The sequence below is a fragment of the Phaseolus vulgaris genome, chromosome 5 (genome assembly GCF_051622355.1).
Source record: "Phaseolus vulgaris cultivar YP4 chromosome 5, ASM5162235v1, whole genome shotgun sequence".
Classification (NCBI taxonomy): Eukaryota; Viridiplantae; Streptophyta; class Magnoliopsida; order Fabales; family Fabaceae; genus Phaseolus; species Phaseolus vulgaris.
In genome coordinates, this window is record NC_143502.1 from 4231013 (window position 1) to 4302823 (window position 71811).

General features: G+C 33.6%; 7 protein-coding genes across 22 annotated transcripts in view; 2 read left to right on the forward strand and 5 right to left on the reverse strand.

The window, feature by feature from the left end:
- Positions 1-1519: 1519 nt before the first annotated feature.
- Positions 1520-8590, reverse strand: LOC137834908 (RNA polymerase II C-terminal domain phosphatase-like 4). 6 transcript variants are annotated; one of them, XM_068643140.1, is made up of 10 exons: positions 8376-8590; positions 7706-7886; positions 7285-7427; positions 5685-5761; positions 5040-5155; positions 4368-4548; positions 3087-3376; positions 2200-2385; positions 2072-2116; positions 1520-1979 (listed from the first exon to the last, which is right to left on the reverse strand). In XM_068643140.1, the coding sequence occupies exons 3-10, from the start codon at positions 7425-7427 to the stop codon at positions 1686-1688; spliced, it is 1332 nt and encodes a 443-aa protein (XP_068499241.1). In that variant the 5' UTR covers positions 7706-7886; positions 8376-8590; the 3' UTR covers positions 1520-1685. The 6 variants fall into 6 exon arrangements, with proteins under 6 accessions (XP_068499241.1, XP_090158425.1, XP_068499242.1 ...); XM_090302299.1 differs by having other exon boundaries at positions 1520-1966; positions 8376-8565; XM_068643141.2 differs by having other exon boundaries at positions 7809-7886; positions 8376-8554.
- Positions 8591-15034: 6444 nt separating this feature from the next.
- On the reverse strand, positions 15035-19372 carry LOC137834909 (Reticulon family protein). 3 transcript variants are annotated; one of them, XR_016521210.1, is made up of 9 exons: positions 18148-19353; positions 17995-18054; positions 17786-17888; positions 17610-17684; positions 17365-17509; positions 17196-17282; positions 16961-17026; positions 15780-15902; positions 15035-15394 (listed from the first exon to the last, which is right to left on the reverse strand). XR_016521210.1 is itself a non-coding variant. In XM_068643145.2 (9 exons), the coding sequence occupies exons 1-9, from the start codon at positions 19160-19162 to the stop codon at positions 15210-15212; spliced, it is 1842 nt and encodes a 613-aa protein (XP_068499246.1). In that variant the 5' UTR covers positions 19163-19372; the 3' UTR covers positions 15035-15209. The 3 variants fall into 3 exon arrangements, 2 of the variants coding, with proteins under 2 accessions (XP_068499246.1, XP_068499245.1); XM_068643145.2 differs by having other exon boundaries at positions 17196-17265; positions 18148-19372; XM_068643144.1 differs by having other exon boundaries at positions 15035-15369; positions 17196-17265.
- A 5692-nt stretch (positions 19373-25064) lies between these two features.
- LOC150027432 (uncharacterized) lies at positions 25065-27671 on the forward strand. The gene has a single exon (XM_090302344.1). It carries the CDS (start codon positions 25065-25067, stop codon positions 27669-27671), a length of 2607 nt encoding a protein of 868 aa, XP_090158470.1.
- An 11847-nt stretch (positions 27672-39518) lies between these two features.
- On the reverse strand, positions 39519-40133 carry LOC137836154 (uncharacterized). Its single transcript, XM_068645009.1, has one exon. It carries the CDS (start codon positions 40131-40133, stop codon positions 39519-39521), a length of 615 nt encoding a protein of 204 aa, XP_068501110.1.
- A 3358-nt stretch (positions 40134-43491) lies between these two features.
- LOC137834910 (BTB/POZ domain-containing protein At2g24240) lies at positions 43492-45654 on the reverse strand. The gene has a single exon (XM_068643146.2). It carries the CDS (start codon positions 45098-45100, stop codon positions 43766-43768), a length of 1335 nt encoding a protein of 444 aa, XP_068499247.1. The 5' UTR covers positions 45101-45654; the 3' UTR covers positions 43492-43765.
- Positions 45655-59886: 14232 nt separating this feature from the next.
- LOC137834911 (callose synthase 2) lies at positions 59887-63030 on the forward strand. Of its 4 annotated transcripts, XM_090302482.1 has the most exons (8): positions 59888-60120; positions 60213-60261; positions 60421-60472; positions 61017-61252; positions 61996-62096; positions 62333-62451; positions 62602-62695; positions 62816-63030. In XM_090302482.1, exons 4-8 carry the CDS (start codon positions 61066-61068, stop codon positions 62924-62926), a joined length of 612 nt encoding a protein of 203 aa, XP_090158608.1. In that variant the 5' UTR covers positions 59888-60120; positions 60213-60261; positions 60421-60472; positions 61017-61065; the 3' UTR covers positions 62927-63030. The 4 variants fall into 4 exon arrangements, with proteins under 4 accessions (XP_090158609.1, XP_090158608.1, XP_068499248.1 ...); XM_068643147.2 differs by lacking the exon at positions 60213-60261; XM_068643149.2 differs by lacking the exon at positions 60213-60261 and having other exon boundaries at positions 59908-59992.
- A 4399-nt stretch (positions 63031-67429) lies between these two features.
- Positions 67430-71811, reverse strand: part of LOC137834913 (callose synthase 2) — a 22779-nt gene continuing 18397 nt past the window's right edge. For all 6 annotated transcript variants that reach the window (XM_068643150.2, XM_068643153.2, XM_068643151.2 and 3 more), the window contains 6 exons: positions 71180-71292; positions 70853-71082; positions 69980-70777; positions 69815-69865; positions 68767-68952; positions 67430-68023 (listed from right to left, as the gene is read on the reverse strand). In XM_068643150.2, coding sequence (XP_068499251.2) covers positions 67775-68023; positions 68767-68952; positions 69815-69865; positions 69980-70777; positions 70853-71082; positions 71180-71292 — 1627 coding nt within the window. In that variant the 3' untranslated portion in view covers positions 67430-67774. The remainder of the gene's footprint in view (positions 68024-68766; positions 68953-69814; positions 69866-69979; positions 70778-70852; positions 71083-71179; positions 71293-71811) is intronic.

The following is a 71811-nucleotide window of genomic DNA, read 5'->3' on the forward strand; positions in this document are numbered from 1 at the left end:
ATTTAAGAAAAATTAAATACCTTTGCATGCACACCAATTAGGAGTGTAGCTTGAATCAATGATGCTCCTTGTGTTCAAAAATGGTGAAATATTTTTAGTTGTGTTGATTGCTTGTGCATATTGAAGTTTAGAGATGTTTGATGATGTTTGTTTTGTTTTGAAATAATTTGTTTTTCTTGTAAAGTTAGTGTTTCCTTAAACCTTTTTTTGGAACTGAAATGTTGAATGTTCTTTTTCAAACAAAAGTTATATGTTAAAGCATAGACGATTAGATAAGTTTTCACATTTTTATGATAAAACAATACCAAGTTTTGACACATCTCACTTGTTTTTAAAGTGTGAATCAATCTAAATTTGCTTATAGTATAAACAAACGGAACCTATCTTTCACTGAACATCTTATCAAAAATCAACAACAAAAAATGACAAACAAAAATAAACATAAATAGTCTCACTAGTCTCTGTCAAACATTCCAAGTTTAGATGGGAGGATTGAAGCGAGGAAGCTGACCATCCAACCATCTTTACTTAGCCAGAATATGGCTCTTAAATTATGCATACACACCTACAACACTTTATGAAGTGTCCAAATATAATAATTTTCTTAAAACTTAAATTATTATATAAAAATATTATATATATATATATATTATTTTTGAATATTTTTATTTAATCTCCTCTTATATATTTGTAAAAATGTGAAATTTGTTAAAGTTACTGATTTTTCTTTAAAAAAAATTTAACTATAGTGTCTTTTTTAATAATGAAGATGATAATTTCTTATCATATAATTCATAATATTGTAGTACATAAAATTGTATCCCTCTGTTTTATATTTTGAGTGTGTTCCTATATTTTGAAGATTACACATGTGGAAGTCTATTTCGTGTCCCGTGTCACTAACCGTACTACATAGCAAAATACTATTCGCGAAGTTTACAGGCAGAATCCGTCCTGCTAAACATTTTTTCTTCTTTTCGGTTTCATTTGGCAGAGATGTATAAGAAAAACGTGTGATAATAAAAGACAGAAAAACATGTGATAATAAAAGACAGTTATACAACAGTTGAAGTTGACAAAAAATATTGAAGAGATCAATGGCTTAAACCATGATAAGTTGCTACATACAAAAATGACGAACTGTGGTTTTCAAAATCTACATATTTTTCCTCCAATATAATCATCCAATCTCCAATTCTTATTGGAGAGGATGAAGGTAAAGTTAAATTCAATAAAGCAGTAACGAGGATTTTCATTCCAGGATTCAAGTAATTCCCTGAAACACCTGTAGTACACAACTCTTGAGCGAACCAGCAAAGCATTTTATCATAGGCATGCTTCAACAGTGAGCTTAAATGAAAAAGAATGCTCTTCACAGCACCTACTGTAAGTAACTACTTACTAATAAGCAGCAGCAGCAGATCTAAAGCTTGATTTTCGGAGACTCCACGTCAAAAACTTCATTGTATGCATGCATGAATACAACCATGACACGATAAATAGTCCAAAAGCAAACCAGTTAGAGATGAAAATGGTTGTTTTCTATTCAAAATGTAAGTCAATGGTTCATGTTTCCTAGTTAGAAGGCTGTTGGTTGGGTATTACATATACTTTCAAATACTTGGGTCACTACGGTAAGCAAACAATTATGAACAAAACTCTGTTTGATACTACAAGAAAAATGCCTACTGCTTTTTCTTGATGATGAAGTTCTCCTCAGGCTGCTTTTCCCAAAAATAATTTGCAGCCTCTATCCATCGGGGATGAACCAAAAACTTTTTTTCCTTCAGTGCCCACCGGGACTTTTCAGTTCCAGCATCAGTAGCAACTATGTGTGTCACAGAAGGGTCAACTTCTGCCAAACAAGTAGCTCCCATCTGCTCTGCCATCTTTTGTAGAGATGGCAATGCACCATGAAAAATACGGCTGAAAACAATCACACATCCGCTCAAGACTTCACTTCGAACTGATGACAGAACCTTGAAATCATGAATTGATGGTAAGGATTTGATAAAGGGAATCTCACATTTAAGATACTAAAACTAACTAAAAACATTATTAACATAACTACCTGCCTCACATCTCGGTTAACAAGATCATCATCTTCTTGATGTTTCTACAAAGGGTTCCAACCACACAATTTTAGTATTATATCAGAAATAACAAACATTTAATCAGGATGGCATATATGCAACATACATCAAAGAATGTGCAATGGACTTGCTTGAGCACTTTGAGGATTTTTGCAAGCGCTCCATCAGTTTCATCTTCATCATTCCTCAGTTCAGCAGGGGATTTGCAATTGAAACCAAACTGTCGACAACTCGAAGCAAAAAAATGGTATCTTTCCATCAGTATAAGATTATCTTTATGCTTCATCCATGCCTGCAAAATTTAGTAGCAACATTTTCATTCATCCCCATTAAAAGGAAACAATTTTAGTTCATAAATTCAAAATGACAAACGGGAAAAACATGGTACCCACTAAAGGTAGGTAAACAGTCAACTTCTTCACCAGAGATTAGTTATCTATAGCTGGTAGATACTTTGTACCAATGATACGGTATAAAAAAATGCACTCACTAGTCAACTATATAAAATGATTTCTGAAAGACCTTTGACACAGAGAAAGGCTATCTTGTTCTTTTTTATGACAAACTCAGACTAAGCCATTCTAGCACCACCAAATGCAAATGCCAGTAAAGCTAATTTCTTATGCTCCTATATATCAACCATGTACAGGGTATAAACTTTTCATTATCTTAGATCATTTATTTCATTCAAATTGAAACATTTTTATTCAGAAGTAGTCTGACCAAAGTTGAGTCCTAGAAGGCTACTTATAACGGATGAATGGAAGACATGCCTTGCAATGCTATTTAGCAATTGAAAGAAAAGATTTTCTTCCATTATGAATGAACTAATTATAAACAAAAAGAAATTGACCAGTATATGCAAATATGTTATTCATATAGACTAAAAGGAAAACATTCTAGGAATATCACCCACATAAAATAACTATTATCAAACAAACATTTCAATTAAGTAACTCAGCAGTACAAGTCAGAAACTAGCAATGCACTCACGTGTTCTGTATCATCAAGAATTAGGACTGCACTTTCTTGCCCTAACACAACATCAAGACCCTTCTGATGCTTCTGAGTCCCATCATCTCGAGAAATAACCCTAGCATTGAAGTACTCTCCTTGAGGATCAAGTAGCTTAGCCATCTCCAGTGCATATGGCCGATCACCCATGGTATATATGTACATCTCAAACATTTCAGTAGCTTCTTTCAGAAATGAGCGGACAAAGGGCCTTAACTTGGTCATCATATGCATGTGCTCCAATTTGAAGAGGCTACCTTTGGAGACATCTGATATTTCATTACATAAAAGTTAGTAAAGGCAACATCCATAATAAGCAATAAGAACCCAGAACATCAAAGGAACACAGTGCAAACATTTCAGTAACAGATTATGTAATCACAACCAAGGTTGTCAAACTCGCGAGTCTACGTAGACTCATGGGAGCTCCGTAAACTCGTAAGAGTCTACTTTCATATTAAAAAAAAAATTAATAGTTTCCTAGAGCATTTTTACTTCTATTAGAAGATGCAGTTCTATTAACCTCACTTGAATTTGATCCACTCCCTCCCACACATTCCTTAAAAAATATACTGCTCCTCCAAATTCAATTTCTGCCCAAAAAAACAAGTGTGCAGCAAGCCCAATTAAAAAAACAGACTTCATTCTGCAGCAGCCCAATAAAAAAAACAGAACCCTAATCCCTTCCCTACCCTAATTTCACACCACCCATCTCTAACCTTAAATGATAAGCAGCAACCTGCTACCACCGCGACGCCACCACCTGCAACCCGCGACCACCGCACGCTCCGCTCGATCTACCCCCGCACTCCACAGAAGAACACGAAGAAGCCACAGTCCATACGCAAACACAAACGACACCGTTTTGGGGTTTAAAAGAAACCCAGTTGGACTCGCCAACTCGGACCAGAGTCGCGAGTCCACTGCGATTTCACCGAGTCTGCGCCGAGTCCACCGAGTTTACCCAAAAAACGAGTTTACTACCGAGTTAACTCGGTAAGGCAAAGTGGGCACGTAAACTCGGACGAGTCAACAAGTTGACTCGCGAGTTTGATAACCATGATCACAACATAGTACAATTATAGCAGATATCAAGCATTGATGTGACAGTCAGTTATCTAATATGATAACATGGCAGCAGCAAAATAGATTAATTGATATCAATGATTTTATTAAAACAAAAAACACTGTTAAGCAAAACTGCTGATTTAGAATACTGATAACAATTACCAGAAGGGAAAACACCTTTGTTTACAATACCTTGTAGAGAATCTGTCTGATTAAGCAAATGTGACTCTTCTGAACTCAAATGAGCAAGGAGAGTGGAATTTAGCAGTGTATGATCTAGGTCAAGAACCAAGTAGAGCTTTTTACGACATAACAAACTCTTCATGTCTGTATTGCGCAATCTAGAAATTTCCTCATCATGAAGTCTCAGTCCCTGAAAATAGACATTTTCAATCATGTTTAATAAACTATTATTCAGCTAAATTAAGTAACTAGCTTGGTTACATCTATTATTTGGCTAGCCGACCATCATGCTAACCAAATCATGAAAAAGAAAATAGGATTTTTATGTTAAAGATTAGAGGATATTTGTAATGTTTATAGAACCAACACCATCAAATTCTGGTGGCACATAATTCTTACATTCAACCGTATACTTTTGGATGAATGCCCCAGGACAACATACTTATAGGAATTTTAATAATAAAATAATATACCATAAATGAGTGGTGCAACAGGTTCACCACTACACATTTTATTCAAAATAGATAACCATTAAACAAGGAAATCGCTATTTAACATTCTAGAACTTATTTCAGGTTAATCCAAATTACCAAAATTGCAAAAACTGTGCCATGATGCAGTAACCACTATCCAAAACTAAAATTTTAATTCCACTAGATAACAATCTGAAACAGTGGATACCTTATGTATATATCCAAACGTGACACCAGATTTCCCATCTAACTTTTGCCCACAACGTATACACATACTTCCAAATGAGCCAGGATGCGTACATACATCTACCTCGACCGATGTCTCTGCAACAACAAAAAAATTTATGTAACTTTCCAAAACAAAATGGTAGTTTTATAAGAACCATACTAATAGTATAGTTGCACAAACATGTGCAGAATTCCAGTCATTATTACAACTGAGTTAAAAATCTAGTTATTGTTATACATGGGCCAACAGAAAAGCTAGTGTGTGGACTGTACAAGGAACCTGTGAACTGTGTATCATTGCTCTAAAACATGACAAGGTCAGTAAAAAACAATTACTAATATTTCTTAGTGAAGAGGGTAAAAAATCATTTGAGTGAAGCAAGTTACAGATGGCAATGCTAGTTAGACAAGCTTAGGTTCAACCGGTGAACTAGTTTAAAAGATATTTATACATATAGATCAAACCGAGAAACATATTGAAACTTAATAAATTGATTTTTTTTGCTCTAAAAGGGCAACAGTGGATTAATAAAAAAATTAATCATGCTCAGCTTCACATGTGGTGGGAAGGATTCTGTTTCCCTTCAAAGATAACAAAAGAAATAACTAAAGCAATCAAAATTACCTAAATTCTGTTTGAGGATTCCTTCTGAAGTAGACCCCTCCGTTTCTTCAGTGCTTTCAATTTTACGTCTTTTAATTCTGTTTTAATTCATAAGTTAAAGTATAACTTAATGAAATTTAACCAAAAAATGAAGCAAAAAAATAAAATTGTAGCATCGTATTCTCAGAATGATATCTGCAACATAAATGCACCAAAAGCGAGAACTCTGAAATATCAGTCTCGCCCTCTTGGGTTAATGCAAATTGGTTCACATTCCACAGGCAACAAGTAAAAATAAGAGTTCATACAATGCAGAAGATATTCAAAGAAAAACTCAGATAAAGCACACTTACTGTCAGTTATTAAAAAGGCCTAACAAGTAGTGATATGTTTTTATTGTAGGAATTGAACATATTACAACAACTCACGCACCCAGCTCAATCAACTCAGCTACCCCCTTGACACGTAGTAATATAAATTCAATAACATAGTTGATGAGGAATGAGGAAAGAAGGATGCAGTAAAGATCCTAAACTCTTATTTCAATGGGACTCTAACTATTAAAACCATTCATTATGATCTTTTATCATTTTTCAGAAACAAACAATTAATGCTAGAAAGTCATGAAATAGTGAAAGACCTGTTAGAGAGAATGCTTACTGCAACAGAATGAAAAGGCATAATAATAATAATAATGTCTGAGAGGAAAAGGGATTAAGGAACTTTGAGGGAGAGGTGCGCTCACTTCCCCTTATTTCACCATTAGGCTGCTGGTGACTTATTGTATAAGACATTATATAAGTTCCTGTTTATTTATCCAAAAATAAGGGAAAGCCTCAGTAACTTTCCCTCCTCAATGTCACAGTTCTGGATCCATCTGAACAATAGCAGGGTACAGTGACACAGTGAACTGAACAGAAACGCTGAAACAACAGACCAGAACGTAGGAGATAGAAAGTGCCAGAGAACAGAGCAAAGCTAAAAACAACTTGAAGGTAATATTGCAGAAATGGACAGAGACGGCACAAGAAACATGAAACATGTTTCAGAGACACAAGGGCACACAATTGTTTCAAATAGGGTTGCAATTTGAACCCTGAACAAGGGAGTGAAATCACAAATTGTCCACTAAAATAAACCTAATAGAACACAGTACTGTGGGTTCTGCAAAAATTATATAATAACCACACCATGAAAATGACACACGATCTGTAAATGGGTAGCAAGCAGCCCACCACTGCAACACAATGTACAATTAACAACTATGACTAATAATTTGTTCGAACTCTGAAGTCTGAACCACCACATAGTACAGTTAAAAACAAAATGAACAAAGCCTTGTTCAACTAGACAAGGTCAGCATGGATCAACTGCATGCCATTTCACTCTATCAAAAACCTAATTTTCCTTAAAATTATATTTAGGCACCTCAGTAATCTATCTAAAGAATGTTCAGTCCTCTCTAACAGATCAGAACCTGATATACAAATATGTCACACTCGCATCTAATCTAACAAACTCTACATATTCGAAATTTGAGAAACCAAAGTTTGACGACAGTTGTTTAACTCATACCAGAGCAGATACAATAACATGAAAAAAAACAGGTTATGAAGAGCACCTGACACTCTCAAGCTCATCTTGGTTTTCAGCTTCTTTATCTGGCGATGATTCGGGTGAACTTGCACCAAGTTCAGCATCAAGAAATGCAATGAAGTCATCACTGTTGGACGAATGCACAGGAGAATCGGTAACAACACTCATCTGCGTTATACCCAGGCAACAAAACCAAGATCCAGAAACAAAGTGATCACAACTCAAACCACAACAAATTGGAAAATAAAACAATGGATATTCTATAGAAAGCCAAGCAAAAAACAATGTCGCGAACAAAAAGGAGTATTATATAGGAAACCAACCCACGTAGTTGGTCGCTATCTAGTGGAACTCTCGTTCACTCAAAAAATAGCATGAAGATACGTAATAACATAAAACAAAGAACATGAACGAATGAATCCCAAGGAATTGAAGTTTGAAAGTACCTGTGTGTGTCGATTGAAACGAAATGGATGAAGGGGGGGCTCAAACAAGTTGAAGTTCTAGGTTTAGTACGGAATTGCAAAACAAGTTGAAGACGATGCTAACCTGCACTGGTGTTAATGCAAGACTTGATGTCAAACCAGATGTAGCCTCACAGCTATACCATAACTCTTTTCCTTGAATCTAACAAATGAAAAGAAGTCTATCAGAATTGTCACTGTGATCAGTTACATAAATAAAATCCTAATTTCTAAAATAACAATTTCAATGACACTATTCACTAGCAGCTCATGAATCTTCTAAAGTATGGCACCTGGACCTACACTGAAAAGGTACATACCCTGATTTCCAATCATATTTTTTATTACCTTGCCTCAAAGAAACCTTTGAAACTGGTCAATAAAAGCTAACTAAGCATTGCAGCAGAGAAAAAGGATATCATGCGGAGTAATTGAAAATGATTTCAGAGTCTCTCAGACCCTGCCGCTTTGGGGTTTCACCAACGGTTGCCTAACGCTGAAACTCCTTTCTCAATATCAAATTTCAAATCTCAAAACTCAAAAATAATAGTCAAATCACAGTATGTGGAATCCGTTCAACCTATAACGCGTGGTAACGCACAAGGATATTGTCCAAAGAGAGCATTCAAATCATTCACCAACTTAAACTCACCAAATCCCCCGAACACGTCTTCGGCGGCAAGACGGTTAGTGGTTTCGAAGTGATGTTTGGTGGCGGAGGGGGCGGTGGCGGTGGCGGTTTCGAACCCTAGCTCAGAAGCGGACGAAGGGTGATGCAAAGGGGGTGGTTATCAGAAATCTATGTAAGAAAAAAGAAACTGTGAGGTAGTTTGATCTACGGTAACAAATACTATATTTCTAACTTTTGCTAAATAATTTTTTTAATTTTATTTTAATGAAACAAACCACATCATGTGACACTAGCGGGAAAAAAACGTTCATGCGAGTGTGTATGTGTATTTTTTTTATTTTATCATTAAAATTTCTAAAATCATAATATTACTATAATAATAAAAAGAAAAAAAATATTCAATATTTTATATTTATTAATAATTCTCAATTTAAATGAAATGAATAAATAAAAAGAAATGAAAGAATTATCAATTTGATAAAGAGGAATAAAAAGTAAACTTGTCTAAAAAAGAGTGTGAGCACTGCTTCCAAACTATGACTTTAAAGGTCTGGTTACGAAAGGTAAGAAAATAACTAGTTATCATTGCAAATTCAAGTTACGAAGGCCTAATCTTTTGTAATAGTCATTTTTCATAATGCAGTGAACCTCTTCCATGCCTCGTGCGAGAAAAATTGCGTCAGAAATCATAGACTTAAAGTTCTATTGGCGAATTTGGAGAAGCTTCGATGCCACATTTATGATGAGAAGAATAGGTGATCCGTGAAGAAGGATGTAATTGGAGTGAAGAATAATAAGTTGTTTTGCTCATCTGTGAAGAATAATAGGTAGTCATTTGATTAAATTGACTAAGTTTGTTGTGATAACTTTTTCTATTTGGATGATATGGCATATGAGGAATTATGCTTGTTTTAGGGATAAGATTGAGGTTTCTAGGGCTATTTCGATTATTAAAAATTTAACTCATCTAGTGGGTGATTTTTCTAAAGCTTCAATGAAGAATAATATGTTGGATTTCAATGTGATCAAGTTTTTTGGTATTAATACTCGTACTGGTAAAGTTCTTCGTCATCTTCCTGTTAGATGTCAGTTTCCTAAACCATGTTGGGTTAAAATTAAGACTGGTGGGGCTGTTAGGGGATATCTTAGTCTTGTTACTTGTGGAGGTGTTTTCCGTGGGAGCATGAGGGGATTTATTGAGCTTTCTCTGCGTTTCTTGAAGTTCAGACTTCTCTGATTGTTGAGTTTTATGGGGTTATACATGCTATGGAGGAAGCTCAAAAGATGGGGTTTACTAATGTTTGGCTGAAATGTGATTCTGCTTTGATTTGTGTTGTGTTTACTGCTAGGACCAATGTTCCTTGGATGTTTCATAATCAATGGAATACTTGTCTTAATTATTGTGGGAAAATCAGATTTAGGGTTACTCATATTTTTCGTGAAGAGAATATGTGTGCTGATAAGTTAGTTAATTTAGGATTTATTCATTGAGAATCTTTTCATTGGTATAATAGGCTACCATCTAGTCTGTTCTTAGAATTCTTTATGAATAAGTATAGTCTACATATGTATCGTTTTTGTTAACATATGGGTTTTGGTCTAGTCCCCCCATATTTTTGTATTTTCTTTCTTTTTTCTTTTTTAATAATACTTTTTTCATGTGATGGCAAATGATTATTGTTACTTGAGGTGTCAGCATAACTGAGATGTCAAGTTGCACAGTGATGCTTAACATGAAAGCTTTTATTTAAAAAAAATACATGAAGGAGAAGAGAGGATATACAAGATATTTTATATTGGTTCATCTGTCACAACATACTACGTTTAGTTCTCAATCAATAGATTGAGTTTCACTATGCAGACTAATGTTACAAAGTACATTTTGAGTATTCTTTAGGCTTGTGGTCACTCTTAACTAATCTTTTGAGTATTCTTGCTAGAAGTAAGTATTCGTTCGTATTGAAACCACTCATGTTTGACCCCGTTAAGGAGTATTCTTTCTCAAGTCACTCTAGCTCGTCCAAGTAGTCTTTACCAAGTTACTCCTAGCTAAACAAATATTATTTACTAAGTCATTCCTAGCAAACTAAGTATTCTTTTATTGCACCTAGTCACTCTTACCTATTCCCTTTAGTATTTTTTTACCAAACCACTATTTCCTTAACAAGTATTGTTTGTCAAACAACCACTCCTAGCTAAGGTAGGAAGATTGAAGGTTTTAATGATCAATAGATCATTGGGTCTAACTACTAGGGAGGATAATGTCTTTCGACAAGTTCAAGGTTCATTTTCTTTTCTTTACTCTCTAGAAAGGGGTTGCGTCTTTCGATATATACAATGGATAAACACTCTCTCTCCTAGGTAGTTGGATGAACACTCTCAATGTTCTTCTAGAGACTTATTTATATCTAAATACATGCCAGATTCTCTACTCTTAATATTGGGATCTCTTTTTGAAGCTTTGTAAAGGCATGAAAAATACAATAACATTTCAGCACAATGCTACCTTTTCTTTCTTGATTTTATTCTTGATGAAGGGCTTTATATAGGCACAAGAAAAAAAAAATATTCATTGAGAAGTCATTTACGGTTGTTGAGTAACTTCAACTTTTGTGCATGTCAATTTTATGTCCAAGCTTGATTGCATTTCATGTAGCTTTAAATGTGTTCATTCTTTTTATGATTTCCTTGTTCGATGACCCTAAGTAGCATAACCTCTTACACCAATTTACGGTAAAAGTCTACATCGTACAAGGCATACAATTGGATCAGAGTAAAAATGATTAGTGTCAATAGGTTGATGAAGAAAGCAACTTTAGCTCTTTTCCTAAAAGACCATTTGATGTTGACTTTAGCATGCACCTTTAACATATCTTTTTGGCTGATGAAAGTAGTGGACATTTCTTACATCTAGAAGAATAAGTGTGTATGTGCAAGTGTGTCTCTGTGTGTTCAAGTAGTACAATGTAAGTTGTGTGTATCATCTGATATAATGCACGTTTCGTCATATCTTATAAGCATATTATATAATCATAAGATTGTTTTATTATGCGTAAGAAAAGACTGTAAAGTGTTGTATCGTCATTTGATCATACATAAAAAAAGACTGCAAAGTGTTGTCTTCTTTGATAGACGAAACACTTGTGTCTTACATATTTTGTTGTTTGAAACCATTTGTTTTACAGATGATGCATGATTCATGTTTTATTCTTTGTGGTTTTTTCATCGCTTAATCAAAATTACAGGATATTGAATTTTTTTCTTAACATATATTTTTTCGAGTGATATATTAGTATAATATGTATGAATCAAGTCACATTTACATAAATTTCATAAAATTTAATACCAGAAAGTTAAAAGATAATAACAAAAAAGTTTGAAACCGAATAAAAAAAATTATAAATCTAATTCAATTTTGGAGAAAAAAATATTTAAATTATATATATATATATATATATATATATTGATAGAATATTTATAAATCCAATAAATTGTTAGGGTTAATAGGTTTTTTTTTTAAGTGAGAATTGGATGAAAAGGTTGGGAAGAAGGTGAAGATGGACTTAAGGTAAGGAAATTTAAGGGTACTATATTGGAATGAGTGCAAACCTCTGTATGTGTGGGTAGACAATGGAGTTGTTAGAATATTGGTTGGTTGGAACATCACAAGACTTACAACAATGGTTTGTTGAAGTTCTTTTTTCGTTGAGCTTCCAAGCAAGTAGACGTTGTTGCCTTTGTTTTCTTTTTCGAGACTCATTTATCCATTTTGGGTGTTGGGGTTGTATCAATGCTAGTGGCCATCATTAAGTCAACAACTTCTCTAAGGGATACACTAGAGTGATCCCTAAATCTCAACACTCGTAAGGCACCAGGGTGAATGTGAAAAGGTTTGGGAGAGGTACAAGGTTAAGGTAGTAAGTGTAAGACCATGTGACAAAAAGTTCAATTATGGTTTTGGTAGTTAGGTTTAGGTAGGCTTTGGAAGGTTGAAAGGAGATCTTTCTGGTTTAGTAGGAGGTGGCAAGGAGTGACTATAAATATTAGTTTAGGTTAAATAGCTTTGAGCTTAATCCATGTTATTTCTAATTGGGATTAGTCTAAGTGAAGGTAGAGAGGTGGGAGAGAGTAATTGAAGCTTGGGATGGAGAAGAAGCTTCAACTATTGGTGGTGATGATTGTCTCACCCGAACACTTGAAGACCTTTTTAGTCCCTTCATAATTAGGGGCCTAATATTAGCATTGTCTAATCTCTCTTTTGTTGGAAAGTTAGGTTGATGAGGCTTGTATTGAAGTCTAATATGACTTAGCCTTTTATAACACTCTTATTGTTGTTATTTTTTAGTGGTGGTGGAGACAAAATGCCAGTCTGCTAATGGAGGTGGCCTAATAAGATAGAGTCATCTATATTAATCGATTAACTAAACTCATAATCAAATATCCTATTCTAAAACATCTCAAGAGCATTTTAATTGATTACATAAAAACTTAATCTTTTAACATAGTCATAAAACCTTTTTCTCATATTTTTAACTATCCAAAAATAATTTTTTAATTGATTTTAATATAGGTTGTGTGTTGAACTAAAAAACTTGTGTGAAAAACTCTCAACCACATACAATGAAAGTTAAAACACTCAAAACATCTTCAAACATCATCATTAAAACAACTTATATTGATGTTTGATATGACTCTTCAAGTCCAACATACTTTGATCAAGAACAACCAACGACAATCAAAGAAAATGAAGTTGAAACTCTATCACTTGAAAAAATTACGAACGTGATTTTTCTGCTAGTGTAGTAAAAATTGATTCAAAAGACTAAGGAACAAGGCTTTGATCTTGATCTCTCAAAAATTTGTAAGGAAATGCTCAAGAAATGTTTTTCAGTAATCGAAGCTCTTTTGTTTGTATTTTAAGAATTTAAGTGTTCTAAACAACTTTTGTCTAAATTATAGTTTTAAAAGAGAAAACATAGTTATGCTATAATGACAATTTTGGTCAATTAAACTTGAGTTTTGATGAAATAAAACAACATGAAATGGAGTTTCACGACTTTTAATCGGTTAAAAACTCATTTTAATCGATTAAATTTACTCAAAAAAAAAGTCCTTTAGTAATTTTAATCGATTAAATAATGTTTAATCTATTAAAGAAATGAGAATTTCATTTATGACAAAAGATTAAGTGTTTATTTAAGATATTTTATCTAACTAAAAATATTTTGGCTTCTATTAAAATAATTAAAACACTTTGAAAACAAGTTTAAAACAAAAAGCATAAATATCAAAGTTGGTAAACTCACTTAGAACCTATCTAAAACACAAAATTACAACTGAACATGACTCTAAACATTAAGATCAACCAGGTAACACAATCTTCATCAAATTCATGTAGTTGGAGACTTAAAATCTTCATCTTCAATTTTAACAAACTCTCCTTCTTTGATTATGTCAACCAATTTTGGCTCTCATTTGATCTTTAGCAAGAGTTGTAACATCATTGATCTTAATTAGCAAATGAAACACATTGAGTTTATGAGAAGATCAATAATAATTTAATTAAGCTTCTTTCCATTTCTTCCCCTCTACAAACATGTGTTCAAAGTCTTATTTTTCAATTTGAAAATAATAAATATATATTTTCAAGGACAATTGATAAACTATATTAATTTTCGTTTTATTGTCATGCGCTTAATTAGCGGTTTTCTTTTTAGCTTAACGTGTTTTGAATTATTTTTAGTTTTTTTTTTCTCTGCTTGTATATATACCTTTTCTTTTATTTTTATATACAATATAGAGTAATATGTTATGTTTTCTTATATACCCTTTTGTTTTTTTAAACCTTTTCTCTTTTACTTCTTATTTATGCATTTCGTTTTTCTTCTCAATAGAAAAATATGAAAAACACTCAACTTTTTCACAAACAACTTCAAGACAAGGAGATGATATACCATCTTGTTATGTTTCTTTGATAGAAAGTTTAAGCAAAGGGAGAAATTGTAAAAATCATGGAAGAGTGAGATTAAACTATAGGCGATTATAACTTAGTACATATTTTTTTATCAAACATTATTTCTTCTATGTTGTACAATGTTAACATAACTCTTGCAATATTTTATTTTTATTTTGGCTTAAATTCGACTTTTGTTTCTATAAAAATTAGTTCGTATTGATCTTATACTTTATAAACAAAGTTGTTTTATTTTTAGCTCTAAAATATTTGGATTTTTTTCCTACTATAATGTGACATTTTTCATCTTACACTTACCAATTTCTATAATACAATATCCATGTTTGATACCTTTATAAAAATTTCTAGATCATTAAATTAAATATTATCTATCTAACTTAAAATGAAATTTAAAGATTAAAATATTAATTGTAGATTTTAGAGAGGTTAGATTCAAAAAAAAATATTCTAAAGGATTAAAATTAAATTTCAACTGCAATTTGTATCTTTTAATGAAATGGTATAAGATTCAAATGAACTGACAATATTAATCATTGTTTTCAATAATAATTCACACTAATATCATAGTTAAAAAAAATCATAGTTAAACATTTTTTTATTATATAGTGAAAAAAATGAATATATCTCGTTATTCTTTCATTTCTTGCTGATCTAATATCCATACATAGTCAATCAAGCAATCATATTTGAAACAATGGCACCATAATTTTGAAAGAAGAGATTTAACGAATTCTAATTCCAAATCATATAGTTATTTCTTTTTCCTTTTTAAACATGCTGGTTTATTAAGAAAAACACTAAAATGGCCTTTATAATCATAACAATTTTTTTACAAATGATGAAAATACTCTGTAGAACTAAAACTAAAATCTTGACACTCTTTAGAATCCTTTCTTTACCTTTGGTCTTTCAAATAAATTTGGTGCACTTTGCTGTCTCTGCATTCTAACTTTAACCCTAACAGGTTCTTGCCATGTTTCACCACATCCTGCTTCATCTTCCACCCATTCATCTCTTACCAAATAATGTTGTTGATAATATCTAAAGGCCACAAATAGCACAAACACTGCAATTATACAACTCATTAGTTCCTAGTTGTTTAGGTGAGTGTAAGCCACAAAACTATGTATCTTATACTAAAAACTCAATACCGAAATTATGATTTCCACTAATTTGGTGCAAGTTTATTTCTTAATTATTGAAATGGATAAATTTTTTAAAGATTACTAAGATAAATAAGTCGGATTACTTTAAACCCGACTTTAAAGTTAAAATTTGATTACACTGAAGTTATATCGTGATATTACAAAAGAGGAAAAATTTCACGAGATTGGTAAAATATCCCAAAACAGGTTGGTGCTAAATCAATGACTAGTTTATTTCTATATCTTAGATGTGATCATAAGAAACTAATAATTGTAGTTTTTACAACCAAACGTGATCTTAGTTACCTGACCAAACGCGAGCAACAAATGATGACAAATTCCAAACTAGGCCAAAAATGGCAAGAGCCACAAGCTTTTTGTGAGAACAAGAATCCCAAGCATCACGGAATCGACCAATCCAAAAGTTTGCTTCATATAAAATCAAAAGAAAATAAGCCATCATTCACCACATTAAGATAAGAACAATATATTGAATTAAGAGTTATAAGATCTTGCTTGTGAAAGTGAAAAAGTTCATCACACCAATGTAGAATTAACTTTGGGCACCTTCTTCCATACCCCCATGTCTTACCCTTGCATGCCCATTTTTTAAAAGGGTCTATTTTGTTACTGTTTGATAATCTATTCAACCTCCAAAACATTCATATTTGTTGTCCTTTATTGATGTTCTTATATGTGAGTTGACATATGCAGTTGTTGCAGGATTAAAACATTGGTACATGAAGAAGGGGTTTAACTTTGGCCCTAGTAATTATCATCTCCCTAAGGCTATTTCTTCCTTCATCCCCATATCTTCTCTTGTCATCCCCATAAGTCAGATAAGAAGATAATTTTGTCTTTAAAATAAAAAGTATTTTTGGTATTTTAAGAGATATGAGAGTGTCAAGAAGCAATGGAGGTGCAGGAAGAAACAGCCTCCTCATCTTCCTAAAGCCTGCTGAAGGCCCATATTTGGACCAAGTAAAGACGTTGAAAGTAAAGTCCTTTGGCAGACTTTAGGGTGGAGGACCACTAGGGGATGTATGTATTATTATATAAGTGATGTGATGAGCATTATTATCTCATAATTGTGTTCCCAACTCTCAACCCTCTGATGATAAGTCCAATACTTGCAAGGAGTGGACCCAAAACTTTGAGGAATAAAAGCAAAGATGCTCATCCATGTGATGCATTAAAAGTTTCAATTCCCACATTCACGTTATTAAATATGCAAAATGCCTAAATCCTAAACCAGGTTTAGTGTTCAATCATTTCACTGGTGGAGGTATTCATATACTTAAACCCTATTCTACATATGCTAATATTTTTTTCTTTATAGGGCCCACTAAATCCATTACAGTGAATCAGTGGGAAAAATCAAGAACCTACTTGGCACCTTTGCAGTAGCCACCTACTACAATTATATATCCTAAGTATTAAAAATGATGAACCCAAAGATCAAAGTTGCATTTAATTTAGAATTTTACCAAATGTAGTTAACTGTGCAGAATACGTGGAGCAGACTCTTGGCACGGTAAAAAATCCAAAGAAGCCTGAGATAATGTGAGAACAAGATTATTAATTTAAAAAAGAGAAAAAAATTGAGGGAATTTTCATTGCATATTGAATGGTGCAAAGATTAAGAAGCTTTTTATTGGCATGAAAATTGGTTGTGCTCATTTTTGTGTAGGAATGGAATAGACCTAGGCATTAGCAACTCACAGAATTTGGCCATATTCCAAATGGTTATGGAGCTGCCACATCTAGCAAGAACAAATAACGATATTGCCAACTGCGATTCATAAAAACCTTGCCAAATTTATTATCAGGTTATAATGTTACGAAGTGGGAAGAAAGAAGGGAAACAAATCACAGTGACCAAAGAAAATACCTTTATTGTGGTACCAGGATCCCCAGAAAACATGGTTCTTAGTTGTGACAGAAATTCATTCAAGTAAGGAAGGATCAGCTTTAGCACCCAGATTGCTTCTTCTTCTCCTAGTACATAGTTTGTGCTCTCTACATCTATGACCCCCCTGATTAGTAAGGAAAAATCATAGACAGTTTAGTATCCAGTAATAAATTCTGTCATTTGTTTTTCAAAAAAACTATGCTGGGATTATTAATTGTGGTTACCTGCATATTAATGTTCTGTGGAGGAAGATAACAGCTAGATAGATAAGGCCAAGATAGGACATTACAGAAATGAGACTGCACAACCAAGGATCAAGAAGTGTCAATTAGGGGTTATCTTTTCAGTAGCTAAAGTGTATCTTCACAAAGAATTGAACTGTGAGGTGAGGATTCCTTACCTCAGATTGATGTCCCTTGCATAAGAAGATGAAACTATAGTGAATGTTCCAATCCCAAAGATAAATGCTGATCTTGAGATATCTTTCCACATGATTAAATCCACTGAAGAGTGACATATATAAAATTATTAAACAATGAGTGGTAGAAATTATATAAATTTTGTCGACTATTTTGACTCTTGCATAGTTCTGAAATGTAGATAAATCACCTAGACTCTGCAGTTTGTTCTGTGATTGTGGAAAGCTATAGTACTCTTCTGCCTTTGGAACTGAATGGTAAAGATCAATTAGAGTTGTAAAATGCCCAAAACCCAAAATTCATATTGAAAGGAGAATGTTCAACGAAATTCAAAAGACCTTACTTGAATCAGCCTTGGAGAATTTTTGGTTGATTGTGGAGAGATTTCTAATTGGAGGAGATGGCTTCACAGTTAGAGGGACAGATGGTAACCTTTCATGTTTCTGATGAAATTGTCTGTCGGTACTAAGAGCCTTTTCAGTCTTCTGTTTTTCTGGTACATTCACAACCTTAGGTTCTGCTGCATTTATTTCCTTGACATCAAAGCTCTGTATCTCCATCTCAATATCAATCTCCTCATCATCCACCTCTACCTCCTCCTCCTCCTCATCTTCTTCTTCATCATCATCATCATCATCATCATCATCATCATGAGAATCAGCAACAACATGCACTGGTTGACACTTGACCATGCTAGCATCATCTGAACTGCTAGAAATTACCTTCTCTAGACACACATCAAAATCCTTGCAATTTTCATCTTTGTCATTCTTTCCATTGTCAATTATTACAGTTCTTCCAGAGCCACCAGCCAATTTATCATTCCCTGATTCATGCAAAGCATGATCAAACTCCGATTTCTCCTTCCTAACCTGCATTGCATTACCCCCATCTTCATCACCAACATTCTTAGTTGTATCTGGTTTGTTCTTTCTGACCTTCCCAATGTTCTTTTCACCACATTCACCCACCTCAGATCTTTTCCTTCTGGTACAAACAGAAGCACCAATTCCTTCATTCCTCTCCTTCCTAACTTGATTCGGACTCTTTTTTATCGAATCAGACGATATATTAAGGTTCTTAAATTGTTCTAATTTTCCTCTGCCGGTTTGAATTTGTTTATTTTCCAACCCCTCAGACCTTTCCAATTTCCAAGACTTTCTCTTTCCAGTAGCACCAACACCCCCGGTTTGGCTTCTCTTCAATCTTGTGCCACCATTGCCTCCTTCTTCAGAACCTTGTTCTCCACTGAAGACCTTAACTCCACCACCAACTTCATCACTCCTCATTCTGCTCTCCCACACTGACCCTGCAACCACACTACATCTAGCCCCAACTATTCTCCTACTCACATCCATCTCAATTATACCCTTTGTTTTTCTCTTCCTTCCCTCTCTCCCCAACAAACTGTACTGTAACGGGACAAGAGTGCTTGATGGATACCAAGCTTTCAGCTGAAGAAATGGCGGTTGGTGGGGTGCCACATTGGGATCTCCTTGTAAAGCAACAAAGAGAGAGAGAGAATCAGGGGATTGTGTGTGGAGTAAGAGACAGTGGTTGGTCTCTCTTCTTTTTCTCTTTATTGTATTATGTTATGAGGAAAGAAAACAAAAGTGTAGTGGGGTTGAATCATTAGGGTGTTAAGAGATGCTTATGTTACTTAATTCTTTCAATAAATAATTCTCCTCAATTTTAAAAATTAATATTTCTGAAACTCACATTAAAATATTAATTAATTCTGTCATTTTTATCGAGAAGCAAAAACAAAAACTTACAGTTATTCAGTTCAGTACTGGGACAAATTGTTGTATCATAGTATAATGTATTCGGGATCTCAGTTAATTTTTGCATAAGGTACAGTTTCTAAAGTTGAAGGATGAGAATAGTGAGGTAATATATGCAAACATATATGTTTGGTTAATGAAGATGTTTGTTTGGTCATTTGTGGTATGGTTTAGGTTTTGACAAATTTCTTTGCAAGCCTGGAATGAATGACGTGGGTACCACTTGGACAAAAACTGATAATGATTTTAAGGTTTTTGTTTTGTATAATTCAATTAATATTTTCGTAAAATAAATAAATATTATTTAAAATAGTTTTCTTTTGAATGTAAACGTTATAAACTAATTTTATTTAACTATAAATTTATTTGTTTTTTTTTAAATAAAAGTTTTCATGTTACACATCATAACTTGACATCTTAATTATACTGACACATCAAGTAACAACAATCATTTGTTATCGCATGAAAAAAATATTATTAAAAAAAGAAAAAAAAATATAAGAAACTAGACCAAAATTCATATATTAACAAAAAAAGATACATAAGTAGACTATTGATGGAAAAAACACACGCGGAAGCAACACACAATCACGAATCAAATGTAGAAAAATAAACGACACAAGATTTAACGTGGTTCGGTCGCCAACTGCAACCTACATCCACACAGACAACTATTAGGTTTTCATTCTGTCATGTGGCTTTATACCCAACAATCTCTCACTTGAAGTCACGGAACAATGTTAACCTACACTTCAATTGTGTACAATAATTAAGCTCACTCACTAAACATGGTATCTAGTCAGCCCAACCCAATTGGTCTTGACTTCATACTCAACAACTATACCTATTCATAACTATTACGTTGATAGGATAGTAAATTCTTTTACTAAATATTTGAATGATGAGTTTTGTTGGGTAGTATTCTATCATAAAAAAGTGTTTTGATCTCTACTTGTTAGATTTATACTTTGTTACATCATTCAAAAACAACTTATATTTAATAAAATAAACTCAGTAAAATTTCCAAAAAATATAAATATACTAATTTCTAAATTTTTTATTTATTTCATTGAGTGTTTAAAATATTTTTGTTTAAATCTAAGTATCTTATGTTTAATTTTGTAAGGATAACTTGATTATTAAAATGGTTTGGAACAAGAATTACTTACCCTAACTTTTATTTTAAAATAAACTTTGAAGTTGCAGATAATGTGAATCCCATAACACTTACCAAAACAAGAACTGATCCATATAATTTAGTTTCATTGACTTCTCTGCTGTTTATCTGTTCATATCTTTTACTTCATTTAATTATTAGGGCACTCCTTGGGTGATGAAATGGAACAGACTAATGAGGAATACATTAATGGAAGGTGGATACTGTTTATAAATTTAGTGTGCCAGATGAAGAATCTTAGCTTCATAAGTCAAAAAATATATAAAATCTCTATAGTTTGGGAAATTAATGTGTTAAATATTGTGTATAGATAAATATGAAGAGAGCTAACTTATATTTACACTGCCAATAAGTATTCTTGGAGATTTTTTTTAATAATAGAAACAAATTTGACATTTTATCTTTATACATAATTAATTAAAAGTTATAAATAGTAAAATAAAAAATTGTTTGTCACTAATTTATTAATTTACTCGGATTCCTTCCTTAATAAAACATGATAAATGTTCATATAGATTTTTTCTTGAACAGGTACAAACACGATATTTAATATTAATTAAATACATACAGAAATATCATTTAATATATTAAATACGTAGAAGTGTAATATTAATTAATTATACATTATATTTAATAAATAATATTAATAACGTGTGCGGTATTAATTATATATTATATTTAATAACATAATATTAATATTCTTTAATATGTGGCCAAATTCTTCGTTTACCTTTATCCTATCACCTTTTAAATTTTTCATAATTATTTTTTGTTCTGAATTTGAAAATTTGAAATTCAAAAAATACAATTTAAAAATAAATCATTTTACAAAGACATTATCATCATTTCACAAGAATAAATCATTTATTTACAAATCGAATGCAAATTTAAATTGATATAGTGCTGGACCAATTTGTTTTATAAATTCCTTTTTCTATCTTCAAAGTTCAAAAAGCCACTTTGTTATTAAATTATTATTTTTTCATACTCTGATTTATTTTATTTTTATATGTTAATTAATTAAATAATTTTATGGTATATTTAATGAATATGTTAAGTCTATAATTCAATAGTACCCAACTAAAATAAATAAGTTATAACTTTGATTGGAATATTGGTCCTAATATTTAGAATAATCGCATATGAGCATAATACTCAACCTCTTAAAACATGTTTTCTTCGTATTTGACTTTGTTTTAAAATTATTAAATACTTTTAATTTTTTATATTTTGTTTTTAAAATTGATATAAATATAATTTATTCATTAAAGTTTGACATTGAAGATAGAAAAAAACATATCTCCTTCTAATATTAAATTTATGATAATATCAATTTTTTTTCTTTTTAATTTTATTAAAGAAATTATTTAATAAATATTTAAAATGTATTACCAACAAAAACGGATGTAAAATACAAATTCTCATACCTACAAAATATTAGATCTTTTAAGCATTATAGTGCACTACTCTAATTTCTCATATTTCAAATTGTATTAACACAGTTAGGCCTCAATAAAATAAAATTGTACATTTTCAATACCTACTAGATAAATTTAAACAATTAGAACAAGAGAAACTAAAATTGTACTACAATTTAGGCGAAAAAAGTACTATTAAGTCTAAAATATATACAAAATTAGGATTAAATCAAAATTAAATTATGGAACAAAAATTGTAAAAAAAAGCTAAAATTGTGGAATAGGAATTAAATAAAAAACAAAACAAAAATGTTAACCTGATATTTATGTAAAATCTACTTTAATGAAGTGTGCGTTAGTAATTATAAATTATATTTAATAGATATAAAAAATAATATTATTTAATAATTAAATACGTATGCGTGATTCTGTAATAATTATACATGTGTATGGATGTATAAAGTTTATATGAAAAGGGGTATATTTAATAAATTTTTAAAAAATATATTTGATTAGTATTATACTTAATTAAATTGAGATTAGTTTGTAGTTGAGCGGGCCAGATAGGACACATAAATTATAATATTTAATTAATGTTATACTTATTAGTAATATAAGATATAGTTTATTTTAATGAATATAGTAAATAATATTCAACGTTGGTATACATTAAACACTTTTATTTTATAGATTAAATTATCTGACATGGGCAAGAAGAAAAAACGACTACAACCCAAGATTCAATTTGAAAAAAAAAAAAAACAGAATCGATTGAACCACTTTTATTATACAAGAGGCAATCGATTCTCGTTCTATCTTTAAAAGTCAAATCTTCATTCAAAAATCGATTTTGCAGCTTTTGAAAAAATTGAAAATCAAAGATATGAAAATTGATTCTCTACATTTAAAAAGTTTGAAAATTTGATTCTGCTTCTTTAAAACAACCCTGATGGTTTTGAGCACACTTGGTGGTTTTGGGCACAAACAAAACTATCAAAAATATTTAGATTAGACAGTATAAACTCTTTTGAAATATTTAGAATTAATTAATGAAAGGGTAGGGAAGTAAAATTTGATTTATCCTCTTCTCCTAAATCTAATCGGCGTAAATCTTCTCAATTTTGTGAAGATAAAAAAAATCTTTCACTCCTTTATCCGTGCCCACAACGTCGAATATACTGATCCAAACATAAATTCTTGTTGCTTGTCCTTCCCTCCTCCTTTATCATATCCAGACAGAGAAAAAGAAAACTATTCTATCATTGTAACTTGTACTGGTAGGCTAAAACCGAGAGGTTTAGGCCAAGAACTAAATACTAAATGCAACCGAGAGTTAACCGAGAGGTTTAGGCCGAAAGCTGAAAGGTTATATATAAAAGAATAAAACAAAATATAAATATTATTATAATAAGGCCCAATTAAGGTTAAAACCTGCATTAGGGGGTGTGTAAATAATAAAAAAGGTGTAGAAAGAAAGTCCAGAGGCAAAGCGGAAAGCCCATTAAGGAAACCCTATAAATAGGAGGTCAACATAAGAAAAAGGTAAGAGTGAACATTGTCTGATGATATTTGAAATTATTTCTGACTTTGGCATCGGAGCGCCTTGCAGGTACCCCCCCAACCTGTGTGAGGGAGAAGCCGAGAGCACCTTGCTGAGGGAGAAGCCGAGAGCACCTAGCTGAGGGAGAAGCCGAAAGCATTTGACAAAGAGGAGTCCAGAACATGAGCCCAAGAAGAAACTAAGAGAATCCGGCCCAAGAGTAGAGTATTTGTGTAAAGCCGAGTCTTGTCAACCTAGTTTCAGTATTCTCGGTCTTTGTTGTAAGAACATTTTGGCGCCCACCGTGGGGCCGAGAGGTAGCTGAAAAAGGTTGAAGACAATATGAGTTTAAGAGAAGAACAAGGTGGAGAGCATGCAGATAATATTAATATGTCAATGGCAATGTTGGTACAACTACAAAAAGAATTTGAGACATTAAAAAAGAATAATGAAGAAGAGTTGAGTATGTTGATAGCCGAAAACGCACATATGAGGAGAAAGTTACAAGAGGAAACAATTTTGAATTCATCTTTCAAAACCGTTCAGCCTAGGGTACAAGTAAATGGAAGGCTATATCACAACGAAAGTTCCCAAACCAAAAGAAGATTGCTTGAAAACTCTGGGGTTTGTGCAGGGATATCTTCTAGAAAACATCCGTTTTATGATGTTATAGTTGATACTCCGTTGCCCGACAATTGGAAGAATTTGACCTTTGACAAATATGATGGAAGTACGGACCTTGATGAACATATTGCAATATATACTACTCAAATCAGCTTGTATACATGGAATGATGCTGGCATGTGCAGAGTATTCCCTACAACCCTGAAAGGAGCAGTGTTGAGTTGGTTCACACGCCTCCCACCTTTGAGTATAGATTGTTTTGATACGTTGGTGGAAAAGTTCGGCGCTCAGTTTGCAACTAGTCGCCCTCATCATTTAACGTCGATCGCCTTAGTAAACATAAGACAAGAGAAAGGAGAGTCGTTAAGAATGTTCATGGAACGTTTTGGAAAGGTTACCCTGGGAATTCGAAATCTCAACCCAAAGGTTACCATGCATCACATGATAACAACACTGAAACCGGGACCATTTGCCGATAGTCTTTGTAAAAAACCCGCGATCAATCTGGATGAACTAAGGCAACAAGCATCAAAATTTATGCAGATGGAAGAACTAAGGGAGTTTCGAAATCAAGTGAGGGTTGATGGAGGTGAGAAGAGGGTGACAGAAAGAGAAAATGTACCTGTGGCAAGAAGAGCCCGAGAAGAGTTTAGGAGTCGAAAATTCCAACAGTACACACCTTTAAATACAAATAGAGCAAGAATTTTATAGGAAGCCATGGCAGCCGAAATAATACCACCACCCAGAAAAGCAAGAACACCGGAAAGAGCAGACCGCACCAAACATTGTGAATATCATAAAAATCATTGTCATAATACAGAAGAATGCATTGGGTTGAAAGACAGAATAGAAGAGTTGATTCATGCGGGACAGTTAAAACGTTTTATCCGAGGGGGAAATGCAAGAGTATGGTTAAGCCCTGAGAGAGATGTGAGAGGGGGAGAGATAGGAGAAAGAAGGGTGGAAAGGTTTGAAAGGAGAGAAAATAAACGAGTAGAAAAAAGAGATGATAGAAGGGCTGGAAGACTAGAAGAAAGAGGTGGTAGAGTTTATCAAAACACGCAGTCAGTAAGGCGAAGCAGGGAGCGAAGTTTGGGAAGGCCGGTCAGGGGGTTTATAAATACAATCTCAGGTGGTTTCTCTGGGAAGGAATCTTTGTCAGCAAGAAAACAACATTGGAGAAGTATCAGAGCTGTTAATCATGTTTTTAAAAGAAGAAATTTGCCACCAATGCTCTTCACGGACGAAGACTTTGAAGAAATTGATCCAGATCATGATGATCCTTTGGTGATAACGGTGGAAATAGCCGAATATGCTGTCATGAAGACCTTGGTTGATCAAGGGAGTTCGGTTGATATCTTGTTTTGGGATACGTTCAAGAGGTTATATTTGAGAGAAGAAGACATAGTGCCTTTTCGAGAGCAAATCATTGGCTTTTCGGGTGAAAGAGTTAGCACCAAAGGGTATGTTGATCTAATAACAACATTTGGAAGAGGCAGCAAAATTAAAAAAATTAAAATCCGATATCTGGTGGTGGATGCATCCACGTCATACAACGTGCTGTTAGGACGGTCTTCCTTAAACAAGTTAGGGGCAATCGTATCAACACCACACTTAGCCATGAAATTCCCGACAAAAAAGGGTGAGATAGCAACAATTTATGTCAATCAAAAAGACGCTCGGGAGTGTTATGCAGCAGGTTTAAAGATGAATTTGAAGATGGATAAAGATACTGAAAAAATAGTAGCCATGGTGGATTTGGATCCCAGATTAAATGAGGAAAGGTTGGAGTCGAAAGAAGAAACAACAGCGGTGGTGTTAGGCCAAGACGACAGACAATGCACTTACATAAGTGGAAGTATGCCTGATGAATTACTGAGCAAACTCATCACAGTGTTGCGTAACAATAAGGATTTGTTTGCTTGGCAGCCATCTGATATTCCTGGGATTGATCCAGAGGTAATGTGTCACAAGTTGTCTGTTTGCCGAGAAGCAAGGCCGGTATCTCAAAAACGAAGAAAGTTAGGAGAAGAAAGACGAAAGGCAGCAATTGAGGAAACCGAAAAGTTAATACAAGCTGGTTTTATTCGAGAAGCTAAGTATACTACATGGCTGTCTAATGTGGTACTTGTCAAAAAACCGAATGGAAAATGGAGAATATGTACAGACTACACCGACTTGAACAAAGCCTGCCCAAAAGACACATATCCACTGCCCAATATAGACCGATTAGTTGATGGGGTGTCTGGCCAAGAGATGATGAATTTTCTTGATGCTTATTCGGGGTATAATCAAATACAGATGTATGAACCTGATATCCCGAAAACAGCTTTCACCACTGATGTTGCAAATTATTGTTATAAAGTCATGCCTTTCGGTTTGAAGAATGTTGGGGCAACATACCAAAGATTGATGGACAAAGTGTTTAAAGAACAAATTGGAAAAAACTTGGAAGTTTACGTTGATGACATGGTTGTTAAATCAAGTGAGATACAGAAACATCTGGAAGATCTTGAAGAAGTGTTTGCACAAATAAGAAAGTACAATATTCGTCTTAATCCAGAAAAGTGCATTTTCGGCATAAGAGGAGGAAAATTCTTGGAATTCATGTTGACAAACAGAGGAATTGAGGCAAATCCTGATAAATGTGAGGCAATAATGCAGATGGGAAGACTGAAAAACCTAAAAGAAGTACAAAGGTTCGTAGGAAAACTGAACTCATTATCAAGATTTCTACCAGTATTGGCCGAAAAAACCAAACCGATAGTAAACTTGCTGAAAAAATTTGAAACCTTTGTGTGGAGTGAACAATGTGAGCAAGCTTTATCTCAAATCAAAAGCATGGTGGCCGAACCCCCAATCTTAGTAAAACCTGTGCCAACTCAACCCATCATAGTTTACCTAGCCACTTCAAATGAAGCCATAGGAGCTGCCTTGATCCAAGAAAACCCAGAGCAAAAACCGATATATTTTGTGAGTAGAACCCTCCAAAATGCCGAAACCAGATATCCCAAGGTTGAGAAAATTGCCTTAACACTAGTGTATGCCGCGAGGCGTCTTCGACCATACTTTCAGAATCATCAGATAATTGTGAGAACAGATTTTCCAATATCTAAAATTTTGAAAAAACCAGAACTTGGAGGTCGAATGGTGACATGGTCGATGGAGCTTTCAGAGTATGGAATCAAGTACGAACCAAGAGGACCAATTAAAGCCCAATCTCTTGCAGATTTTATCATTCAGATGCCGACATCAACACAAGTGGACTTTGTATGTAGATGGCGCGTTAAGCAGAAGAGGAAGTGGAGCAGGAATAGTACTTGAAGGACCAGATAATTTCCAAGTGGAGATGGCGTTAAGATTTGAGTTCAAAACATCCAACAACCAGGCCGAATATGAAGCTCTTGTTGCAGGATTATTATTGGCCAGAGACATGGGAGTTGAAAATGTCGTTTGCAAAACTGACTCACAGTTGTCGGTAGGACAGGTGCACGGGGAGTATAAGGTAAAAGACCCTTTATTAATGAAATATTGTCATAAAGTCTTAAATATTATGCAATGTTTTAACAAGGCCGAGATGAAGTATATTCCAAGAGAATTAAATATGAAAGCAGACTCGCTATCTAAATTAGCAAGCCAACAACGGCAAGTGCAACATAATTCAATCATACAACAAACCCTTAGTCATCCGACAGTTAGTCTGGACGAATGCTTCAATATTGTAACATCCAAAGACGACTGGATAAAAACATACACAGAAGTTATAAAGAATCAGGAGCAAGGTGTTGAGCCAGATGCAAAAACAGCGAAGAAAGTAGCTAGTTTCATTTGAATTGGTGACGAGTTATATAAAAGAGGATATTCTATGCCCCTGTTAAAATGTCTGACCAAAGAACAAGCTGAATATGTAGTCAAAGAACTTCATGAAGGAATTTGTGGACTGCATTGCGGAGCTCGAACGATGACAACAAAAGTCTGCAGAGCTGGTTATTATTGGCCAACAACCCGAGTTGATTGTGAAATTTATGTTAAAACTTGTAAAAAATGTCAAGAGTTTGGAAGTTTGAATCATATACTAGCACGGGAGTTGCAAGAAATTATATCTCCATGGCCATTTGCAAAATGGGGAATTGATATACTTGGTCCGTTCCCGCTTGGACGTGGCCAAACCAAATTCATGATAGTAGTTGTAGACTACTTTACAAAATGGATAAAAGCAGAAGCATTGACCAAGATAGTGGCTCAACAAGTTCAAACGTTTGTATGGAAAAATATAATATGTCGATTCGGAATCCCACACACTATTGTAAGTGACAATGGCCGACAATTCATTGACAAAAAACTTATGAAATTTTATGCAGATTTGGGAATCAAGTCCACAACCACTTCAGTTGAACATCCGCAAATGAATGGACAGGCCGAAGCTGCAAACAAAGTTATTCTTGGACAATTAAAAAAGAGGTTGGGGAGTGCTAAAGGTTTATGGGCTGAGAAATTACCAGAGATATTATGGGCATATCGTTGCACACCACAAACATCAACTGGAGAAACACCGTTCAATCTCACTTATGGAACAGATGCAATGTTACCAGTAGAAGTTAATGAACCAACATTAAGAAGACAAATGGAAGACTGGAATATCAACAATGAGTGTTTGAGAACCAATCTTGATCTTATTGGAGAACTTATAGAAAGAGCAAAAATAAAGGAAACAACAGTAAAGCGAAGGGCGATGAAGAGATTTAATGCAAAGGTAAAATTTAGAGATTTTAAAGAAGGTGATCTAGTATGGAGAATGCGAACTGATGCTCGAAAGGATCCACGACATGGAAAGTTGGCATCCAATTGGGAAGGTCCTTTTAGGATACTAGAAAACTTGCAAAATGGAGCTTATAGATTAGAAACTTTGGAAGAGAAAGTGATACCGAGAACGTGGAATGCAAGTCATCTAAAGTTCTATTTTAGTTAAAATAGATGTAAAAAGAAGACTTTTTGTGTACATACTTATTATATAATGAGAAGCTCATGAGGGGGGTTTAATGGGACATTTTGGGGTTGCTAAAACTTTGGATGTGTTGCATGAACATTTCTTTTGGCCTCATATGCATAAACATGTTCATAGTTTGTGTGATAAATGCATAGCTTGCCGCAAAGCTAAGTCTAAAATGCATCCCCATGGTCTTTATACTCCTCTTCCTATCCCTTCAATGCCTTGGGTAGATATATCTATGGATTTCATCTTAGGCTTACCCAAGACATCAAAGGGAAAGGACTCCATTTTTGTGGTAGTGGATCGTTTTTCAAAGATGGCTCACTTTATTCCTTGCCACAAAGTGGATGATGCATGCCACATTGCAAACCTCTTCTTCCAAGAAGTGGTTCGCTTGCATGGGATTCCTAGGTCTATAGTGTCCGATAGAGATCCTAAGTTCTTGAGTCACTTTTGGAAGACCTTGTGGGGCAAGCTTGGAACTAAGCTTTTATTTTCTACCACTTGCCACCCACAAACTGATGGTCAAACCGAGGTGGTGAATAGAACTTTGGGACAACTATTGAGATGCTTTATTTCGGGGAATCCTAGAGTGTGGGAGAATTTACTACCCCATGTTGAGTTTGCATATAACCGAGTAGTAAATTCTACCACCTCCCATTCTCTTTTTGAGGTGGTCTATGGGTTTAATCCCCTAACACCTCTTGATCTTCTTCCTATTCCCCTTCTTGAAGATGTCTTGTGCAAAGATGGGGATGAAAAGACTTCTTTTGTGAAAACTTTGCATAAAGACATCAAGAAGAGAATTGAGAAGAAGGTTGACAAGTATGCTGAACTTGCCAATAAAAGGAGAAAAGCATTGTTGTTTGATGAGGGCGATTGGGTTTGGCTTCACTTGAGGAAGGATCGTTTTCCTACTCAAAGGAAGTCCAAACTAATGCCTCGAGGGGATGGACCTTTCCAAGTCCTCAAGAGGATTAATGACAATGCTTATGAGTTAGATATGCCTGATACATTCTTAGGTAGTCATACTTTTAATGTCAGCGATCTAACTCCTTTTTCTGTAGGTCTCCAGAATTCGTGGTCGAATTCTCTCCAACTCGGGGAGTATGATGGAGATCAAGCTCAAGAGAACATGGAGGCCACTCATCAAGCTCAAGAAGAGGTGGAGGCACAAATGGAGGACGCCCATGGAGGTCAAAGTCCACCTCAAAGGATTACAAGAAGCATGTTCAAAGCTTTGGGAGCTAGAGGACATTTATTTTCTCTTTTTGTAGTTTCTTTAGTTGAAGGTGCATAGAGGGAAACTTTAGAAACCTCTTTTGTTATAGCATCTTTTAGGCTTTAGTTAGGAGCTTTAGGGGGGTGTGTTAGTAGATAGGTGTAGAAGTAGAATAGGAGGTGCCAAAGTGAAGGAAGGAGTCACACCTTCCTCATGGCTTGAAATAGGCGCCGGTTTTAGCTAGCTTTGGGAGGGAAATTTGAATTGTTTTAGCTTGCATTTTCAGCACCTTAGGCTATATATAGAGGTGCTCTCTTTGTAAAATTCAGATTGGAATTAATCTAAGAAAACTCTACTCAAATTTTGAGTGACCTTTGGAGAGCTTTTGGAGCCTTTTTCTCTAGTCTTATCTTGATGGATCATTGGAGTCCTCAAGTGGCGGCATCACTCTCATCTAGGAGCATTCCACACTTCTAGTGGCGAGATCATCCAACATTCTTCCATCTTCATGAGCACTCTCTTCTCCTTCCTTTCTTCTCTTTCAATTACTCTTGTTGTCTTGTGTTCTTGAGCATTTTTGGTTCGGCTGTTCTTAATTTTCCAGCACCTATGTTTTGTTCTTTGTCTTTTAATTTCATTTTTGTTCGGTTGAAATGTGTTCTTATGCAATTCTGTTCGGTACTCTTTAATTCTTCCTCTTTGTTGATTCAATTTGACAATATTTGGTTCATCCAAATGAGTTTGGGATTTGGTACTAGTAATTGGTGAGTTCTTGTCTTAGAACCATGATCCAACTCTAAGAAAAGTGCCTCTATATTTTCCAGCTCAAGGTGATTCCTAAAAATGTCAAGAATCTTGTTCTATGTGGCTATTGGAATCACATCACAACTCATCTTGTTAAACTTTCATTCTTTTTTCGGCCTTGGAAGCTTTCACTTCAGGTGAAATCCCTCCCGAAAAAATATTTACATAATTCTTTCGGCCTTGGATGCTTTCACTTCAGGTGAAATCCCTCCCGAAAAAATATTTACATAATTCTTTCGGCCTTGGATGCTTTCACTTCAGGTGAAATCCCTCCCGAATAAACATTTATATACTTATTTCGGTCTTCACAACTTTCAAATTCGATGAAATTCCTCCCGCCAGAATGTCTCATAACGCTCATAAGACGTTTTCATGTCGCATAAAAATCGAAAGGTCCAAAACGTTTAATTATTAAACCTTAAAAATCGCCAAGTCCAAAGCAATAATTTTACAATTCAAAAAACCGAGAGGTAATTAATAAATCAAAAAAAAGTCTCCAATTCCCATGTCATATTTTGATACCATTGCATATTCCAACCACAGTCACATCAATTGCATAAAACTCTTTACAATTCAATCCCAACAATTGCAAAGGTTCAGGTTTTCTTATACTTAACAATTTAAATCAATGTAATTGTACAATAACAATATTGATCTCGTCAATATCAAAGAAGAAAACATAACTTGAATTTATACTTGATGGATTTAAAGATCAAAATTACTTTTACTAGCTAAAACCGAAAACAAATAACAATACGTTAATCACATGATGTTACGCTTTTAAATTCCAATCGAAAGATCCCGGTACCAAGTTTATCAATAAAAGAACGTTTCAAGAAGTTCAAATTAAGTGACCAAAAGGTCAGCACTCGGTTAAAACCGAGAGATCTTTAATATTCATTTATAACCAAAATAAACTTAATTATTCAGACCAAGCAACCGATAGTATCACACTCGGAAAACCGAAAGGCTAATAATTCTCATAATATGATTATAACGGAAAGAAAATTTTCACTAGATAATAATTCGAATGATAAAATCATGATGTTAACCTCAAGCTCATAGTAAGAAGTTCCAAATAAGGAATTACAGCACGAATGCAAACATCAGCTATATTCATTAAACATCAGAGCATCCCAAAACAAATATCCTTCTCAACAAGTAAACCGAGAAGTTATAAACAAAAAGATTAAAAACCTATATCTAATTAGCTTTCGATATTAATTTCTTCAGCATCATTGTCCGGAATCTCATTCGCAGGAACTAATTCACCATTATAGACATCCTTCTTAACATCAAAGTTGCCTTCATCAATACGAATCTTATAAAAATATTTTGCTTGTTGAAGAGCCTTATCAAAGCCAAGTTTATGCTGTTCAAAAATAAAGCTTTCGGCTTCAAAAACATTAACCTTCAGCTGACTTATCTCTTCATCCATAAGTTTGATGGTGTTTTTAGCAGATTCGTCTGCAGAAGATATCTCCGATACCTTTTCATGCAAAAGTTGATTTTCTTTGAGAAGGCGAGCGTTCTCTTTGTCAGATCTTAAGTTTTTACTCTTCAATTCAGAAATTTCCTTTCCGAGATCTTCCTTTTCAACTTCTTGTTCATTTTTCTGCTTCTTCATCTCTTCTAATTGCAAAGATAAAGAACTCATTTTTTCCTTATATTCAACAAGATCATTCTTCAACTTTTCAAACTCAGATAAAGACACACAGTTTCCATTCTTCGCCTTCATCATCTTCCCAATAAAAAGACTTCTACTTGATTATTCAATAATAGAATCCGCCAATGAAGCAGCATCAGTATTTTTCAACATGTTGTAAGATGATTCACAAAAAGAAGTTTGAACAAACTTCACATATTTTGTTGAAGTACCAAAAACTGTTTCAGAAAGAGGTTCAGTCGAAACACTTTCAACATGGCGATGGCGCCGAGAGGAAGAATGTGATCTCTTGCTACTTCTATCTCGTTTCTTTGACTTCTTAGAAGGACCGGCAACATCAGCATTATTTGTAGGTTCAAGCGCTTCAACATGTGCAACTGGTTCCACAACTTCTATTTCCACCACAAGATTCACCACATTCTCACACCGAGGGGTTACATCACCTACCTTGTTCAGCAGCTTTGAAAAATAGGATCGAGCTTTCGGATTCGCGCTTGCCATCAAAGCTGAAAATCAATAAAAAATTTAGCAAAGTTAAAAAACTCATCCTATAAAGCGAGAAAATGTGAAACAACCACGTACCAATGAGATCCTCTCAGGGATTTGATGAAGTGTACAATTGTAGCAAGGCGCGAGTGGGAATCTGGTACGAGAGGTGACTAAAAACTTCGATAACATGGCGATCGGCCACACCCATTGAGTGAAACGATATTGAGTTAAACTTCACGGGATCTCTCGTCCAATACAGGGGAAACTTTGGAGAATCTCCATTAAAAAAATACTCTCTTCCTATTGGCTCTATTAGAATTTTGAAAAATCCTCCCTTAAAATCCTTATATGAGGACGTAAAAGGTTTAAGGAAACAAATATTGGGTTTGCTGATAAGGGATAACCACCCTGGCCGTTTACCAGGCCGAGAGCTGTAATAGTACAAGAAAGAAGCGGGACTAGGAGAAAGTGATATTAATTTACACAAAATACTAAAAGCTTGCATTGAAGCCCAACCATTAGGATGAAGCTGAGTGGGAGCAACATTAAGAAAATGAAGAACGCCCATTTGAAAGTTGTTCAAAGACAGTCGAATATGAAGATCTCTAAAAAAGCAAGCATAAAAATAAAAAAATTCATAGACATCACTGTTAGGATTAACCCAACACGCCGAAAAGAAATAATATCATTTTCAATATCAGAATAATAAATTTGAGAATGGGAGAGAAAACTACGAAGTTCGCTAGCAGAACGATACCGAGAAAAAATCTCTCGGACATTAGGATTAACCCACTGATAACCTGGACGAAGATTTTTCCGAGGCTTAACAATTTCGAGTTCTGAAGGAGCGTTAGCACTAGCAGCCCCATCTGAATCATTCATACAAGAAGGAGTAGAAGACGAAGACTTCGAATCAGGATGATCTTCTTCTCGAACCACTCGGCCAGTTGATTCACCACCCGCGCTTGAAAAATCATCAGTAGCAGAAGAGCTTGAAAGAGACATATTACCTTTACAAGAACCAAATGAGGATTGAAAGTGAACTTCCTTTTTGACAGCAACGAAACTCATACAAAACCATAAAAGGATGAATGAGAAATCTATTTATAACCCAAATAAACCCTAGAATTTGAAACGTTGCAACAATATGAAACCGTTCAAAATATGTCATCTAACGGTTAAAATAGCAAATTCACGTCAAATCATTCAGCCTCAGCAAAATGAAGCACGAAAACCAAGGCATTTAATATCAAATCAAATCAAATTTCAAAATTATTATATTATATTAAGACACAAAAACTTTTCTTTAAAAACTTAAAAAAAATTTATTTCTGTCTCGGGAGCCAGTGTACTGGTAGGTTAAAACCGAGAGGTTTAGGCCGAGAACTAAATACTAAATGCAACCGAGAGGTTTAGGCCGAAAGCTGAAAGGTTATATATAAAAGAATAATACAAAATATAAATATTATTATAATAAGGCCCAATTAAGGTTAAAACCTGCATTAAGGGGTGTGTAAATAATAAAAAAAGGTGTAGAAAGAAAGTCCAGAGGCAAAGCGGAAAGCCCATTAAGGAAACCCTATAAATAGGAGGTCAACATAAGAAAAAGGTAAGAGTGAACATTGTCTGATGATATTTGAAATTATTTTTGACTTTGGTATCAAAGCGCCTTGCAGGTACCCCCAACCTGTGTGAGGGAGAAGCCGAGAGCACCTTGCTGAGGGAGAAGCCGAGAGCACCTAGCTGAGGGAGAAGCCGAAAGCATTTGACCAAGAGGAGTCCAGAACATGAGCCCAAAAAAAAACTAAGAGAATCCGACCCAAGAGTAGAGTATTTGTGTAAAGCCGAGTCTTGTCAACCTAATTTCAGTATTTTCGGTCTTTGTTGTAAAAACATAACTCTACTAAAAAAGACACACATACTAGAAGGTTTATGACTAAATCCAATTATATCTCTTCATAAAAACTTTTCACTTAAAAATAGTCTAATATCTGGATAAGTATTAGATTTTCTGAGTCATAACAAAATACGAAAGTGTGGCTCGTGTTTCTTACGTCTTCTCTTTTACAAGTAGCAAATGAGTGTATGAAATCCTAATAAATCTATAATGGTGACTAAAAAATAATAATAAACAAAGTATCATAGTGATGTAGGGAGTAGTGGTTGTGGGAGAATCTTTTTCTTTAACCTAAATAGTAACTCTGCATTTACAATGCTTTTCATTCATTGTTGGCCAATTTTTTCCTGCTCCATATTTTTTTTAACCCGCACAGTATCATTTTTTCAAATTTTCAAAATTATCTTTATTCCGAATTTAAAAATCCAAAACAGTAAATAAAATTCAAAAATTAAAAATACATTTCACACATAAAAATTTAGAAAAAAAATTAAAAATATATTCTGGATAAAAATTTCCAGAACTCAAAATTGTTTTCCACCAAAAATTGAAATCCAGAATATTTCCAGATAAAAGGTTTCAGAAGTAGTTTTTATCTACATATTTTCGTCATTTAAGAGAGATATTTTTGTCATTCAAAATAACGAGTACGAGGAGAAATTGCCTCATTGTTTTTTTTTTTTTTACATTATATTATATTGTTGGAATTTAAGTATACATTAATAGAAATATTTAGTATGTTTTATAATGAAAAGAGAATGACTTTTATAAAAGCCTTACAATCACCGAAACCGAAATCTACGTAACAGATAACTAAGAAATAAGCACTACTATTAAAATATATAAAATCTGCGGCAGATTTATTTAACTCCTAAAAGCTAGCTTGACTTATTCATCAGACTTTGCCAAATATCCAACATAATTCCTCCCCTTAAACTGATACGTTAAGAGCATTAGTTTAACTTTCCATCCTTCGAACTCTAAGCAAATTCCTGAGCTTCACAAATTGATCCAACTTGATAGGCTTAGTCATGATATCTGCAACTTGATCATTTGTTCCAACAAAAACCAGCTTCATGATTTCTTCATTACACAAGTCTCGCAAGTAGTGATACCTGACATCGATGTGTTTTGTCCTCCGATGCATGACTGGATTTTTAGATAACTTAATCGCCGAGCTATTGTCGCACATGATGTCTATACATTCACCATTTACAGCTCCTAGCTCCTGCAACATCCCTTTTAGCCAAACACAGTGACACACAGAGGAACTTGTTGCAACATATTCAGCTTCGGTTGAGGAGAGAGTGACTATGTCTTGATTTCGAGAACTCCAGCTAACTGTAGCCACATTCAGCAAGAAAACATATCCAGAAGTGTTCTTCCTGTCATCTACATCTCGAGCATAGTCACTATCTGTGTATCCCAACAAATTCATTTTTGACAATCTCCCATAGAACACTCCAAAGTCATGTGTTCCTTTTACGTATCTTAATACTCTTTTGGCAATCAACATATGTTCTTCCTTAGGGTCAGACATAAAACGTGAAATCAAACACACTACAAACATCAAATCAGGTCTTGTTACCGTAAGATACATTAGACAGCCAACAAGTTGCTTGTAAAGCGTTGCATCAGCTCTTTTAATCCCCTCATTTGAAACAGTAGTTCCTGGAACAATTGGATTTTTGACAGAGTTACAGTTCCCCATATTAAAACGCTCCAACACCTTCTTTGCATACTTCTTTTGACATATGTGTATCCCAGCTTCACTTTGATGAACTTCCACTCCAAGGAAAAACTTCATTTTCCCCATGTCCGTCATTTTGAATTCCTTTTGCATTGAGGACTTGAATTCTGCGCACAATATTTTGTCACTTCCAGTAAAATTCAAGTCATCGACATAGAGACTTACTACCAATAAATTTTTTTCTGTTTTCTTGAAGAACAGGGTGTGATAATAGTCACTTTTCTTGAACCCTTCCTTCGTAAAGTAACTCTTAATTCTGCTGAACCATGCTCTTGGCGCCTGTTTTAAGCCATAGAGGGTCTTTTTTAAACGATAGACTTTGCCTTCCTCCCCTACTTTAAGATATCCTTCAGGCTGATCAACATAGACTTCCTCTTTCAATTCACCGTATAGAAAAGCACTTTTGACGTCTAGTTGATAAACACACCAACCTCGTTGAGCAGCTACTGCAAGAATACTCCTAATTGTATCCCATCTGGCCACTGGTGCAAAAACTTTTGTATAATCCACCCCTGTTGTTTGAGAGTAACCTTTCGCCACTAAACGTGCTTTGCATTTTTCGACATTTCCTTCTTCATTCAGCTTTGTTTTGTATATCCATTTGACGCCGATTGTCTTTGCTCCTATTGGCAATTCTGTGAGCTCCCAAGTGTTGTTTCTTTCAATGGATTGAATCTCCAACTTCATTGCTTCATTTCACTTTTCTTCCTTTGCCGCTTCAGAGAAGTTTATCGGATCATCATTGCATATGAAAAAAGCAAAGTTTGCCCAATTATCATCTTCTTCTTCTCCGCTTACAAAATCTTGAATCCATCCAGGTGGCTTTCTTGCTCTTTTTTATTGTTTTTCATGTTCACGCACAGGATTTGCTGCTGTAGTGATCTCTTCTGTTTCTTCTCTCGGAGCATGTATTGCTATAGAATTTTCAGGTCCTTCTTCCTCATATTCGTCCTCATTTTGTTCTTCTTCGAGAACTCCATCATCATCTTCCCATGTGAATATGTTTTGCTCTGGTGTACTCAATGTCCAGTCCCACTACGCTTCTTCTTCGAAAATAACATCTCTACTTATTGTGATTTTCTTCGTGATTGGATCATACAGTCGATAAGCCTTGGGCTCCTCACTAACTCCAAGCTTGATACATTTATGACTTCGATCATCAAGCTTGATTCTCTTTTGTATCGGAACATGAACATGAGCAACTGAACCGAAAACTCTGAAATAGTCAACCTTTGGCTTGATTCCTGTCCATCTCTCTTCAGGCACCTTGTCTTTTATTGCCTTTGTGAAACTTTGATTCAAGACATGAACTATCCATCTAACTGCTTCTGGCCATAGAAATCTTGGCATTTCTTTCTCGGAGAGCAAGCAACGCACCATGTTCATGATAGTGTGGTTTCTCCTCTTTGCTACTCCGTTTTGTTGAGGAGTACATGATGCCGTCAATTGTCGTTTTATGCCATGCTCTCTGCAAAATTCGTTGAATTTGTCTGAGGTGAATTCGCCTCCTCTATCTGTCCTCAGACCACGGATTTCAGTCTTAACTTCTTTTTCAACAGAAATTTTGAACGCTTTGAAAGCCTCAAACGTTTCTGCTTTTTCTGCAAGAAAATGAATCCATGTTTTACAGGAAAAATCATCAACAAGCACGAACAAATACCTTTTTCCACTATGAGACGTTTGGGGTGATTGGACCATATAGATATGCATGAATTAGTTCTAGCTTCTCTGTTGCTCTCCACTTGCTCTTCTTTGGGAATTTTTCTCGTTGTTGTTTTCCCATATTGCATATTGTGCACACCTTAACATCCTCCTTCAAGCTAGGTAACCCTTTCACCATTCCTTTCTTTGCCATAATCTGAATGGACTTATTATTTAAATGTCCAAACCTCCTGTGCCAAAGAGATCCCACGTCTTCTTCTTCCACCTTGAGACATTTCTCAGATGTTGGTTTCTTCTTAGCGTAAACCAAAAACATCTAATTCATCGTCATTTGAGTCTCCATGATCAACCCTCTCTTATAATGATATATCTTGCACACATTATTCTTGATCATAATGGTCAGATTCTTCTCCTGAAGTTGTCAAATGCTCAACAAGTTGTTGGTCAGATTCGGAACATAATAAACATCAGTCAAAACAAGTATTATCCCCTCCACTTCAAATTTGATGTTTCCTTTTCCTTGAACTACCATTTTAGAGTTGTTTCCCAACCGGATAGAATGCTTGAAACCTTCATCTAGATCAACAAACCAAGATTTTTCCCCCGTCATATGGTTTGAGCATCCAGAGTCCAAAAACCATATGCCATTTTCTTTGAGATTGCTCACGTTGACATGCGCCATTAGTAAACATTATTCTTCTTCGTCAAACTCGGCATAGTTGACGTTTCTTTCGTCACTAGTGCACTTGAACTGATAGTGACCTTGTTTTCCACATCGAAAACATTGAATGGTTGCTCTGCGTACAAAGGATCTGCCTCTACCTCTGTAGCTGCTTCTTCCGCGTCCTCGTCCTCTTCCTCTTTGAGCGTTCCTTGACACATTTTCCACTTGCAGAACGTGCTCTTCACTCCTTCTCTCAACCACCTTGCTCTCATGTATTTGTAGTGATGCTTGTAACTCGTCAACAGTAAGGCTATCAATATCCTTTGATTCTTCGATGGAGCAAACCACAAAGTTGAAGTTGTCTGTGAGACTTCTTAAAATCTTTTCAACAATCTTGACATCGTCTAATTCTTCTCCACTATTTCTCATGTCGTTGACGATCTCCATGACTCTTGAAAAATATCCTGTTATTCGTTCTCCAACCCTCATCTCCAAGGTTTCGAAAGTTTTCCTTAGCCTTTGTAGTTGTGCGCGTTTCACTCTAGCATTTCCTTGGTGCTTGATTTTCATGGACTCCCATAGTTGTTTGGATGTCTCCTTCCTAGTGATAGTTTTCAACATGGTTTTGTCAATTGAAACCATATGACGGGGGGAAAATCTTGGTTTGTTGATCTAGATGAAGGTTTCAAGCATCTTGTTCAGTTGGGAAACAACTCTAAAATGGTAGTTCAAGGAAAAGGAAACATCAGATTTGAAGTGGAGGGGATAATACTTGTTTTGACTGATGTTTATTATGTCCTGAATCTGACCAACAACTTGCTGAGCATTGGACAACTTCAGGAGAAGAATATGACTATTATGATCAAGAATAATGTGTGCAAGATATATCATTGTAAGAGAGGGTTGATCATGGAGACTCAAATGACGATGAAACAAGTAGTTTTTGGCTTTGAGATCCTTGAGGATAGCTTCTTCAAGCACCTTTTTCTGAGTCGGAGTAGGTGATTCGATTTTTCTCAGATCGTCAAATCCTGGTTCAATGATGCTCCAGTACTCCTTGGATCGAAGAAGGTTCTCCATGAGCAAACTCCAGTGGTCATAATCTCCATCGAATTTTGGTATGACAGGTGCGGTGAAACTGGTAGTGTTTGCCATTTTTCAGTACTGTGTCTTTCCTCTCACTCTTGTTATGTGTAGCTCTGATACCAGATAATAGAAATATTTAGTATGTTTTATAATGAAAAGAGAATGACTTTTATAAAAGCCTTACAACCACCGAAACCGAAATCTACGTAACAGATAACTAAGAAATAGGCACTACTATTAAAATATATAAAATCTGCAACAAATTATTTGACTCCTAAAAGCTAGCTTGACTTATTCATCAGACTTTGCCAAATATCCAATATAGAGACAAAAAAAGAGAGTAAATACTCAGTTTCATTTGATATAATATTCAACCATAATTCTTTGCAAATCTAAAAGTAGAAGTGTGCAACGATCTTCTATTCACTTCCATAGTTTTTTTCCTGCATCTTTATAAATCTTTTAATTTAAAACTACCCATTTTGACAAATGGTGTATAGTTTATTTATTTTTTTATTTGTTTTTAATTGTTAAAATTTTCTAATTCTAAAAATTCAGAATACAATTTTGTATTTTCAATTTTAGAGTTCAAAATTTTAGAATTCAAAAGAAAGGGACGAAGGATGTTAATAAAAAAGCGTAGAAAAGAACAAAATTATCATTTTACGTTTCTTTAGAGTTCTATGAAGGTGCATGAAGAAATGGCCTCTTTCTATAAAGTAAACAAGGCTGTTTCTACCTGACCCCAACAAATGACTTCCTGCACCCCATGATTTCTAAAAAAGGCCATTTTATCTTTTTTTTAAGTGTCTGTTTGGATCAGGGGGTGCACTGTTCCTGCAGACGGAAGTGAGGGTGCACCCCCTGTTTGGATCCACAAATGGCAGCGTGTGAGAGGGCGCGGAAGGGAGTGAGAGGGGGCTGAGGCTTTCTGCTCAAAGTTGCGGAGAAGTAAGGAGAGAAGAGGGGATGTGATTCTTAAATCTGTAAAATTACCTATATATCCTCATTCTTTCATAATATTTACCATTCACATTCCAATATTTTTAAACTATATTGCACATGTCATAAAACATAAAAAATATTAAATATATTTTATTTCAAATATATTTAAATAATGATAATAAATATTAATTAAAATCATTTAATTTTATTCTAAATAAACTTTAAATATCCAAGAAATATTTAATATATTCATAATAAAAATAAATATATTAAATATGTTTTTAATAAAATGAAAATACCTATATACCTAAAAATATATTTATATATTTATAATAATAAAAATTATTATATTTTAAATTATATATTATAATAATCTAGATTTTGATTTATTAATGTGAATACAAAATTCATTTAAATATTTAACTTCTAACAAGGATTAAAATGTTATTAGTGAGGATGTCTTTTCTTTTTCTAATAAACATTATTATGTTTTTTATTTTTACATAATTTCAAAATTACAAACAAATTAACATGTCTTTGTCTTTTTTCGGATAAAATGTAATGACTTTATATTATATATTTTGACAACTAATTAATGTTCTAAATATCTATTTTTAAAAAATATATATATTTATTGATAATAATGAAAATCATTATTAAAAATAATTATATTTATATAACATAACATAATTTAAAGGATCATAAATAATATTAAAATTATGTAAATAAATTAACTTAAGTAAAAAAATAATTAAATTAATAAAATGTTAAATAATAAAATTATATTTAAATTTTAAATTATAATTCATTATTTCTTTCAATTTTACATTTTTTTGTTTTATTTATAAATTAAACTTTAAATTATTTTAATTAACTAAAATATAAAAAAAATTAATTATTATTTATTCTTCATTTATATAGAAGGATAAATTTGTAATCTTACAACTTTTACTATTCAAAATAATTTATAATATTCTTACAACCATCACATCACTCACCAATTTCAATAAACTTTCTTCACACATCCACTTTAACATACCCCAATCCAAACAACCTCAACTTTCTTCACATTTTCTTCACACTTCTACTCACCCACACTCTCAACTTTCCACTCTCCCACACCCTCTAATCCAAACAAAGCCTAAATGATTTTTGGATTACTCTTTTAAGAATATTTCCGAAACATACTTTCTGGAATACATTTTATGAATTCCAAATTTATCATTCCAGACATTAAAAAAATGTATTCCAGAAAAGATATTCTGGAATGATTTTTTCCCTTCTGGATTTTCTATTCCAAAAACACATTTTACTTACAGAATCCTTATTCTGGAAATACCTTTTGTTATGAAACCTTTATTCCAGAATCATACAGAATTGTCAAAGATAATTCTGTTATTGCATAAAATGTAGGGGTGCAGGAAGAAAAATGTAGGGGTGCATGAAGAAATACCCAAAAAGAAGTCTTGTGGACTGACCAAGAGAGCCCAATCCATCTTGAGTTTTATATTCCCTTCTAGATAATGTCTAAGTTTTATTAAATTAATATTTTGGGACAACCAAAGTATCTATCTAATTGGTGGTTTTATCGTTCACTAACCTCATAGCATTAAGAACTTGGTGGGAGTTATTTATGTGTGGTTTTGAGGAATTTGATGGTGCCGAAAGAGTTGAAGGGATATTTATGTATACTATTTATTGAGAAAGTGACCTAAAAGCGGCATTTCCTGAAGCCATTCTTATTCAAAGCAAATCCACAAGGTGCAGCGGTTACACCTTACAACAACTGCTCACACATGGGAAGGGACTTAACTTGGCATGCTTCCCTTCGTCTTTTTCAGCCTCACTGAAAGAAAAAGGTAAAAACAAAAAGTGTAAGAGAAATGTGTCCTTTAAGAAAGACAAAAGGGGATGCTTCGAAATTAGAATCTGCAAGAGAAGATATCTGAGTGAGGTATGTCACAAAAAATAAACACAAAACAAGCCTTCCATATATCATCTTTCTCTCATTTTTCTATTCAATCATCCCATATAAAACTACATGTATAACATGTTACAAACTACCCATCAATCTCGTATATGTTTAAAACTCAACACTATTATCTAGAGAACCAGAAGCAGTATGGTTTTTATGTGACACTCACACTACTACTGAAACTATGACACCACATGTCAGAATTCAGTATTAATACTTAGTATTCTTAATAGTCATAACAATCAAACCAAGATAAACTAAAACTAAGTCATAGAATTGGTGGTGGTGGAGTCTCCCAAATATCAAACACATTCTCCTCACTATGAAGAGCGAAAAGTCTGTCCCCTCCAATGGAAAAGTCACATATTGAACCCCCGTAGCTTCTTCTGAACCTAGAGGTCACAACCCATTCAGGGCCACAGAACACCGAAATGCAATCATTCATGGAGGAAAACAGCTGTCCCCCATGCAGTGCCAGTTTGGGATAACACGGTTCCTCCGGCATCTTCCCCTTCATCAACCTACTTCTGGAGCTCCACCTAATGCTCGTGGCAGCAGAACTTCTCAAATCCATGAACCCCAAATCCTCAAACTCATTCACCACACAGATGGAACTGTTGTCCTCCATGGCAATAGCATCCCTCACCCGTTTCTCATCCGCGGCAAAAGGAGCCCCCATATCAGACCAACACCACACCATCTTCTTCTCCCTGAAATCCAAAAGACTAATGTAACAGTTGTCCTTCCTAGGAAACATAGTAGCCACCAACAAACAGTTACTCCCCTCCAACCACTGAAGTTTATCAGCATCCCCAAGAGACCACCCCAAAGGCTCGTAGAAAAAATCAATCTGCTTCCCTGTGACCTGGTCCCAAACCCCTACCCCATACTCGTTACTCCTCCCCTTACAACTAGAAAATATCTTGTAATCCGAACTGAAACTCAAAGCCCCAGCAGTGTAACTCTTCACCTGATTTTCATGGCAAACCTGAAACTTATACCTAAGCTCCCCACTGTGTGAACTGAACAGCCCCATCCCACCATCACCCCTCCCGAGGCGTTCGCTCACTCCGACGACAACGTTGTCCGAGTCAACCCACCCAACATCATTAACCCTCTGGTAATCGAGGTTAAGAGGAGGGTGCTCATCCAACATCCAATCATACACATGAACCATGCTGCCATGCGCAACGCAGCAGCCTCCATCAGGGCCTGCTCGAATGGCTGTTCCGTCACCCGGGGCCTGGCCCTGCAGAGACCGCGACAACCTTAACCTGTTGCCGTCGAATGGGCCCCACTTGGCTGCCCTCACGTGGTCCAAGAGGCCGTAGTAGAGGGCCTCCCTGTAGAGGAGCTTCTCCGGGATGTTGGGTGGGATATGGAGTTCCCCGGTTCGGAGCAGATCGAGGAGAATCCCGAAGCAATCCGGGTTGCGATCCAGGAATCTCTCGCCCTCCTTGTTTGATGATAGTAGCAGGTTCCAATTGTCGTCAAACATAGCACCGAACATCGAATTGCTCCCTGCATTGGCGAGGGTCGTTGCGGTCGTTTCCATCACCCTGCCACCCACGTTGAATTTCACACTGTCTTTCTGAACCCCCATGACTCGATTCCTCCCAAGAATGTGGCTTTCGAGAAACCCAGATGGGGAGGGAGATGGGTATTCAATTCAACGCGTCTGCGGGGTTGAATTGAATGGGATGATGGATGAACAGAGAAGAACAGAGAAAAACAGAGAATGGGCAGGAATAAATAGAAATGATTTTGCTGAAGAGAGATGAGATTAGATGAGTGAATGATTACAGTTGAAGAATTGGAATTGAAGCAAAGGGTGTGTGTGTGTGTGTATGACAGGATCAGAGGACAGAGATTAAGCAACCGGAAAATGGTGAGATTGTGGGAAAACTATACATGGGAATGATTACTGTAGTGTGTTGTATTGCAAGAGATGAGGGCTTTTAAAAAAGGGTTTTTTGAAAGTGTGTGTGGGATTTGGTGAAGGAATGAAGATGGGTGGAGCGGTTGGAATTCAAAACCGAATTGACTCAGTTTCATCTCCTTCTACAAGTCAATCTGTTTTTGTTCTCTCTGTTTTCTTGCTTTTCTTTTACTCTTTTTCCTTTTGTCCCTTCGTCCATTTTATTCCTTTGGCTGCGGGACAATAGATAAGGATGGACTGTAATGGAAGTTTATTAATTTTGTCAAATCACCAATCAAATTACTTACGTTAAAAGATTTTACTACATAAAAAGTTGTCATTAAGAAAGCAATTGATAGAACGAGAAAAACACAAACTGTCGTAACCCAAGACTATTTTTCATGCAAACATTAGATTCTCTCGCATAAACTCTGTTTTGGAGAAAAACATATTCATTCGTACTTTAACATTTATATTAAGATTAGACTCCACTAATTAATAATCCACTATAATCAAGTATGTAAGTCACTCTTAATTATTACAAGTAGATAAGTTATTCTTAACTATCTCGTCTTAATATATTTTGAAACTAAGAACTTCAAGTAATATTTATTGTAATTAAGATTAAATATTTTGGATCCATCCCAAATCAATATGAAATAAAATGAAAGTTTCCATACGATATGAAAACCTTGAAGGAAAGGTTCCTTAAAGGTAAGTATTGTCTAAAGCAAGCTTCAAAGTCAAAGAAGATCAAAACATGATGTGAAGTTTCATGCTTAGTTTCCTGGCTAGTATGTGTGGTAAAGGTATGTCTAAATTGAGGTATGTCTCAATTGAGGTACGGGAGGCTATTGCAAGGTGTGTATGCCATATTGCAATGATCCTTAAGGATTTAGGACAAATTCTTGATGAGTTTAATTCAGTAAGAATTGGCAGAAGTTATCTTGGGTTTCTTAGTTGTTGGTAATCTTTGGTTGAAATTTTAGTATTGTATAGCTTGGAGATGGTATTGACATGAGGTGGAAAGTTCTTTGTGTTGTCTATGTGGGAAGGAGGAAGAGTCTCACCGCCATTTATTTTTCGCTTGCAGTTTTGCTTGGCGGGTTTGGTGTTTTTGCTTTAAGTGGTTGGGAGTGTCGTTTGTGTCTCACATTGATCCTTCGTCAAACTTTGTTCAGTTCAAGTTGAGCATGTTTTCTAATTCATTTAATGATGTATGGAGCACAATTTGGGTTGGGGTTGTGGGGGAAATCTGGAATCACAGGAACTCTATCATTTTCAATAGGAGGGTGGCTGACGCGTCAGAAGTGTGTGCATTGGTGCAAGCAAAGGTGTGGTCTTGGATTTCTGCAAAATGTCGTTCTACCTCGTTTTCCTTCTCTAGCTGGTGTTTGGAACCTTTGGAATGTATGAGAATGGTTTCTTGAAGTATGTTAGGTTTTTAGTAAGATTCGTGTTTTGGGTTGGTCAATTTGGTGGCTTTAGGTTAGAAGTTGTTCATTGTATATTTTGTATAAGGGTTGAATCACTCCTGAAGTGGTTCGCATTTATTTAATTTTTATTGCTGATAAAAAAAAATAGAAAAGTTATTGATGATTCTTAGTGAATGGTTGAGAGCTACAAGGATGAAAATTGGGGTTTTGTTGCTTTCTTGAAATGTTTTTTCATGGATTTTGGTGTTGTTGTGGATAGTGAGTCGGGTGAAAAGTATATGTTTTATTTTGGTGGTTCTTGAAAGAATTGAGTGGTGAGAAAGATAAGAGATGAGAGCTTAATAAGAACACAATATAGATGCAAGAAATGGAATGGAAAAATACAATGGAAGATAGTGTACATGGAAAAAAGTAAATAGAATAGGATGATTACCTTACTAGATGTGCACAACACTTAGCTACAAGCCTTGAAAGGTTTCATAAGACAGTTTCTTGATGCTCTAAGAAAGAAAAGAGAAGTTGAGACCACATAAGAAAACTTAACTAAGTAAGCAAAAAATACTTAAGAGAAGAAACACGATAAGACTTTCAAAGCTCTTAAATTGATTTCAATTTCAAAGTTGATTTGTACATGGATGGAGGGACTCCTCGATAAATGAGTCACACCAAGCCTACCTTAAAAGAAGATGTAGGACTCCTTCTTACACATCGACACCTAGGGTTAGCTATTCTAACTCATGACAATTTATACTAACATCAAAACAAAAGAAACCTAAAGAGGATATTCCAATACAAAGTTTATATTTCATGTAAAAATGAGAGTCATTTATTTATTTCACATTTTTATCTTTTTTAAGAGCCCTAAGAGTCTTCTTGACTTGATGAAGCTCATCTGCTAACTTCTTAGCCTTATTTCTTGTTGGAATCCATTTAAAAGTCTCTTGGATTCTTCTCTCCCTTTCTTTGGTTTTAATCATGTTTCTTATAGCTACTTTTTCTTGTGTTGGTGTTTTATGATCCACAATCTCATTAGTTTACTTCACAAGGTGAAAGACATACTCCCCCTTCAAGACATTAAGGGTGTTCCACATTTGTTTTACACATTTTAATTTTGATGCGTGGTATTCTTCTTTGGAAACAACACACATGAGAATGTTTTTGGCTCATGCACTCATTTGGCACCTATGCCTCTATTATTTTGTCCAAACACTCCAAGGTGGTGGATTTTGTTCAACATCTAATGAGATGCAGTTCCCATTCTCCAAGATTTCTAACGTGTCCTTGTGACATGACTTAACAAATACTAATATTATTTGTTTCTAATAGTCATATTCCATTTCTTTAACCATAAGAGCTATGTTGATTGCATGTCCTTCATACTCCATTAGTTTTGTTTAAATATGGCCTATTGTTCTGTTTAAAACTAACCTTGAGAGATTAGCTCTGATACTAACTAAAGGTACATGTAGGCTTTAGAAGAGAGTTTAATAAAGCATACAAGAATATTTCATGTAAACATGGTAGCTGACATGGTTGTCTCTCACCTGGGTAATGTGACTTCTTTCAAAAGTTCATCTTCCTCGTAACCTCAACTGAAACTCTGATACCACTTGTTGGAGAAATGGAATAATTACACAAATAAAATTTGGAAAATAATCAACTCCATTACAAATTATAATTGTTACAAGACATCCAATTTAAACAAACTACCTCTAATACATAACATCCACTTCTCTTTCTTTTTCATTCTTATTGTTATTTTATAAATGATATAGCAAACAATTTACTATATTTTACTTTACGAATGAAAAACCCTCTATTTTCTTTACCTTCTATTTATGCAAAACTAAAAGTTTGATTTACCAATTTAAAAAAGAAAAAAAAATCGCAATTAGTTCTGAAACTTAACACAAACTTCACAATTTGATTGTGATTTGACTCACATATCTTTCGTTATAGGATAATTGATGCAATCTGCAACAATCCCCCTCTCAACAACTGTCCCACTGAAAAATGAAATCCATGACCTTGATAGTAATACCAATAAATGGTTTGAGCATAATTTTTTCAACTTAAGAAGCTAGTAGTCTGAACACTACAATTTGATTGTGACTTTAGTCACCTAATCTACATCACAAAATAATCGATGCAATATGCAATAATCCCACACTAAAAATTAAACTTATGATCAAATGTTTATTATTAAGCCAAAAAGATATTCATATTCTGATAGTTAGAACACAACATTTTCTACGTAAAAGTCCAACAAATAAAGCATCATTATTTAATAACATTTTAAATTTTAAATTTAAAAGTATATGACTTAAAAAATAGAGTAACAGCGAAGTAGTTGGGTTGCATCTGGTTGTTCTTACCGAGTCAACGTCCCTGCGCGGGATATAGAAAGCGCGTCCTAAGACCTCCTATCTCTAAATTTAATGATTTTTCTTTAATTATAGTAAAGCTTCACATTTTATGAGCAACTTATTCTGTTTACTCTTCAATTTTCTAACCAATTCGCCATTCATTTATTCACCAGTAATGTGTCCTCATCATCATTTACTTTACTCCAATGCCTTCTTCCAACCCAAAATCAAGTACCCCAAATTGCACCATTGGTGTGACCCTGAAGTGCTAATTTTTTCACTAATAAAAACAACACACCCCAAAAGGGGTTTTGTAATTGACTCAAATTGCAGTGTTAATCAAGGACTCACTCTTCACCATGATAGACAGACAAACAGATAAGTCTTGAATCAGCATTGGGTTATGCAATGAACATGCATGCATCTAATTTTTTTTTTTCATTTTATTTGTATCTGTTGGAGATCCCATATATCCCATATCGACTAGAGATTAGAATCTTTCATTGTATTAAGTGGGTGCAAACCTCACCCCATGAACCGGTTTTATGAGGTTGAGTTAAGTTTAAAGTCCACTTCGTAATATGGTATTAAAGACATTTTTGAGTTTATGCTAGCATTTGTTAGATTTATCAGGTCACCCGCTATCGACTAGAGATTAGAGTCTTTCATTGTATATAAGTGGGGTGTAAATCTCACCCCCATAAGCTCTGGTTTTATGGGGTTGACTTAAGTTTAAAGTCCACTTCATAATAGTATCTCAATCTTATAAAATAAAGTTTGTATTTTTTTTATCGATAATAAAAAATTAATAAATATAAGTCACTTTAAGGATGATTCAACTCTTGTACATAATGACAACTTTAATCACTCTCAATAGACATACTCCATGTATGACTATACAAAACACTCATAACTTAATTCAGAGAAAGTCACCTTAACCAATGCAATTTGCATGAAACGCAAAACCAAGTCTTTAATTAAACCAATATAAAGTTTACATTTATTTATATATTTTTATTTATATATTATGAGATGTGATTTTTATCTTACTAGATATGAAATATCGATAATAATTAGATAAGTAAAGCATTGTGTGGCAGCCAATTGAATCAAAGGAAGAGGTTGTGAAGAATAATTTAGTTGTTTTTTTGTATGGCATGTCCCACATCGGAGAAGCGGGCCGTAGACGGCAATACTTTCTTTCGAAGTTGATTACTTCAAAGAATTGAGCGTTGCCTTGGACACTTGAAACACCTTTTGAAGTAGTCAATACGTTCCCCTTCCTATTTTCAAATATATTTAATCATTAAATTACTCCTTAGGTATTAATCAATTCAATTTTTAAACTTCTAAAATATCACTTTTACTGTTCAAATTTTATCATTTTAATGTAAACATTTTCTTGCCATATAATGAAAATTTTGGTTCGCTTTAAAAGTTAAAATAAAAAATTTGTATTTTATTATCATGTTAATAAAATTAGTTTTGATTTTACATGTAATGATTTGGTATATAAACTATAACAATGTATATGTTCTCAAAAATATTTTTATTTTTATTTTTTAAAAGTGTAGTTATTATTTTATAAAATGGATCAATTTATAAGTTTATAGCCACTCTAGTCTAAATTCATTTAAGTTATCGGTTAATTAAATTGGACAAAAAAATAACCTAATTTAATTTATACATTTTTTTTAGTTTTAAAGACTATGGAGACCAATGCTAATTAGTTTTAGATAATTTTTAAAAAGAAAAATTGACATGATGTATTTTACATACTTTTTAAACCAACCCGTTAAAAACTAAACTTATTTTAACAATTCTAATTATAAATTTTTCAGGAAAGTTTGTCTATTTTATTCACTTTTAGTTTTTAATATATCTTATTTTTTATAAAAAACTTTATGTTTGACATCACTATACTATTCACATCTATTTCAATAACAACAATTATTTACCATCAGATAAAAAAATATTATAAAAAAATATAAAAACATGAAAGAATTATACCAAAATTCATGCATTAAAAAAACGATAATATTACTATGATTTAGTATTTAATATTCATCTTTTAAAAACACATAAGTAGCTTTTAGACGTAGTTTTTGATATTGAAAACATTTGGTGGGTATTAGATTTTCTTTCATTAATTTTTGAAATTTTGATGACACCGAATGCTTCAGAACAAAGTTTTGGATGATTAAACTTTTTAAGAAGCTTGAAAAATCACATTACATGATTGATTGAATGATTGAAAATTTTCTTAAACTCAAAGGAATCATATAATTATAATTTATATCTTGGTCTTATCATAGTTTTGGTGGGTGCGACCAAACATTTCAAACCAATTAGTGATATGTAGTTTCATTCCATTAAATTTGGCGCAAGCAATGCATCATACTCATATGGTAGTTCAAACGTATGCTGCAATTACTCTTCTTCATTCTTCACACATCTACACTATCTTCCTCTTACTAAAGAACATGCTTTCCATGCATTAATTATAGTAAGGTACAATATACTTTTACTTCTTTCAAATGTTTTAATTCAAGTTTCTATATAACTTTTACTAACATAAAATCATCATTTAATAGCAATTAATTTTAGAGGTAAAAAAATAATTAATTATTATAGTAAGTTAGATACTATGTTATAAATTAGAAAAAAATATTGGTATGTTAAATTATGCTTTTACTTTCTGTTTTAGGTAGGATTGGGCCATCCTTATTGTAAAGGCCCAATCACTTGTTTAGGCAAACCCCAATCACTTGTTTAGGGAAACCCTTTTTCATATATACACACCCTCTGTACAATTAAGTAACAATTTTTTGATTAATGAAGAATTGTATTCTTTTTCTCTGTCACGACTTTTCTTTCCACTCTTTCATTACGTTTTCTTGTACCTAGACTAGGGTTCATCTGATCCTCTTCCATACCCATTGCACAACAATTTCAGGGTGAACCTACATCAAGAATCAAGCATCATCTTGACCATTAAGTGTAAAATGGTATCAGAACTCTTCGCATGAAGAGCTCTGCTGCGCCACTCCGATTCTTTCTCGCACCATTGATTTTCTTGCACTGTTTTCATCTTATAATTGCTCTTTCGTTCTTAGGTCATGGCGAGAGAGCAACCAACGTCATCCTCGTCAGAGTAATCGAAGCATAGTTTCCTCGATCTACACCCTAGCGAGAATCCGGCAGCCTCGTTGGTTTCACCTGTCCTTGATTCCAACAATTATCACTCGTGGAGCCGATCTTTTGCGACAACACTTAGCGCTAAGAATAAATTGGAATTTATTCATGGTTCTCACCCATGTCCGAAAAAGAATGATCCAACGTTCGTGGCTTGCTCACAGTGCAACAATATGGTCGTCTCCTGGTTAGTACACTCGGTATCTGTTTCTATTAGACAAAGCATCATTTGGATGGATGTGGCTTTCGACATATGGAATGATTTAAAGGTTAGATATTCTCAAGGTGATTTTTCTCGTATCTCTGATTTACAATTTGAGGGTTCTTCTTTAAGCCAGGGGGACATGTCTGTAACTGAGTATTTCACAAAGTTGAGAGTTATTTGGGATGAGTTGAAAATTTTCAGACCTAACCCTGTTTGTACCTGTTCTGTAAAATGTTCTTGTTCTGCTAGTTTGGTTATAAATTAACGAAGATGTGAGGACCGTGCCATGCAATTTTTAAGAGGGCTTAATGATCAGTATAAAAACATTTGCTCACATGTTCAGCTCATGGATCCCATTCCCCCTATATCCATAATTTTTTCTTTGGTTGTACAACAAGAACGACAATTATCCGCCACTGTACCTATTTCCAATTTTCATAGCTTGAACAATAGTCATACTGCTCATCCTAGTAATACCCTATGCTCTTTTTGTGGTAAGTCTGGTCACTTTGAAGCTATATGTTTTCGTAAACATGGTTTTCCTGCTACTGATATTAGGACCACAAAAATGTCCTCTAGAAAGCTTTGTACCTTCTGCAATCGCACTGGCCATACTGTAGATATCTGCTATAAAAAGCATGATTTTCCTCCCGGTTACACAATCTGGTTGCTACTAATTCTGTTTATTCTGAGTTTTTGCCTAAAGAGCAGGATATAAAAGGTATCCACCTTACTTCTGAACAATGTCAGTTCTTGACCAACATCTTACGACAATAAAACGCCAGGGATCATATTCCTCAAGCACAAATCAACCAGATTGGGATTGTTTCTGCAAATGTAATCACCAACACTGAACAGTCTTTAACAGGTAAGTCTACTTCCCTTTTATATGCCATTAAAGATTTTTGGATCATTGATTCTGGTGCAACCGATCATGTTTGCCATAACCTAGGTGCTTTTACCACTTGCATTAAAATTAAACCTGTTTTAATAAGTCTGCTTAATGGTCAAACTGTCTATGTTACCTATTCTGGTCTTGTGAAATTTTATGCAAAACTCTACCTTACAAATGTTTTATATGTACCCCAGTTTAAATTGAACTTGATTTTTGTTTCTAAACTTTCTCTTCATCTTAGATGCACCATAACTTTCACCTTTTCTGAATGTGTTATACAGGACAATCTATCCCGCGAGAGGATTGACACAGTTAGTGTTACTGTTGGCCTATATCTGCTTAAACCTTTACCTGTTTTTTCCAATATTACACCACACACACCCATTCCTTTTATTCTCTGCAATATCAAGGATGTGTGGCATTATAGATTAGGGCATCCCTCTCATGAAAGGTTACATATCCTAAGAAAAACTTTTCCTTTTATTACTGTTGATGAATAGCACATTTGTGATACTTGTAATCGTGCAAAACAGAGGAAATTACCTTTCCCGTTTAGTACTTCTACTACTTCAGCTATTTTTGACCTTTTACATATGGATATTTAGGGACTCTGTTCTATTACTTCTATGCAAGGTTTTCGCTATTTTCTAACTATTGTTGATGACTACTCTCGTTATACCTGGATCATCATATTGCATAATAAATCTGAAGTTCGTAACCACATTATCAATTTCTTTTCTTTTGTTGAAAATCATTTTAAAACTGGTGTGAAAACCATTCGGACTAATAATGGTGCAGAATTTGCTATGTCTCACTTTTTTTTGCTTTTAAAGGGATTGTTTATCAAACTACATGTATTGAAACGCCTCAACAAAATGGTGTTGTTGAAAGAAAACATCAGCATATTTTAAATATTACTTGCGCCTTACTTTTTCAAGCAAACCTTCCCCCTACTTTTTGGGAGTTTGCCATTAACCACGCTGTCTTACTAATAAATTATATTCCTACACTCTTACTAAAAATCTGTACTCCTTATGAAAAACTTTTTTGGCAAACCATATGATATATCTTGTTTAAATTTTTTTGGTTGTCTTTGTTATGCAAACACTATCACTGCACATCGGAAAAAACTAGATGATAGATCTGTTAGGGGTATTTTTCTTGGTTTCCCTCATAACACAAAAGGTTATATCTACTTGAATTTAAAGTATCATAGCATTAACATATCCAGGAATGTAATCTTTCATGAAAACTGTTTTCCATACAAATTGGATTGTGGTTTGACTAGGGGCCCTCACACTTTATCTCTACCTATTCATAATGCTTATAACACTGCTTCTGATTTTTTTTTTCTGACACGTTATCAACTGGAGACCATTTCCATCATCCTGAATTCAGCACTCCAACTCACACAGAGCCACTGGAAGTTGCAACAGAGCAATCAGAAGTTACAATAGAGGCACCACACACTGTACCAGTGCCAATGGATGCTGCTCAATCACCAACCTTTCCACCTCGCAGATCCACCCGCTCACATCACCCACCTGCATATCTTGAAGACTTTCATACTACCAACACTACTGTAAGTACACGTTATCCAATAAATAATTACTTGTCCTATCATTCGCTTTCTGCTTCTTTTAAAACCACTATTTCTTCCATTAATTCTGCTCATGAACCCCGTTCTTACAATGAGGCTTCCAAAAGCGCTTGTTGGCAATCTGCCATGCAACCTGAGCTTCAAGCCCTAACCACCAACAACACATGGATTCTTACTCCTCTTCCACTGGAAAAGGAAACCATTGGTTGTAAGTGGGTGCACAAAATTAAACATAATTCTGATGGCACCATTGATCGCCATAAAGCTCATCTTGTGGCAAAGGGTTTTACCCAACTAGAAGGTCTTGATTATCTAGATACTTTTTCTCTTGTTGCAAAACTAACCACTCTTGGTCTGCTTCTTGCTGTTGCTACCACAAAAAACTGGCCTTTAAAACAACTGGATGTTAATAATGCATTCCTTCATGGAGATCTTCATGAAGAAGTCTATTTGGCTCCTCCTCCTGGTCTTCCTCTCCTCCCCGACATGTCTGCAAACTTCAACGCTCTTTATATGGCCTTAAGTAGGCTGGTCGCCAATGGTATGCTAAACTTTCTTCCTTTCTTGTATCTCACAAATATTTCTTTTTTGTTGCTGACCATTCACTTTTTCTTAAATATACTGACAATAAAATTATTGTCATCCTTGTTTATGTAGATGACCTTGTTTTAACTGGTGATGACACGGAGGAAATTGATGCCATCACTACTGCCCTTCATCAAACCTTCAAAATAAAAAACTTAGGTAATCTTACCTATTTTTTGGGTCTTGAAGTTGCACGTAACAGCACTGGCCTTCACCTAAGTCAACGCAAATACACACTTGACCTTCTCCAAGAAACTGGAATGTTGGACTGTGCACCCATGGCTACTCCAATGACCCACACTTCTCGGCTCTCTGCAGATCAAGGAATTCCCCTAGATAATACTGCTGCCTCTGAATACAGGCGCCTCCTAGGCCGTCTCATCTACCTCACAAACACCCGTCCTGATATTACTTTTCTTGTTCACAACCTCAGTCAGTTCATATCTAACCCCACTACCGTTCACCAACAAGCCACCTCCTGTATCCTTCGCTACCTCAAAAGCACTCCTGGTGACAGTCTCTTCTTCCCACATCAGAACAACTTCACACTTTGTGGATTTAGCGACTCTGATTGGGCCAGCTGCCCCACCACTAGAAAATTAGTCACTAGTTATTCTATTTTCATAGGCAACTCCCTTATTTCATGGAAATCGAAGAAGCAACAAACAATATCACGCTACTCCTCTGAAGCAGAGTATCGAGCAATGGCTACCACGACGTGTGAGCTGCAATGGATTGCTTACCTTCTTCACGATCTTCACATCCCGGCTACCCAACCTGCGAATTTATACTGCGACAATCAATCTGCTATTCAGATTGCATCGAACCAAGTTTTCCATGAACGAACGAAGCATATTGAAATTGACTGTCACTTGGTTCGAGAAAAGCTCAACACGGGTTTTTTGAAGCTCCTCCCTATTACCTCTGCCATGCAAGTTGCTGATATCTTCACCAAGCCACTAATCTCTTCATAGTTTTGCATCTTGAAGTCCAAGCTAATGACAAATATTTACTTCCCAGCTTGAGGGGGTGTTAAATTACGCTTTTACTTTCTGTTTTATGTAGGATTGGGTCAGCCTTATTGTAAAGGCCCAATCACTTGTTTAGGCAAACCCTTTTTCATATATACACACCCATTGTACAATTAAGTAACAGTTTTTTTAAATAATGAAGAATTGTATTCTTTTTCTCTGTCTCGACTTTTCTTTCCACTCTCTCATTACGTTTTCTTGTACCTAGACTAGGGTTCATCTGATCCTCTTCCATACCCATTGCACAGTAATTTCAGGGTGAACCTACATCAAGAATCAAGCATCACCACTAAGTGTAAAATCTAAAGTAGTTTTTATTACTAATAAAAATTTATAAAGTTTTTAAATTGGTCACTACAAAAAAAATCATTAAATAAAAAATGAAAAAAAATAGTTAGTCGGTATATTGACTAAATTAAATTCTATTTTATAGACTAAAAAAAGTTTTATCTAAAGTAGTTTCTATTATTAATAAAATTCATAAACTAGTTTCTAAATTAGTATCTAATTAGCTACTAAGATTTTAGTTCATAATTACTTTAATTCTAAAATTGATAGCTAAAATCTTAATATCTAATTAGATACCAATTTAGAAACTAATTTATAAATTTTATTAATAATAGAAACTATTTTAGATATTAATACTTTTTTTTAGTTTATAAAATACTATCTAATTTAGTTAATATAGTAATTAATTATTTTTTTTATCTAAAATTGATTTATATTCAATGATTTTTTTAATGGATATACAACCTATCAAGGTTTTAACTAATAACTATTTTATATTCTTAATTAATATTTTACTTAAAGTTCCCTTTGTAAGCCCTGCTCTCGGAAAGTTCCCTGCCGAGCAATCCTCTCTTGACCTGCAATTAGAATCTTTAATTTATATTATTATGTTATTCTAGTGTAGTTAAAGATTTATTTTATATAACTAATAGTTGCTAGTTACTTTGATTTTATATTTTTATGATGAAATATTTAATTTTGCGTTTGTTTTTCTTTAAAACTATTATTTTAGATAATTTTTATACATAAAGACAGTCAGAATGAATGTAAAACAATTTTTATTTTCAAATTATAAATTAAAAAAATAATTTAATTTTGAAAGATAAAAATAAATTTAACTTAAATTTAAATAACCAAAAACAACATATAAGTTTTGCAACAACAAGAAAATGTATATATCATGAGATAAAAAAAATACATTCAGATTCCTTCTAATTTTTAGATAAGCAACATATTCCTTATATTTTTAGTCAAGTAATAATAAAGTGATGTGCGCCTCTCGTATTTTATTTAAAAATAATAAATTTATTAAAACTTAAATAAAAAAATATGAAAACTAAAATTAAAGTATTTTACAATGTAAAAATTAAATATTTTCCATAAATAAGATAATTAAATTATTTATTCCAATTTTTTAATAATTGGGCTAATAACGATCACAATATTGGAAGTGAGATAATTTATTACCTTGTAAGATGATATTAGAAAAAAAACAGGTTAGTCTGAGAGGGATTAATTGAAATTTTAGTTAAATAATTTAAAGACTTTTTGTTAATGAATGAAGGGTTAGCTTAGCTGTGATTAAATAGATATTTTAAAGAAAAACAGTTTTAGCTAGAAGAAAAACTATTTTTTCCATTATTTTTTAATCTTCCAATTTTTTTTATCAGCTAAAAAATAATAAAATAATAAAAGTATTTTAGGATACTTCAACCTTTATATGGTAGATCATAACAATATCATCAACTTCTACATGTCCAACTTAATAAAACATAAAAAATAAATAACACTTCAAGCATAACCTGCGGATCTAATATTTTATAAGGACATTACATGACATTCAAAACCTTACTCTACATTCCAAATAAAAGGTTCTAAACCGAACCAAAAATAATCTCATACAAAAGCCCAAACCACAAATAGTTCTTATACAACTTCCACTTTTGAATTCCAACAAGGCTCCTTTACTTCATAGTGATTCTTCTCTCCTAGTAGACCAACCTAGGAACTTTGATCCTACAAACACTGCACATCCTTTCCGCTCCAAAGTAATTGACAATATTTTGCACTTAACAAATCAAAGAAAAGAACTTCCTCCAGCCAACAAAACACAAATCAAGAACCTCCCGCATTCAACAACCAGTAAGAAGAAAAACAAACCACGATCTTGTCTACAATAAGCCAAATAATACTACTACATAAGGCACAACAGAAGAAACAACTCAATTACCTTTTCTAATGTATCTCATACATTCCAAAGGTTTCAAACACCAATCTAAATAAGAAAAATCGATTACATATTCCTTTGTTAGTAACCACGACTAAAAACTTTCAATTGTGCGATGGTGAAAATTTCCACATCTATAATTTTTAAAAAATACAATCATTCTTATGTTTCCAAATCTCCCCAATTATTGATATCCAAATACTCTCCCAAACTCTATTGCTCGTAGCATTCAAAAAAAAGAATTTGTTATGCATAAAATGTGATTTCACATCGTAATGACTACCCCCAAGTACACAATTCTTTAATTTTTTCTCAATAAGTGTTCACTTCATTAAAGTATAAAGGATAAAAATAACTATTTTTTTTATTAAATACCACTATATGTTGACAATTTAAAATCTTTCATACAAACATCTAATTTACAAATCATTATATATAGAAATAACTTTGATGACAAAAGTTGTATTTAGAAGTGTTAAAATATGTATTCAATTACTATGCATAAAAATTAAAATTAATTTCATTAATGTAATTTCATATTTAAAGGCACAAACTTTTAAATTTTAGATTTAAAATTATCTTTTATTTTTAAAATTATGTCGAAATATTCAAATATGGGACCACAATGAGACTAAAACTCATAGACTTTTGGAATATGGGGCGAATTAATTGATTGTATTTTTACTACTTGACTCATAGATTGGATCATGATATAATTTACTTTTACACCACTAATTGTATTATATAGAAATATTTATAAGAAGTATATTAAAAAATGATATGGATAGTATTCTTTTTTAAATAACCTAATGAAAATGGCTATAGAAATCAAATATATGCAATTACTAATAGCTCCCCGACACCTTTTAGATTTTCTTTTCCTTGTTTTAAGCAAGGTGTTTTGTTTTGGAAGAAGAAACCACACAGAAACTCAGTGATGACGTGGCCTTCGTTCTTTGGAAGAACATTACCTGCTAAAATGCATTGACTTTAAACAACCATCATGCAGATGATGCCACCAATCCTCGGTTAGCATTGTTCTCTGTCTTTGTTCATTCATTTGTGAGTTGTTGATTGCACTCACTCACCCATTCATTCCAACAACTACTGCTGCACTTTCACTTTCTCTGTCTTTCTCACACTCTCTAACTCCCATGTAAGTTTCTTAACTGGTTTTTCCTTTTCACTTTCTTGTAAAGGCTTTGTTTTTATTTATTTTACTGTCACTTGGACTGGTGCTGATTGCAGACACCCCCCTGTTTTATCTTTTGAAAAATATTACCATGACAATTAAGAGGTGAATTTGATCTTCCTGGTCACACTCCCTTGCACATGCTTAGTTGTTCACAACATGATTCGTGTAAAAGTTGATCCTTTTTTCTGTCCTGCATGATGGGTTGTTCTGAGATTGTGGGGACTGAAAGAAAGTTTATTGCTTGATTTGTGTGTCTTGCAGAAACCAAGATATCACTGCCTCTTCGGCAGAGTTTCATCCATGGCCTTTTGAGGTGTGTTTATTGGCGCTTTCTTGCAATTGGGATTTTGTTTTTTCTTTCAAGTTCTGAATTTGGAAAGCTGGTTTCACTTCTGTTTAGTACTAATCATAGCAATCGTGGTTTTGGGGAATTTTCCTTCCCTGGTAATTCCCTATTCCAATTCGTTTGCATGTAGTTCATGTGGGGTTTCATGGATATTCAACTTTTCAGGGCAAATAGAATAGAATTTTCACTTTGTGATCGATCATAAGAATAGTATAATCACATCCATCCTTGTCTTCTATGCTCCCTCCAATCTTAATATCTCATACACAGAGGAACAGTGAGAGAGAAGGGGTAGTGAGGAAAGAAATTTTTTTGATCTCTTGACTGTGACAAATGACCAAACATCATCTGTTTGCGTTTCCAATTATTGAAAAGTAATTATTATAACAGAATTATGAAGGGTCAGTTTTCTGATTTGATTTGCCATCATTTCCTATAATCGTGATCAATACTTTTTTTCCTGAAGGTATTTGCTATGTACTTCAATGATTCACTTCTTTACTTCTTACAGGAGTGATAACATTTAGAAGTGAAATAGATTGATAAATTGAGGTCTGAAGATGTCTTATAGAAGGGGGTCTGATCAGCCTCCGCAAAGGAAGATACTACGATCTCAGACTGCTGGGAATTTAGGAGCGGACCCAATCTTGGACAGTGAAGTGGTGCCTTCCTCACTTGTTGAGATAGCTCCCATCCTCCGTGTTGCTAATGAAGTAGAGGCTAGCAATAAAAGAGTTGCTTATCTCTGTAAGTTTCTGTACGAGTTGCGCATATGAGCCATGTAATGTGTATGTTATTTGGCAAGTTTGGTTGGATAACTACATGATAAGTTCTTGTTCTGTAAGGGTGTGCAAAAGTTGAAGTCTAATATTGTTTACAACCTTAAGTTTATAAGAAAATGGATAACATGACGCTAATCTCATTGAAAAGGAAAACAAATGTGGTTGTTAGCTCTCATCGATGAATTTGACTTACCAGATTCCTGGTTTGATGGGGAAATGTTTGAGGGATGTTGTAAAAAACGATTTTCTGTATTTTGGGATGGGAAATTCCTCAGTAAGTTCCAAACCAGTCTTTGCATGAATGCTTAAGTTTATTTGCAAAATACTATAGCGCATTATGTTTCTCTTCCTTAAAATTTTTTGCTTGGACAAAACTTTAATGATTGGTAATTTCTGGTATTCAAAACTATTTGATATCTGAGCTTCGTTGCTTCTTTCCTCTATAGTGGTTAAGTCATCAGTTAAATGCTTTTCATATAGCTAATAGTTTTTCAGTTCTTTTTAATTATTGTACGTTTACTTCTTTTGTATCCAAAACTAATATGTTGCAATTTTTCCTTCTTTTGTTATGTTTGCCTTGTTACCCTTCTCTTTTGATTATTCTTTTTGGATATATGCTAGTCTCATAGGATGATACAGCCATGAGATGGTTTCTGAATTTTGATGTGAATGTTGTTTATCTAATGCTTTTGTCTTTATTATCATTAGGTCGGTTTTATGCCTTTGAACTAGCTCACCGACTAGATCCCCAATCTAGTGGACGTGGTGTTCGCCAATTCACAACTGCTCTTCTTCAGCGTCTAGAGAAGGTGAACTTCTGATTTCATTTGTTAAGAATTTGTTCATTCAATTCGTTTAGGATCATTCCTACCTTGACTAATTAATGCCACAATTAAGAGATTTGAAAAGGCTTGCTTAATGATTTCTAGTTAATGGATCGGTATAAAACCAAAAAACAAATGCTTCCTATGTTAGAGTAGAATATATTGATATTCAGTTCTTTGGAAATTTGAAGATATGAAAGTGCTCTTCCATCAAATTACAGGAAAATGTCACAACATATGAGGGAAGAAAAAAGAGTGATGCTCGTGAAATGCAGACTTTTTATATGCAGTACTACCAAAAGTATATTGAAGGGTTACAAAATGCTGCTGATAAGAACCGGTGAGTTTACAATATAATTGAATCAATAATTTGGTCATTGACCTGATTTTATATTACACAATTATCTGAGTTATACTAATATCTCTTAATCTATTTTATTTTTTAATTTTAAAAGAAAAATAGTGTAATTAACTTCATTTGATTCCCCAGTGCTCAGCTGACAAAAGCATATCAAACGGCTGCTGTTTTATTTGAGGTATTGAAGGCAGTTAATCGAACTGAAGATGTTCCAGTATCTGAAGAGGTAAAACTACTTTGTCTATTAGTTCATAAATAAAGTTTACATATAAAGAGAACAATGTATTGATTCTTCGCTGATTGTTTTATTTTGATTATTACATTCTGTTTTTGTATTCAATTGCAGATTATGCAAGCTCATACTAAGGTTGAGGAACAGAAACAATTATATTCCCCTCATAATATTTTGCCACTTGATCCAGAGAGTGGAAAAGAGGCTATAATGAAAATATCATGAGGTCTGTTCTTTATAGTTATGTTTTAATCCCCTTTTCATTTGAGTTATAATTTTCTCATCCCTGTCAGAACCTACTTATGATTACTACTTTTAGCTGATGAATAACCTCTGCTGGCATTTTGTTTTCATTTTGTTTTCTAAGTGTTGATTAGGTTGGATGTGCTTATTTTCTTTTACAGATTGTTTCGAAACTTTTTTTATTTATTTATAAAATATTATCTAATTTAGAGTGATTAATTATTTTTGTATTTAAAATTGAATTATATTTAATGACTTTTTTTAAAGGGTATAGAACCTCAACTATCAAGGTTTTAACTACTAATTACTTCATATTCTAAATTAATCTTTTGTTTAAAATTAGAATCTTTAATTTATATTATTATGTTATTCTATAGTGTAGTTAAAGATTTATTTATATAACTAATAATTGCTAGTTACTTTGATTTTATATTTTTATGATGAAATATTTAATTTTGTGTTTGTTTTTCTTTAAAAGTATTAATTTAGATCATTTTTATACATAAAGACAGTCAGAATGAATGTAAAACCATTTTTATTTTCAAATTATAAATTAAAAAAATAATTTAATTTTGAAGGATAAAAATAAATTCAACTTAAATTTAAATAACCAAAAACAACATATAAGTTTTGTAACAACAAAAAAATTGTATATATCATGAGATAAAAAAAATACATTCAGATTCCTTCTAATATTTAGATAAGCAACATATTCCTTATATTTTTAGTCAAGTAATAATAAAGTGATGTGCGCCTCTCGTATTTTATTTAAAAATAATAAATTTATTAAAACTTAAATAAACAAATATGAAAACTAAAATTAAAGTTTTTTACAGTGTAAAAATTAAATATTTTCCATAAAGAAGATAATTAAATTATTTATTCCAATTTTGTAATATATGGCCTAATAACGATCACAATATTGGAAGTGAGATAATTTATTACCTTGTAAGATTTTAATTAAATAGGTTAAAGACTTTTTGTTAATGAATGAAGGGTTAGCTTTGATTAAATAGATACTTTAAAGAAAAACAGTTTTAGCTAGAAGAAAACTATTTTTTCCATTATTTTTTAATCTTTCCATTTTTTTTATCATCTAAAAAATAATAAAATAATAGAAGTATTTAAGGATACTCCAATCCTTATACAATATATCCTAACAATATCATCTACTTCTACATGTTCAAATTAATAAAACATCATAAATAAATAACACTTCAAGCACAACCTGCAAATCTAATATTTCATAAGGACATTACATGACATTCAAAATCTTACTCTGCATTCCAAATAAAAGGTTCTAAACCGAACCAAAAATAATCTCATACAAAAACCCAAACCACAAATAGTTCTTAAACAACTTCCACTTTTGAATTTCAACAAGGCTCCTTTACTTCATAGTGATTCTTCTCTCCTAGTAGACCAACCCAAGAACTTTGATCCTACAAACACTGCACATCCTTTCCGCTCCAAAGTAATTGACAATATTTTGCAGTTAACAAATCGAAGAAAAGAACTTCCTCCAGCCAACAAAATACAAATCAGGAACCTCCTGCATTCGACAACCTATAAGAAGAAAAACAAACCACGGTCTTGTCTACAACAAGCTAAATAATACTACTACATAAGGCACAACTGAAGAAACAAATCAATTACCTTTTCTAATGTATCTCAAACATTTCAAAGGTTCCAAACACCAATATGAATAAGAAAAATAGATTACATGTTCCTTTGCTAGTAACCACGACTAAAAACTTTCAATTGTGCAATAGTGAAAATTTCCACACAATCTACTCTATCATTTTTAAAAATACAACCATTCTTATGTTTCCAAATCTTCCCAATTATTGATATCCAAATACTCCCCCAAATTATATTGCTCGTAGCATTTAAAAAAAGAAAATTTGTTATGCATAAAATGTAATTTCACATCATAATGATTAACTGTCGACATTCCCAACCAATTAAAACACATCCCCCAAATAAGCCAAGCAATTTTACAAATAAAAAACACATGATTTATAGACTCTTCTTCCACACCACACATAACACACAAATTATTTAATAAAACAACACCACGTCTAGACAAATTATCCTTTGTATCTAAAGTATTTTGTAACACTCTTCAAAGATTAAACTATATTCACCATGTAATTCTTTTCTTAAAATTACATAAGCAAACTTAAAATCCCCCTCCCTCCAAATGTAATTATCAACTTTATCACAATCAACAGCTTCCTTGACCACTTCCTTATTAACTAACAGAGACAACAATTGATCTACTTATCGACTATCAAACAAACAAGTCCCTTTTCTATTCCAACTAACTATTCAATATGAATTCAATTTAAATATGTTACTTATAAAAGAGTTATACCTAATTCTTTAATTATCTAAATTCATTTTAAGTTTTATAAACACAAAAATACAACACACCGTGATTTTGAATCCAATAAGATCTTTTACGACCTGGTGTGAAACCCTATCAAAAGAGAGAACTCTTTTACAATATTTAGTATCATATCAAATGCAATTTACAAAATTAAAAAAAGCTGAATAAATATATATTTAATTAAGCACGTGTTTTTTTAAAATTAATCTATTATGAATTCTTCATTCGTAAGCACTAATAACGGTGTAATTCCTACATAAAACGTAGGATTAAAAAATGTATTTACTGAATATAATTGTATAATTAATATATCTATAAAATTAGTATAAAATTTAGAAAGACAAAAATAATATAAAAAAATTGTTAGGGACGTAATTAATATTTTAGTAATTTTACATCAACAAAACATATTTCACATGTATTTTAATTATCAAAATACACTTAATTATTTTGTGTTTATAATATATAGTTTCGATTTAATTTTTAAAATTAAAGTTTATTTACTCAATCATATAAACTCGTTTACGGGTTGTTACTCCTTGAACTAGAAAAAAATATTTTATATAATTTCGTCTTTTTAATGTTATTAAAATAAAAAAAAAACATAAAATATGTTGAGATCAAAGATTTAAGTAAGTTTGAGTTAATCGACTAGATATTTCCAACCACTTAAATTTGATGATGATGAATGTGTTGAAGAATTGATCTTGAAGTTTAGATAATGCTTAAGTTTAAATTTTAATGTTTTTTCATTTTTATTCTAATTATATTTGATAGAAATAATTTATAAGTGTTAAGAGTCTTCTTTAAAATATTTATATATGGTTTAATTTATTAAAAAGTGTTTCAATCAATTAAAATACTTTTAACTTGCTAAGTTTAGGAACTAGAACATTTTAGTAAACTATAATCAATTAAACATTTTAAGAAATGAAGTTGATTCTATATTATCTAATTAATGTATTTTTAATTGACTTGATTAGAAGTTCAATTTGACGTGATGACTAAAATTTCGTTTGACTCAACTAAAAAGCTATGCAACTTCATAGAGCTTTCTTGACTCTTTCTTCCTACACCTCCATGTCTTCTTGTGCTACCCTCATACTAAATATAAAAATACCATTTTATCTTTTTTTTTCCCACCCCTTTGGATTTGAAATAATAAGCCTATGGATTATGTAATCCGGATATATTCCGGATTACATAATTTGAAAGTCAATTTCATATTTAGAAAAAACTTCCGAATTATGTAATGCAGAAGCTAATAACACATCTGAAAAAAAGGCTTTTGGATTACAGAAGCTAATCTTATGTATAGAAAAGACTTCCGGATTATGTAATCCGGAAGCTAATCACAAAAGACTTTTGGATTACATAATCCGGAAGCTAATTCTGAATCTAGAAAAAGACTTCTGGATTATGTAATCCGGAATATTGAAAAGGGTATTTTTGGAATACGAAAATTTATGGAGGTGGCACAAGAAGGTATGAAGGTGTAGGAAGAAGCAACCAGCTTTCTTTGGGTAATTAAAAGCGATTTTAATTGACTAAAATTATCAAATCTGGAAAGTTAAGCTACTTTTCTTTTACAGAAAAGATCAAATTGATTCAAAGTTGAATGCACGTGAAATCTTTCTATACACTTTGGATGAGAGCTTTGTATTATGAAAAATAATTTTTTTTACATTATTTATCAAGAATAATTCAATCAAGATTCTAGTTTAATCGTCTTACTTGAAAATCACCATTCTTTGTTCTCTACTTGGTTCGAGATCAAAGGGTGATGATCATGTTAGGTTATCATTCTTTCATTGAAATTTGGTAATTAGAAAGTGAAATGGTGTGTCATTTGCAAGTGATGTCAATAATTAGATATCCCACAGAATTTTGACTCAATTTCCATGAACTCAACATTGTTGCATTGTTCCCCAAGTTGGTTTTCCTTAATCAAAAGATTTTTGGTAAAGTCCTATGCTTCTGTTTAGGTTGAGTTGCTAGAACATGGATGTTTTAGAAGTTGGTAATTACATTCTTTCTTTTTCTGTGACATATTTATGATACTTTTCTCTTTTATCATTTTCCTGTAAACAAAATGAAAAGAAAGAGAGAAAGAATGAGACATTATATGTGGGTATACAAATTACAAAACCTAGTACAATTTACAGACTAGAGAGCCTTGTTTTTTCTGATACAACTTTCAAACTGTACAATGTTCGACATCTGAAGAGGTAGTAAAACAGCATTTACAAAATAGCAAGTATGAATATAGAAATGTACAAAAAAAACATCATATTATCTTTCATTAATCATTATCATCCAACCATGTGTGGTCACATTATTTAAAGAATATGACATGCAGTCAAAACTCTTGAAACAATGTAACCAAAGGTGGTTGAAACGTTTGATAAAAGATAACAGATGAAAATGAGGGTCTATGATCACTCTTTGTGGTTGGAGGAGCGATCACTCCTTTGTCCACCAAGGATACGAGAAATCTGTAAACCTCTACTGAAAGCTTGGTTGAAGAGCATACGTGTTTGAAACTCTGAAACAAATGGGAACCATGCCAAGAAAGCAACTGGTGTGAAGAGAAGCAAGCCCATTATTACTTCATATCCACGAGCAAGTGCCCGAATTGACCCCCAAAACCCAGATTTTTCAATGACAGGCTTACAAGCTTGTGCAATCTAGCAGAGAGCAAAAACAAAGACAATCAAAATCAAATGAGTAGATATATATTAGATAATAAATATGATCTCATATAATATTTTAGATTTTCAGTTGACAGTTGTGACGGTTTTATCAATTATAATTGTTCCTTTCTTTAAATGAGATATATAAAATTAATATGGTATCAGAGCTTTTTGGAGCTTTGAACCATCCCTTTTGTTTCTCCATCATGCTCGTTGCTCCTTACTTTTTGAGGTGTCCCTTTTTTATATTTTGACAATGAAATTTCTAGTTTGCACTGACAAAACAGAGAGACCATATAAAGACATTTATGAATGATTTTATAAAGAGTGGCAACATGCATTGCTTTGATCCCTAAAGAGCTTTTTGTGTATGCTAAGATTGTGAGAACAAAGGGTCCGTCAGTTTCAGGTTTTTAAAATAACCAAGCTTTTAGAGAATCTAAAATCTAAACAAAATCAGAAGCCATTTTGAATAGCTTTCCAAAACATAAATAGCTATTTTCATGATTGCAAACAAACATCAACTAACTTATGTTTTTTTTTTTCCAATCCGTGGAATGGTTAGCAACTTTTACAACTTCACAGGTAAAACTACTTAGCATGTAAGCAATTTTGGAGAAGAATTTTGTTAGATGTGCACTCTCTTAGGGATCAAAGAAACACAAATTGACATGGATCAAACTATACAGTGACTTGAAAGAACATGTGAGTAAAGGAAAAAAAGAGTATTTACTGACCAGCAGCAAACCCCAGCCTGTTGGCATGACTGCTAGGATGCAGACTATTATGTCCTTAATTGTCAAACCAGCAACTGCTATTAAGACTATGACGACGGTAAGAATTGCTATGAAAATTGAACCCTCAATCAATCGAAATAAAAGCTGGAAGTCTGCACTGAGGCGTCGCCTGCCGAGAGATAAACCCTGCAAAAAATCCAATATTGTTATATCAAGGGCAGAGTTATGGGTGTAAGAGAAAAGGGGAATGTGGATATCATCACTCTACATCTCAAGTTTATTATCTATTATGCAGTGAGAAAAGATACACCTCAATATGTCTAGTCATGGTAAAAGATAACATAAAGAATGTATGAGGAGGTGAGTTTAAGCTTAACTCATCTTCCAAAACTGGGTTAGTAAGATGAGGTTTGTCTCCATTTATATAGTAAATTAGTATTATCTCTAGTTGATATGTAACCTCCAACACACTCCCTTACGTTGAGGACATTCAACATGGGGATTGAGGGGGACTTGATAGTGGGTGACACTATAGGTCCAAATCTCGACTAGGATAAACTTGGAATAGCTCTAACACCAACTTGGAAAATTCTTTTATTGATATTACACAAATTACATTCTTATTATCTCTATTTATAATAACCAAAATCTTTGAAAAAAGGGAAAAAATATGCTGAAATAAATAGCTAAAAGATATTTTTACCTAATTATAATGAAGATACTAGAGACTATTTTTTATCCTAATAATCTGCTATTTACAACATAATGTATTTCGAAGTTTAACTGAACCAAACACAGGAGACAATCAGAGAAGTGTCTCAATTATTTTAGTAATGCAGTGTTAAGACCTCTACGAGGTGAATCATGATTGTACCATATAACTTCTTTGTTTATTGTTTTTCAAGTAACATAATACATAAAACTCATTGATGGTGTTCATAAACAAAACATCTTTTCAGCTAGTTTGCATGCGAGCACTCAACAGCATCCCTGAAAAATGAATACACCAAATCTTAACTATACAGAATATAGTAGTGTGAAATCTCACCTTCATTAAACCCAATATTACAAAGATTATCATCCATGAAATACCATAAACCTGTAAGCCAATAGTAACGACAATTAAACTGAAATTCTTGCAGCTAGGAATAAGGGATTTATAAGAAACCAAAAAAGGAGTATTCGTAGAGAGAACTGGGTAAGAAAGAATTACCAGAACACTTTGAGTTGTGTTAGTAATTGAGAGGTGATATACAAGGCCATATTGATATATGAAAAAGCGGAGGGCTAATATGATCTCGATAGCAATACCACGCTTTCCGGAGTATCGGAGATGGTCACGTTCCTTTTCCCACCAGGATTCCCAGCTTCTCTCAGGAGATACACCAATGCCTCCACGGTTGCTTATCCATTTATGCCAATCTGTCCAGTCATCAACTATCTTCTGCCACTCAAAGCCTGATGGATTGAAAAGGAAGGGAGCAAAAAGCCATGTTCCTACCATGAACCACATGGTTATAGTAATGAAAATATAGGCAACCACTCCTCTGTATGCATGACCAAATATATGGTAGACCACAAGTAGAATCACCAATTCAATTCCTTTAACAAAATGGCTGCGAGAATAGAGCCTATAGTTATCAGCAAATTTAGCATGAAACACCACAAAACCACGACCAGTGCCTCTGTACTGTGCACCTCCATGAAGCAATGTCCTTCCATAATAGTGTGTTTTTGTTCCAAGAGAAAATGTGAAAAATACAGGTGCCAACTGTAGTTGCATCAGTATAAATTCACTTAATGCCTGACGGAATCCCCTCTCCAAGCCAATTTCCATCAACATAGGCAATGCCAATAAAAGTCCAATTTGCACAACTGACTGAGAAGCAAGAGCTACTTGAAGAGCTTTGTTCTCTCGAATAGTTTTCTGTTTGTTCAAACTTTCTTCAAGTCCACTAAGGGAAAGATAGAGGCGTCCATAAAGGAATACATAAACTGTGAGGACAGTCAACTGTCAAAATCAAAGTCAGTATTTGCAACAGATCATATTCATATATGCTACAAGTTAGGTAGGTTCCATGCATACCAGGGTACTGAAATAGAAGCCAATTGTAGTGAAATAACAAGATAGCATTCGGAAGAAATCAAAACGGTGTCCAAGCCTGTATATGTCTCTACTCATTGTCTGCTCACCATTTCCAGCAGCGATTTTTGCTTCAAACATTGATATCTGGTTAAGACCCACATCCCTTCCTTTACCAACTTGTATGTACTCATGATGAGTGACATTTCCTTCACGTAAAGTAGAATTGAAACCTGCACATCATAAATAAACTTTTACTATTAGATAACTCTTTGAAAGAAACAGAAACAAGTTGCATACATGATACAGGAAGAGAACTAGAATACATGCCTGCAAATATATCCTCACTCAAGTTGATGACCCTAGAAGCCTTGCTTACACCCCCTCTTGTCAGGTGGAAAAGTCTATCAAACACATCTGGATGGCCATAATGGAACCGCACTCTGAATGAAAGGAATAAAATCATTACTGATATCATCAAACAATAATTGACACAGCATTGGAGACATGTAGACTAAAATTTCAACTGAATAACATCTGAATTGTCACATCACAGCACCTTGACCGACCTTCACACAGAATATATCTGAGAAAAAGTAGGGAAATATTACTAATATTCATACTCTTGCTACTCCTACATTTCAGTAACTTTGATTATATTTTCAGAACTAGACTCCTATTGCTAAAAGGTGTTTTTTATTTCTGAAATCCATTTTCGCTTTCAGATAGGCTAAACACTGGTGGTGACCTTAGTTATACCTTTTATGGTAGAGTTTAACCTGAGGTTGAAAAAACATTTGAGAGGTTTGCAAATGGCAGAACAGTTAGACTACATAATATACCCATTTAAGTATGGAACACAATTTTAGAGGCAATTTTATTGGCTCACGAGTTGGCAAAATATTAGAGGAACACAATTTTACATACTGTTTTCATGAGTTGGCAAAGGCTTATGATTGGGA

Excerpts from the sequence above, each read along its gene's own strand:
- LOC137834908 (XM_068643140.1), bottom strand. The coding sequence starts at position 7,427 with ATGAGTGTTGTTACCGATTCTCCTGTGCATTCGTCCAACAGTGATGAC. Across the intron at positions 5,762-7,284 it reads GATGAGCTTGAGAGTGTCAG|AATTAAAAGACGTAAAATTG; the intron begins GTGCTCTTCATA and ends GAATTAAAACAG. Across the intron at positions 2,386-3,086 it reads TTCTTGATGATACAGAACAC|GCATGGATGAAGCATAAAGA; the intron begins GTGAGTGCATTG and ends TAAATTTTGCAG.
- LOC137834909 (XM_068643145.2), bottom strand. The coding sequence starts at position 19,162 with ATGGATGTGAGTAGGAGAATAGTTGGGGCTAGATGTAGTGTGGTTGCA. Across the intron at positions 17,510-17,609 it reads CACAGAACATTAATATGCAG|GGGGGTCATAGATGTAGAGA; the intron begins GTAACCACAATT and ends CTTACTAATCAG. Across the intron at positions 17,266-17,364 it reads ATCCTGGTACCACAATAAAG|TTGGCAATATCGTTATTTGT; the intron begins GTATTTTCTTTG and ends TATGAATCGCAG.
- LOC150027432 (XM_090302344.1), top strand. The coding sequence starts at position 25,065 with ATGGCAGCCGAAATAATACCACCACCCAGAAAAGCAAGAACACCGGAA.
- LOC137836154 (XM_068645009.1), bottom strand. The coding sequence starts at position 40,133 with ATGGTTTCAATTGACAAAACCATGTTGAAAACTATCACTAGGAAGGAG.
- LOC137834910 (XM_068643146.2), bottom strand. The coding sequence starts at position 45,100 with ATGGGGGTTCAGAAAGACAGTGTGAAATTCAACGTGGGTGGCAGGGTG.
- LOC137834911 (XM_090302483.1), top strand. The coding sequence starts at position 61,066 with ATGTCTTATAGAAGGGGGTCTGATCAGCCTCCGCAAAGGAAGATACTA. Across the intron at positions 61,253-61,995 it reads TAAAAGAGTTGCTTATCTCT|GTCGGTTTTATGCCTTTGAA; the intron begins GTAAGTTTCTGT and ends TATTATCATTAG. Across the intron at positions 62,452-62,601 it reads AATGCTGCTGATAAGAACCG|TGCTCAGCTGACAAAAGCAT; the intron begins GTGAGTTTACAA and ends TTGATTCCCCAG.